Source organism: Apus apus, chromosome 1 (assembly GCF_020740795.1).
Source record: "Apus apus isolate bApuApu2 chromosome 1, bApuApu2.pri.cur, whole genome shotgun sequence".
In the NCBI taxonomy this organism is placed as follows: Eukaryota; Metazoa; Chordata; class Aves; order Apodiformes; family Apodidae; genus Apus; species Apus apus.
The window spans coordinates 76680976-76753064 of NC_067282.1; the positions used below are offsets into that span (position 1 = coordinate 76680976).

General features: G+C 38.5%; 1 protein-coding gene across 1 annotated transcript; it reads right to left on the minus strand.

Annotated features, from left to right (window-relative positions):
• Positions 1-8791: 8791 nt before the first annotated feature.
• On the minus strand, positions 8792-41339 carry GUCA1C (guanylate cyclase activator 1C). The gene is made up of 4 exons (XM_051628714.1): positions 41148-41339; positions 14850-14999; positions 12072-12159; positions 8792-9012 (listed from the first exon to the last, which is right to left on the minus strand). Exons 1-4 carry the CDS (start codon positions 41337-41339, stop codon positions 8882-8884), a joined length of 561 nt encoding a protein of 186 aa, XP_051484674.1. The 3' UTR covers positions 8792-8881.
• Positions 41340-72089: the final 30750 nt, after the last annotated feature.

The window sequence follows — 72089 nt, forward strand, 5'->3', positions numbered from 1 at the left end:
AAACAAGCTGATTTGGAATAATCTGTAATTATAAAGTAGGATTCTTTTGGAGTGGAAATTAGAGCTGGATTTATATAGCTCATTGTATCTGGTCACCATATTATTACAGAGGTTACAGAGAAATTGATTCTCAGCAAAACCTTATTTAAGAAAAAGCTGTCTTTAATCAGGCTTCTCTATCTCTACACTCTTTTTGATATAGCAGAAACACGTGGAGGTAGATCTCTAGCCAAATACTAATTCCATAAACTCCACAAACACTAACTAACACCATCTGTGGCAATTTTTACTGCAAATTACCACAACATGTGAAATGCTCCTGTCAGTCTGATAAGCAGAGCCTTGTCATGGGAATAGTGTCACAAAGCCTTCTTGCACCATGGCTCTCATTTACAGATGTCTGGTTTAGATATGTAGGAAAAAAATGCTTTACTGTATCTCTCCAGTAAACAGGAAGGTTCATCTTTTCAGTGCACCTTGAGTGTCAGTGCAAAGCCAAAATGAAAGAAATCAAAATAAGCAGCAGGAATAGCACATCTGTGAGTAAACAGTTTTCTCTAACACCAAGCTACTCCCCAGATGCTGGAAAGTCATTTTTATCTGTCCTCTCCTGCTTGTTCTCAGGGTTTGACTGCCTCTCTCTTGAGCTTCCAGTAGTATGTTGGACCAGTAGAAAAAAGCAGAAAGAATTTGGATGGGAAAAATCCTCCCAAAACCCAACAACTTCAGCCACAAGCAGACCAAAACAGGGACAAACAACTCATCATCCTCCATTCATATCTGATTTGCTTGCTCATCACATAAAATATTCATTCATGCCAGCAGCAGACTGTCTTGCCACAAGCATACTTTGCCATCACCATAGAATCATAGAATCATAGAACATGCTGAGTTGGAAGGGACCCATCAGGATCATCGAGTCCAACTCCTGTCCCTATGTAGGGCACCCCCGGTATCACACCATGTGCCTGAGCTGAAAGACATTTTCCTGAACCTCCCCTATTTCAGCTTCCTGCCATTTTCCTGTCATTGGTCACAGGAGTGAAGAGATCAGGAGATCTTTCAGGAGAATCTGCGGGTGGGAGGCAGAGAGTGGGAAGGAATTTTTTAGTTTGAGGATTTATCTTCAGTATGCAACAATTATACAATTTATTTGTTGAACTATTACCCCCTAGCTTTTTTACCTACAGAACAGTAGTTTCATACATGCCCACCCTTACTTTGGACTGTCTTACATCATTGGTCAGCACTTCCCTTTAGTCCTGGGAAATTCTTGCCTATTGTGACAAATGGCTTCTCTTCAGAGACGTGGTAGTATCTGACACTTTCTGGACAGGATGCGGAAAAGGTGAGAAGCAGACACATCCTGTAGCTGAGTGGGCACAAGTGTGCGTTCTGCAACAAAACCACCAGGAAGTACTAAGTTAAGATTTAGAATTGCGTTGTCCTAGGCATTACTAACCCAGGCAGGCAGAACACATCATTTTTGGAGCTTCCCTTTTTTAGGGAACAGCACTATGCTTTTATTTTGTCTGATTATTCGTATCAGCTTCTTCAGATGGTAGTTCTCATGTGCTGACCTACGACTACAAAGGCTTCCTCTTGCCACTGACTCTCTAAGGAAAGGCAGCCCCTGACAGGTGTTTGGGAGTCTCACCAACTTAGATACTTAGAAAAAAGTTGACTGGAAATGAAAAAGCTTGGATTTTTGTGTGTGTGGTGGTTTTGGTTTTGTTTGTTTGTTTGTTTGCTTTTTTTGTGTTTGTTTATTTGTTTGCTTTTGTTGTTTTACTTTTTTCCCCTATCACTTTGAAGTTTAAGGGAAGAGCCCAAACTTTCGTGGAAAACTGAAGAAGTATTCTGCTTGGAGGTAGATCTGGTCAAAAGTTGTAGTTTGTGTTTTGTTACCTGTTTGAGTTCACTGTTTATGGAATGTTACTGGAAGTCATTGCATTAGTTAGAAGATAACAATTATGATCTTCACAGAAAATGGATTGCTAGGTGACATTGCTATTAGAGGCTGAGATCACAGAATCAATTAGATTGGAAAACACCTTTAAGATCATTGAGTCCAGCCATTAACCCTACACTACCAAGTCCAGCACTAAGCCATATTCCCAAGCACAACATCTAGACTCAACCACCTCCCTGGGCAGCATGTTCCAATGTCTGACAACGCTGTCACTGAAAAAGTTTTTAGTGTCTAGTCTAAACCTCCCCTGGTGCAGCTTGAGGCCGTTTCCTCTTGTTCTGTCACCAGTTACTTGTGAGAAGAGACCAGCACCTACAATCGTAAATGGTATAATGAATATCAAAGAGAAGACGGACCTAATTTAAAAAAAAAAAAGTAAAAATGGCAAGGGAATAAAGATCCTCTTGATATAAACACCTTTAGTATAATAAAGGAACAATGAAAGAACAATTAAAAATGTTTAAGTGTAAATGTTAAACTTTTTCCTCTGTTAGCAGCTCTTTAAAAGTGAGTTGTGTTTTAAATCTGAGGGGATTTGAAATCCTCCAAGATAGAAGCAATTTCTTAAATATTTCCAATTTAAATAAAAATAGAAGGAAAAGCGCAAACGCTTCCCATATTGTCCAGAACCATTAAAGCTATGTGCCAGAGGTATGCTGTCAGTGTAAAAAAAAACATAATGTTTATTGCTTTGGGGACAGAGATGGAAGGAACATGTAAACAGAGCTTAAGAATGAAAAGCTGTGTCTGAAGCCTTATGGGAGTTTAGTTTCTTTTGATACACTCAAAATTGTGTCAGACCTTTCCATGAATATTTCATTTGTTTTCAAAAGGAAAATTATCATGGCACTAATATATTACCTTTTTTTAAAAAAAATAAATTCAAAATACTTATTTCATTCCTTCCTTACACTCTTCTGCAGTAGCTCACAGAAATACTGTGCTGCATAAAAGGTCATTAAAGTTCTTAATAAATCAATAATTTGATATATTATTTAGATGTTAGTGTGAAGAAATTCTGTTTTGGTTTGCAATCAGTGGGATCATTGACTTACATGGGCTCACAAACAGTCCATAAGACCATGTTGATTTGTCATTCTGTGTATACTTTGAATTTTCTAAAAAAGGTAGGAGTTTAAAAAAGTCTAAAATTCTGTGTGTGTTTGAAGAGCCAGAATACTAGATGGCTGATGGATAGGAGAATGGAATACTAATGATTTTCTCTTTAGATCAGTTGCTCAGACTCAGTTGTGAAGAAGAGCGCTTGAGTATTATTGTTATTCAGAAGGTGTTTAGTGGCCTGTGAGGGGAAAAAATTACTGTTTCCTACATAAACAGATTTCCACAGCATGCAAAATTCTGCATGCCAACAAACCTATTGGTACCTTACTAACCTGGACAGCTAATTAAAAACCAGAGAGATGAATGGCAAAAGGCACATTTGTTTTGCTGTTGAGCATTCTCTGGGAAGAAACAGAAGACATCCTGAGTGGTTCATTCCCTTGGTATTTGAGAACTAAACTGCAATTGTAGTAGTGTCCCAGGACTATCCTCAGGTAGAAAGAAACAGCAGGTGCAGAATATCAGTATTTCAAATTCCTTATTTGTAACATTACTAATCCAACTCTTTCTGAATGCTAGACAATGTCAGCAGACATTTTTGGTTTGCACCTATGTGCAAGAGATACACACATACAGGTAGTGTATATGACCTCTTTTGGGTTTTCATTCAACAGTAAATTGTTGGAAAAGTTTTCACATTACATAAGGGCAGCAAGAAAAGCCAAATCTCGGACAGAGTCTCACAGAATCACACAGAATCACAGAATCTTAGGGGTTGGAAGGGACCTCGAAAGATCATCTAGTCCAACCCCCCTGCCAGAGCAGGGTCACCTAGATCGCATCACACAGAAAAGTGTCCAGGTGGGTTTTGAATGTCTCCAGAGAAGGAGACTCCACAACCTCTCTGGGCAGCCTGTTCCAGTGTCTGTCTCAGATGAAATAATACTATAAACTTTCTGTTTAAAATTTTCTTGAGTACTTGTAGAAGCAATTGAGTTGTCAAGTATCATCTGAGGCACAGAACAATCACAACCTGAACATGCTTCTTTCATAGCCTTAGTCTTTTCTCCTTTTCCTCTTTATCAGAATTTGACATTTGGACTTTCCTCTAGAGCATGTTCCTTAGGACCATAGGTTGTTCCGCGATGATGTCTCTTTCATGGGGCCTGATCTGTCTCTCCTCTACTTCTTCAGGTTTGTTCCCCTGCTTTTTTCCCCCCATGGATTTTTTTGGGTGTTCTATGGCTCAGTCCTGTCCTCCCTCCCACTCTCTCTGGTTATCCTGCACAGGACATAAGGTTAGTCTGTGCTTTTTGTAAGCAGTGCAGCCTTAAACGAGATGAGAATTTCAGGCCTGACCAAAAGCAACTAGGTGTTGAAACTGAAGCCAGTAGTATTTGATGGTTTAGCAACTCAAATGCAAGTATTTCGGTACGGTGCTGTTTGTAAGCAGTAACAACTGCGTAGTGAGCTGCCTTAAGTTCTCTTACAGTTTTCCAGCAGTGGAGGTGGAAATTAAAATTAAGTATCGATACACAGAAATTTTCAGAATAACTTCCTTTAGCAGTTAAGTTACCTTTGATGCCTGAACATTCTTTTACATGACTGCTGTAAGGCAAAAATAAGTGCAGGCCTAAGCATAAGACATCACTTCAAGTTGATCCATATACCTTAATTCAAAGCTGAAGCTTTGTCTTCTGCTCTGTGTCCCAGTCAGGGTGTAGAAATGAAAAATTCCCTGCCTGCTACATGGGCCATCTGAACAGTGGCTCCTTTCCTAATCTTTACATCAAAAGATGTTAGGTTACTGGAAAATAAAGCAAGGGTTCACCAAAGCCTGGTGATCAATGTAGAAACACCGATGATGCAAACAGGTTGGGCAGGGACTGGAGAAAAGAGCTTGTTTTTTCAGACAGTTCTAAAAACCTGAAGTCAGTCAGATTTTGCAATGTTAAAGTCACATACTTAAGCTGTTTTCTCCACAGCTTTCTAATAAGGGCAGGTAAAAAAGTACTGTATAAAGCTACATGCATTTTCTATTTTCTTAATATTCTACTGTACTTTGCAGCAGTTTTTAAAATAGAGTTAAAAAAATCCCTCCCCGATTTCATCAGCCATTTCTATAATCCTGCAAGACTTCAAAAAAATATTTACACATGGAAAATCTTGAGCCAGTATCAAAGGAACCCAAACTTTGACTATTTAGTTGAATATTTAGCTATTATGGTAGCTAATCTTACACAAGGTAAAAAATTAAGTGTGGCTGTGAGATCTTTTCCACACCACAGCAAGCTATCCTCCCACTTTGCATATCTATGGCATAAGGTTTAAGCATGTCTGTAAATGCTTAATCAATTTCATATCTATAAGAAAAGGCAATTTGCCTGTGGCTTTCAATACCCAGATTCTGAGAAAAAAAAAAGGTATGTATTTATTTTCCTAGCATATTGAGCTACCAGAAAAGGAGACAACTCTAAGATGATAAAGAATTGTTTGAGAAAAGAAACTGTCACTCTAATTACCTCTAGCTGTTTGAATGCAATAAAAAGGACATAAAGTCATACGAATTTCTTAACAGCAAAAGAGCTTACATTACAAGAGAAACTACCAATTACCCCATTGATTCACAAAGCTCATACAGTTGCACAAAGTGAATTTGAAACCTGTGATTCTTTCCAGGGTGAGTACAGTGACAAAATCATTAGCCATTCTCAGTATATCTTAATTAAAACCTAACCCCATGTGATCATGGTGTAGGCAGCCCGGCTTCTCCAGGCACTCACAGGTGGCATCTGCATCAATCTGATTGACAAAGACATTTCTTGAGAGCATGTGCTGTAATGTTGTTGTTTTTTTCTCTCCCATGTGGGACTTTGAAGCCAAAGCATTCCCATGGGCTCTGCCAGCCCTCTAGATCAGTGGCTCAGCACTGCCCCGTAGCCACTCATGTATTTGCTAAGGTGTATAACATAACAAGCTTTCTTTTTCCTTCTCTGCTGTCTATTAAACTAACAATAAGCATTCTGATAGTCAGGTCAACTTACAATATACCTTCATGATTACAAAGCACCTCCACCACAAGTTGCAGCTTCACGTTGGTTTAGAGCAATGTTTTGGGGAGTCACACTTGAGTTTTTCCATGTGCCACCTGATTTCACTGATTCACTTGATGAGCAGCCAACAAATTTAGAATCATAGAATCATAGAATCCTAGGGGTTGGAAGGGACCTCGAAAGATCATCTAGTCCAACCCCCCTGCCAGAGCAGGGTCACCTAGAGTATATCACACAGGAACGCGTCCAGGCGGGTTTTGAATGTCTCCAGTGAAGAAGACTCCACAACCTCTCTGGGCAGCCTGTTCCAGTGCTCTGTCACTCTCACAGTAAAGAAGTTTTTTCTGATATTCACCTTAAACCTCCTATGCTCCAATTTGTATCCATTACTCCTTGTCCTGTCACTGGTCATCACTGAAAAAAGCTTAACTCCATCTTCTTGACACTCACCCTTTACGTATTTGTAAACATTGATGAGGTCATGAAGAATGGGACATATAGAAAATTTTGACCACATTTGCTTTTGTCTGAAGCAGCTATCAAATGGTGCTTAAGTAGTTAAAGGAAATTTATGTTAATCAATTTATAAACTAGCTTGAAGCTTATGACTAGTCTTAAACGTGTGGAGTTAGTGTAGATATTTTTAGAAAATATGTGCCAGAGTGTTTACATTAAAGAGCAAAGATACTTGCTTCTTAATTACACACAGGTTTCTGCTAAATTATTGTAGCATAAAGTGTGGAAAATTAGCATGTCAGCCACTCCCTGAAAATGTAGTTAAGCAAAAAATGGCTAAGAATCTACATTTACAGGCATAATTAGTTTAATGCAACACAACATTCCTCCTGAATTGGTAATTAATTTCATCTAATTACAGTTACACAGGAAAATTAGACAAGTTTAAACAGAAATACTCTCTATAAAATCCCTTTGTAAAAAAAGAGCCTAGGTACACAGGTGGTAGTCATTTTTCAAAGTCCTTAACTTCATTAGTTTAAAAGCAAAAAACCAAAACACAGTTGTTCCCATGCTTAGATTGGCCAACTTTTTAAAAAATATTTTACAGCCAATTCTGAAGGACACCACCCTCATAGCATCTAAACACAAAAGTGTTAGATTAAGAAAAGGGATTTTTTTGAGGTCTGGATGTGAGAAAATTGATACTGACAATGACATATTAATGTGTCAATGATGAGTAAATACAAGAACATAAAATTTTGAACCACCTTTTGGAAAGGATATAAAATATTCAAATGTCAGAACTATAATGTCAGAACTGTTTATAATGTCAAGCGATGCATGTTGCATACTCTTAGTGTATTCCATTGATCAAACCAAAACCTGGGATAATACTTGCAGATGATATAGCACATTTCTTGTGCAAATGGACATGGATTTGAAATGAATTTGGAACAAACATATTTTCATATTGAAGTCTTAAAAATTGTTGATGCTTCTAACAGTAACATATATTAGTGTGATGCCTGCAGGGCACTGTCAGCCAAGAACAATTTACAGTATAATGTAGTAATTTGCTACAACTTTTTGCAGACTTGAGAGAGAATCCATCCCAGAAGAACCAGAGAGAACTATAATTTTCCCTTTCCAGACAGTTCATGCAGTTCCATTTCAGCTCATAGAATTAATCTTGTTATTTATAAAGCAAGGTTGAGTTGTTCTTACCCTAGTTTCCTAAGAAAACGAGGCATATATGATCATGCCATCAGTGAATGCCTTCCCTGCACTCCTAACAGCTACAACATTCAGCAACAATTGGAATCCAGTTTGAAAGACAGTAGAATTCTCAAGGAGATTAAATTATTGAAATCTTTTGACCAGGTATCTGGGCAGGGCAAAGACACCTAAATTTGTACTCCCTATCAGGGAAAGACAAGAAGAATTCAGGTGTTAAAAGGTCTGTTTGGAAGAAGCCAGCAGTCCCATCAGCAGGGAGAACTCACAGTACCTCTTTCTCTCTCATGCAGCTGTGGCAAAAAGCCCAGTGAACAAGTTTTCTGGAGGACAAACAAGTCAGAGGACATTAATCTGAGAAAACAGCGTACTTATGAAATTATTTGGTTTTAGCTATTCTTTGAACTTCTAATTTTACTCCACAAAGATAACAAAATTTCAGTCCAGTGCTTCTATAAAAGGTGAATTTGAAAGAACAGTAGCTGAACCCTGCCAAAACCATCAAAACATCACATTATTTTGATTTACAGATCTAATAAAACCAAGAGTAGCCTGTTAAGGAGGATGCACATCTCAAGAATATTAAGTTGACTGAGGTCTTTCCCAGAGAACCCACTCCAATTTTGAGTAGTCATTAGAGGAAATGGCTAATGCAAGCCAGACTTCATTCTTAATTGATCCGGATGGAGTACTACATAGAAGTTTATGTCCACATGTAAGATAATAGGTTAAAAAGTCTGTACTTAAAAGAAGAAATGTATTAACTTTGTGTCTTCTAGAAAGGTTGTATTTTGCAATATTTTCATTGTTTCATTGATTTCTCTGAACAGTGTTCATAGAGACGAAATAAGTTATTTGTACTGCATCAAATAGCTTTTCTGTTATACGTGGACAAAGGTTTGTGTTCTGTGGCTGCCACAGTCATTAGCAAGGGAAAGAATACAGAAAAGGAGAAATACGGAGTCAAGAGATACAATTGGTACTCTTGAAGCAGGTTGCTCAGTATTGCCTGAGCAAGCGTTGATGACATCAAGCTCTCAATGTATTCAATATTATCTTCCTTGAAATGATGACACAGATGCCACATCCATCACTGTGTCTTTCAAACGCTGTGTCTCCTGCCATTCTGTATGACTTTGAGTACGTTGGAAAGGTCAAAACTTTTTGTAATCAAATCCATTAGGTAGTCATCACTTTCCACGCCATTCATAAATTCTTCTAAAGTCAGTTCCCCTGAAAAGAAAACAGACACTTCTTAGGAACTGAGGAACTCGGTAATCACCCTCAGCCCAACAAATGCCATTCATGCCAGATTGAATCCCTCAGGAAGGTTCCTCATGCTCTGCTGATGGGCAAATGTATGCAAAATATTTTCTAATGTTTTCCCTCTTTGCATCAGATCCTAGAACTCAGACTTGCTTATTTTTTTTTTTCTGTTAAAAGAGATGAGACACACCATTCACAGAACTCTAAGACAACTCTGAGTGCTCTATGGTGACAGAAATGTGTAAAAAAAGGGTGCTCGTGAAACATATATCACAGCTGAATTTAGATATAAGGACTAATTCCCACTGAGCTGAGTTGAATTTATTTTATAACTGATTTTAACAGAGATTTGGGTATGATTTGCCGAGGATTGCCAGGCATACTCCTTGTGTTGACAACTAGGATCTTTTATAGCCATGATAAGATGTAGTAAAAAAATAGTTTAAGTGGTTTGATTCTTCCATAAATTCTTTCATAAATTCTTCCAAGCAACTGAAATGGTAATCTAGAGAGTGATTTTTTTGGGCTTACATGAAAGTCAGGTAATACCTTGAAAGTTACGAGACAACTATAAAATCTCTTTATTGAGAAGCAAGAATATAATTTATCATTCTTCCTCTTTTCCTGCTCTCTTCCCTGTCAGCAAAGGCAAAGGCCAGTCCTAGGTGTGTGTCTGCTCATATGTTACACAGGACTGTATGCAATTGGTTGGAAGTTATTCCAGTTATACCATTTTTCTCTGAAAGGAAAAACAGAGCTTGGTTTAATAGGAAGAGCTTGATTCTTTCCTCTGAGCATGGTATAAAGTTTCTTGTTAAAATCAAAACAATGAATGATTTCTCACTGAAATAAGAAATGACAAGAGGCCAGGCAAAGAGGAAGGTAGGTAGATGACTTGGAGCCCGAGGGTACACGGGAACAGCACTTCAAGTTGTGTGCACTTTTGATGAATTCTTAGCTAAATTACTTTTGGCTGTTTTTGGATTCAGGTACTCCCTGGAGTCTTCTTTATGTTTTGTTTTTGTTCATGGCAACCTTAAAAACTTCATCTGGTATGAAAAAGGAAAATGATAAGCATTTGAAAAATGCAAAACCCACTTTGTACCCATGGGCAGTAAAGGCTGCTTCCTCTTTAGTCTTGTGGATTCTCACTGCACTGGTGAACAGGGTCATATAAACAGTATTATATTGGAAAGATGTCATTTGACAGAAGTCCTGTCTTTTAGGCTTCAGTGAGAGCATAAGACCCTCTCTAGGGGCTAGTGTGCAGTGCCCTGAGAATGTTTCTGCCTCCTCTTTCACCGCCTGTGCCTTTATAAAATCATCTATGGAGCAGAGATGGAACAATCTGACTGTACACTGGTCTATCTCCTCCTGCTTTGCCACTCATTCCCTCACTTCCTCCAATCTCTCCTCCTATCCCTGGCACTCCTCTTACTTCCCATCTCCTTCCTTCTTTATTGTCTTTGTCTGAAGTCTTTGATTGGATGGCATTCCCGGACATCAGATGGACATGTTGCATCATTCTCATGCTTATGCAGGTCAAATGGTTGTGAATTCCCTCCACTTGATCCAAGTCAGTGCTTTTCAAAGAACCAATACCAGAGTGCAAGCATACAAACCCCACCCCTGTTAGCAGTGAGATGTGGTTACACTGGCATGGCCAGACCCAGTTTGACTGTGACGAGTCTCAGACAAATTGCAAAGCCATCAGATTTGTTTTAAGAATTGCGCCTTACAACCATGGTATTATTTCTTGTATTTTAATGTGAAGAAGGACATTGCAACTTGTTGATTTGTCTAATTAGAAGCTACAAGGAAATAGGATACTTTAAGCTACACTTGGTAAAATTTGTCCCATTTCTCAGGTGGAGCTAGTCTTGCTGCTTTGAAGCTATTTTAAAAATAACTATGGAAAGCAGTTTGAAATGGGAGTTTTATGAAGATAATTCTGAATAATTGATGTTCTGGCATGTCATTGCTAAAGTATAAGAAACAAAAGCTTTTTTTTTCAGCTGATGGTCTAGCTGAGATACAATTATTACTTGCAGTAATATGGTTTATGGTCAATATGGTCAGATCAGGGGCCAAAGAACAAATAATAATAGAGTTTGGGTTAGATTCTAGAATATTACTATATGTTATTTGGAGTCCTTTGGTAATTTGCCTTCACCCAAAAGATGGGCCAAGCAGGCAGGGAAGCAATCCTCTATGAGTTATTCATATGTATGACAAGATTGTTGCTTATACTCTGATTACATATCACAAATAGCTTAAAAAAAAAATAAATTATACTTGATTGCACAAATAAGACCAGAAAAAGCAACAAAAAATGCTCAAGATTCCTGGCTGGTATGTGATTTTGCTCTGCAAATATTCCTAATTTGTCAGTGATTGCAGTAATTGATGTACAACGTAATTGCCAATAGAAGGAGGATCTTAATGATTAGAAGTATGAGAGAAAACATTCACATGTGACAAGTTCTCTGTTAGGAACAACTCTTAAGCAGTGAATTAAAGTTTTGTTTTCCAAATTCAAGTCCAATTGGCTTAATCTAGCTATCTGGAGAGAAAACAGTAGCAGGTTTCTTAGCATGTGTTAAATACCAGCCTTCAAGGGACACCCAATATGCTGTCCAATCTTTAGAATGTTCGATCGTTTGCAACCGTGCATCTTAATTGTTTTTCTTAAGCATTTTAGATAGACTAAGCCAACACAAATTTATTAACATCCCTCCATCAAGCTTTTATTTTGCGGTGCAACCAGAGCACTTGCATTTTGGATGAAAAGTGCCAGGCCTCCATGTTTTAGCCCCTACTGCATGTAATTCCTATGTCAGCTTAATAGAGTCAGTTGATTTACACTTCACTGTAAAGCTGAAGTAATGTGGGGAAAAGAGCAGATTCAGGCTTTTAATTAATCTAAAACACTCAGGTCTTCAGTGGCATGGTCAGCTCAAATCTTGATCCCACATTGTCTTATGGAGGAAAATCCTGGCCAATGCCAAGAAAACCTAGATTCTTACCGTCATTGTTCACATCTATCTTCTGAAATATGATGTTTGCAAACTCTTCAGCAGACATACTGGTGTAGCCATTTATAGCCTGGATAGCCTGAAGGCAGAAATGCAGAAAGTTCTTTCAGACTTTTTTTCCATTAAGTTGTGAAAACAATACACTGGCAACTGCAGCAGTTGCAGTGCAGCTCTTTAGTTCACAAGCCCTTTCAAAAATTGCTAAGTAAATAGCTACTTCAAGTAAGTCTTCAGTAATAGGGATCAGAAATTTAATTAACATAACACAGCCTGAAGTTCACAGACTAATTTACATATCTCAGAAGGTCTTCTGAAACCTTGTGGCATCTCTGCTCTGCAGTACACTTCAGATTCCACATCAGCATTTTTATATGGCCCTGGAGAGTTCTGTTCGCTTTTGAGAGTGCCCTATGGTCTATGTGATTTAAATTTAGTATTGTTTTTCACAGCTGAAAGCACATGAGGAGAAATCCTAAGTAATTTTCCTATTAAGACATATTTGACTTAGTAATCTCAAATAAAGTCAGACCAGCATTTGGCAGAATTTACATGTCCTCCAAAGAAATTAAGAAAACCAGAGATCTCTCTTCTACTTTTTCTGTGACAAAGGGAACCAAATATCTGGCATAAAGGTATAAATGAATATTTTTGCAAAATTTTATCCCATTCACTGAGACAGTAATTTTTGTGTTATGGTGATCATTCAGGTTAATAAAATAGGAGCCTATATATTAATAGCCAGTGTTCCAGAAGTAACAAACATATGTTTACAGAGTTGGATTCAAACTCAATCTCCCAATTAGTGACTAGGAAGATACTTGTATATATATTTGTAAATACATATTCTTTTATGTTCTATAATGGGCATAGTATAGGGTTTGTTTTTCTGCACCTGAATTATCTTGAGATGAACTGTGTTGTTTCTTAGAGAGTTTCTTAGAGTATTCCTGATATTGTCTTAGAACTCATCATATTTAAATAAAATGTAAGTTAAACCTATTCAGCACTGATGTGGAATTCTTGACCACTTTATTTTACTTTGTACAAATAAGTTCAAAAAGACAGCAAGAATTTTACAAAAGTAGGTGCATACACTTGTTTGTATTACAAATTCACACTTAGATACTTTTTGGTGTCTTATATGTCTGACCCTGACGCAGTCTTCAGAAGGTTGTACCACTGCCACAGTTAAATTTGTTGTAGTGCTAAGAGTAAAGCAGTGGTTCCTGAATTACTTAAATCACTGCCTACCAGAGAATCACCTTAAATAATAAAATGAAATATATGGAGTGTTAGGCATTGAGAGAAAACATGGTTGTCTGGAAGGAATTTTGATAGTTGATAATTGGTAGTTGATAGTTGATAATGGTGTGCCCTTCCAAAGTTTGTGTAGCTGTAGGGATAGATGAAGTTGTTTTTTTGTTTTTGTTTTGTTTTGTTTTGTTTTGGACAAGCCCTTGTGTACTGATGCTTAGTATAAGCAGGGTCCCTAATGGCAGTAAGCCTGTATTTTTATTTTTGTTTAGAGCCCACTGATTTTAATCTAGCCTAGGTCAAATGACTTAGGCAGGTTTAAGTTAAAATTATTATACTCTGAATAAGAAGAAAGCACACAGACGTTTAAACTGGGTTTAAAACCAGGTAAGTTGAAAAAGAAATCTTCACATTAAAAGGATTTTAGGTTGGTTGTTTTTTTTAAATAAAGTTCAAGTCAAAACACAGTCACCTCATTGCCTCTGAGTGAAAAATTATGGAGAATATCTGCAAAAGAAAGATGTCTTAAGTCTTAAACAAGGAGATATCTGTGGGATGCAGCCTCTCCCACCTTTAAAAGGTGAGGCATCAACTTCATTTGTCTGACCCTGTGGCTCCATCTGACTCCAGTTAGTTTTAATTTGGGCAGCAGCTCTTCAGAGTCTCTTAACAGTGACTAGCCAGGCACCAGCAGTAATACAAAATCAAGGGAAATATGTTTCTTGTTTATTATGACATTAGATCCCTATTTAGATTTTATGTTCCCTGCAGCAAAACCTTGATGTGTAACAAGTCCTGTACATTTAGGGAGCAGTATAAGTCATTCATTTTTGCAAGGAGCTCTATACTATAATACCTTTTGGATGAAAGCAGCTACTGAAGTGCAAAATATTATTTCACTAGAGCAAGATGAAAAATGCAGAAGTAATTTTAAAGGAAGAATTGCACTGCTTTGGTTTTATGGGTTTGAAATGGACCCATTTTCTGCAAAATTTTCTACAATATTTGTATCCAAATGTCACTGCATGATTTAATGGTAAAATTAAATTTCCTCTATTTAATTTTAAAATAGAGATGATGGCACTTGTATTAAACAAATGTAGATGCATTTAAAAAAATAAAAATATTGCAATATTTTGATGACATCTATATTGTTCAGTTTGAGAATCCAGTTTTCTGTAATAGACTGGCACAGACAGTTTTAGCCCAGCTGTTTTATTCATTATGCTCCTTCAGTTCTACCCTGTCTTATAGTATATTTTATCACAGTAATGTCTCTACTGTTTCTTCAGTTTTCATTATATTTGTAGAAAAATGATTTAAAGTAAAATACTACTTTACATCAACTATCAAGAAAATAATGGCAGGAGTGTCGCTAGCCAGAACAATTCTGGTTTTACAACTGTAAAACATTAGGTAAAGTACAGACAATCCATTTGCAACACATGATAAACCACTGTTTCAGGGGCAATGCACTATGTAAAATGCTATTTCTATTGGTCATAACTTGCTTACCGCAAATATGCTTAACAATTCTTGTTTGTCGATACATCCGTTTCCATCAGCATCGTAGAGCTTAAAATACCATTTCAATTTCTGGTCAATTTTCCCTCGTATAACCAGGTTTATTGCAGCTATGAACTCTAAGAAGTCTATAAATCCATCCTAAGAGAGAGAGAGAAAGAGAAAAAAAAACAACGACCTTTTTAACAACATTTGTTTTCTGTTTATTCTGGCAATTTCACAGAAATCGGTCATCAAATTCCCTATAATGCACACAGGTTTATAAAGCTCATTAAGACAGAAATCACCTGTCATTTTTAAAAAAGGATGCACTCAGCTGGAAGCACACTGTAGGAAGGGACGTTAGCACAGTCAGTTTTGTTCTCCCCTGAAAGCTGGGGGCACTAGGGATGGGGGGCAGATCTGTTCTGAGCAATTGTTACTGACATTTTTTGAGGAGATAAGAAGCAGTTTTATGGTAGACTTCCACATGTGAAAAAGGGAAGTCTGTGAGACCTGATTTGGTACTAATGAGATGTCTGCAGTGGTGTTGCTTATATGCTTATGGGTACTGCAGAACTATGGATGACTTCCAGTGCAGCAGTGCTGCTCCAGGTGTTATTCATCTGATAGAACATGTAGTAAGTGTTGTACATGGTAAGCAATAACCTGGGATGAACCCCAGGTACTGTGGTTTATCCATATAAACATCAGGTCTCTCTGACTAACACATTATAAAGTCTTCAAGTCATAAACTAGTTTCTAAATAGTGAGGATTGTGAGGATATGCATAGGGAAGGAGCATTTCAGATTGATTTAGTTCTGTATTTTCTGCTTCCTTCTCTGAAGCTGCTGATGGAAACCTGTCAAGGACAGGACCCCATAGTCAGGTGGTCTAACCCACTGTGACAGTTCCTCTTTCTGTAAAACTGGTGAGGTTGAAAGAAACAGTTGCTGAATTTAGAGTACTTGCTACAACTGTTTCTCATGTGCATATAAAAAGAATTAACAGCTGGTAAATTTAATCTTGTAATTTTTATGTTGGTCAGAATCCAATTACTTGGAAAACCTTGGAAAGACTGTCATCAATTTCAAATGGCTTGTGACTGAAAAGGCTGGATGAGTGTCTAGTAGGTTTAGCATGTTACTTGTTTTTATTGTCCTGTATCGAAACAAGTCTTGTCCATTGATGTTTTGCAATCAGCTGGCATTAATCTGTCCTTGAGAGTGTACTAGCCTAAAGGAAAAGAAGTCCTGTAAAGGTGCAGAGACTCACTGGTGTTCTGGTAGTGCTTGTTTTGATTTCTGGGGAAGGCAGTTTGGCAGAGTGGTACCTAAGAGGTAAAGCCAATGTTTCACACACACTAGATTAAATGTACATACAGAAATGGTGTGTACATAACTTTTGCAGACTGACCTGTGCTGCACAGCTGCTCTGTGCAGGTTCTGATGGGGTCGCTGGATTTACTGTAATTGCAATCACAGCAAACACAGAAATGGCAAAGAGACATTTAACCACTGTTTGAGATTAAATGAAATTTGGCAGTAACTGTATGTCATTTTCAAACAAGATTAGGCTCAGTATTAAAAGCAAATGCTATACCAAAGATGACACATAATATACCAGAAACTTTATGCTTCATTTTGGCACACCAGCTTGAATTTCAATTTTGCAACTCTTCTTTCCAGATGCATCTCATCAGTATTTTACTGGAGGGCAAGGTTTATTTTGCTGATTAGATTTCCATAATCTGATTTGATAGATCTATTAAGAATGTAGTTAGATGCACTTCGTATTGCATTTTTATTGCATTTCGTACTACTTATTGGAACTACAGATTAATTTTAGGCTTGCTGGATGTCCGTGATCAGAGTAACTTTCTTCCTTCTCCCTTACATTTCACTTTGGAATTTGGAAAATAGTATTTTGTTTACTTTCTGCCTACATCTTGGTGTTACTGTTGTTCTGACAAAATACTAGAAGTTTGGACAACATAATAATCAGCTTAATGTTTCTGGGTATGTAATTCTGATAATTTTGCCTGTTCCAAGCAGGAGGGGACTGAAGGCCAAAGTAAAACAACTCTCACCTCCGAAACGCACCTGAGAGAAACTGTAGTTGCCAGGAAAGCCCCAGCCACGTTCACAAGACAAGCAGAGACCATCACTGATGTACATTGAGGTGCTGGAGCATGTCCAAGGGAGAGCTACCAAGCTGGTGAAAGGTCTAGAGAGTAAGTCATATGAGGAGTGGCTGAGGGAACTGGGGTTGTTTAGTTTGGAGGAGACTGAGGGGAGACCTCATTGCTCTCTGCAACTACCTGAAAGGAGGTTGCAGGGAGGTGGGAGTTGGCTCCTTATCTCAGGTGAATAATGACAGGATGAGAGGAAATGGCCTGAAGCTGTGCCAGGGGAGGTTTAGACTGGATATTAGGAAGAATTTCAATGATGAAAGATTGGTCAGGCACTGGAACAGCCTGCCCAGAGAGGTGTTTGAGTCACCATCCTTGGATGTGTTGAAGCATGTAGATGTGGAACTTCAGGGCATGCTCTAGTGGCTGAAGTTGTAGAGGGGTTTTATGGGTGTTTTCTGGTGGGGTGTGTGTGTTTGTTTGTGTTTGTTTGGTTTTGGCTTTTTTTTGGTGTGTTGATGGTTGTACTCGGTGAACTCAGAGGTCCTTTCTAGCCACAATGATTCTGTGATTCTGTGATATTAACCTCAGTGCATCAGTAATAGAAATGCTGAGAAGGAAGACATGTTTATCTACATGATATGGAAGGAGAAGCACTGCACAAATCATTGATGAGAAATATACTGTTTTTCCTTTCTACACCAAAGAACATACATTCTAGGTAGAAAATAAAATATTTATGTGATTCTGTGGTAATCTTGTTACACATATATAGAGCTTTCTCAAATGAAGATAAATACTACACTTTTTACAGCAGCATCCAAGAGCCTCAGAATGGTACATTAAATAATAATAATAAAAAAGTAGCAGTAACCTATGGAGATCATCCAGTGGTCCTGTGCGCACAACAAATAATGTGTTATGATGTTATTAAAAGAATAACACTGTGCTGATTTACCCATCTACTGCTCTATAACCATTCATGACACAAGTATCTAGATAAGTTCCTTACATGTCTCTGGGTTCTGTAAAACTTCACTCTGTGCAGCACACCCAGTAAAGTATCTGTTGCTTGTTAGGAAGTCAGTAATTCACAAGCAAATGGCTGCCGTAAAAAAAAAAAAAAAAGAAAAAAACAAAATGAAAAGACACCAAACAACATATTAAGTAGAGCTGCCTTCCTCAGCTGCAGCTCTGGGATACCCTGGGCACCTGGAACGGGGGTGAAGTCCTGCTCTCTTTGTTGTCTGTACGTACAGAGCAAGCTGGGGTGAGCCCTGGGTGTGATGCAAGATGGGGGCAGGAAACTCCGGGGCCAGAGAGACACAAAAAAAACGGGTGCAAAACTTCTTTTACATGCCCCAAAGTCTTCTGGACTTTCTGCTTAGCGTAGTAGGCTTAATAAATATATATACTGTTTTGTTTTTTCTAGTCTCTTAACAGTTTGACCAGATTAACTAGAAGCTTAAGGATGCATTACAGTTGTGCATATATTTGTGCCCTTTGATGCTGTCTTTTGGTAACTTGCTTTGTTTTCACTGATGAATGATTTTTTAAGCTGTTTGGAACAGTTTGATTCATGAAAGACAAAAGGAGGCTCCAAAACTGGAAGAAGAATTTGCTGATGATATAAAACTGATCCGCAGGGCCCTGAGGGAACCACCAGCCCTGACTGCCTCTGCTGAAGCCCCATTTAGTTTCTTCATTAGTTACTGGATCTCCTGAGGAGAAAGCAATTTAATTTTATATTTTTGTGAGGGTTTTTTTTTTGTTTGTTTGTTTTGTGTGTGGTTTTTTTAATTATTATTTTTATTTATTTATTTATTTATTTAGAAAGTCAGCCTATGTGCAGTTGCTGGAGGCTGGTAACTTTTTGTTGAGGACAGGGATGTGTGGCCTGTGGGGGCAAAGCTGGGCAGTGAGGGACCCCAGCATTTCACAATAACAGTTAATACCCCAGACCTGGCACCATAGGAGGGCATTAACCTTTGGTTCCCAAAATAATACTAAGGTGTCTTCTAAGAGTCTATTCACAATGAGCAGTGTCTTGCTTTCAAATTTGCTTCTGAAAAATCTCTGAACTCAACCTTACACCAGAATAGCTCAACAGGCTTTACCAGGATTAACAAAAGTGCAAATATAGATGGTCTAGGTATTTCAAACCTAGTGTTTAGGACATTACAGCCACCTTCCCTCCCCACCCTTGTCTTTCAGAACACAAACCTCATAAGGCAGAGGGAGGAGGCAAAACTCAGAATAACTGTGGAATTTATAGCTAACCCCGTGTGCTTCTCTTTCTCTCTAGCCTCCATTTAAGTATAGCACTGCTTTCTCCACCCTCAGAAACCTAAAAGAGGATTCATTTAGCTCTCTTTGATCTTCCCTCATTTATTTCCCTGCTTTTTACTTCTGAAGACTTTGAGCTGTTCCTCAAAGGCTGCATACACATTATTGAAGAAATACAGAGCTACTTGTGGCTCTAGACCTTTGACATGTCCCAAAGGTCTGATACTGGAGTTTGAGACTTGGAGAGAGTTCTAGATCTCATATGGGCTGTGGCCAGAATCACCAGTTTCCTAAATAAAGTTGGCATTTGTCATGGGAAGGGAGAACTCTTGGCAAGCAAAAGCTATTAGATAAGTATGAAGAATGAAACAGGAGATTAGGAGCTGCAGATTGCTAAATGGTTTTGTTATAGTTGCATACCCACATGAAGAGATGAGGGTATATTGACCAGACTGTTACACAAGGTTCTGCTTTGACCAGACAAAGACAACCTGTGAGATCTGGGGACTTAGAAAATACCACGACCTTTGTGTTAGAGGAGTTGGAAATGCAGAGCCAGCTACATGTCCTGGCTCTCAGGGTTGTAGGGTATGCATGGTAAGACCTGGTGAAATCCAAAATGTTAAGGAGACAATTTTCATAGAATCACAGAATCATAGAACTATTCAGGTTGGAAAACCTTGGTGATCCCTTGGGATCACTGAGTCCAACCATCATCCCTACTCTACAAAGTTCTCCCCTAAACCATATTGACCAACACCACATCCAAGAATAACAACTACACCACCACCATCACCCTCTGCCCCAACTCCCTGCCATCACTCAGAATTTTCATTCATGATTACTGGAGGAGCAGGAAAACAGAGACCAGGGCATTGGGCAGATTCCTCTGCTGCTCAGGCTGTAGCACAGCAGTGCCCAGAAGGGCTGTACTGAAGAAAAGCATGTGCTCAATGACCTAGCCCTCTGCCATCATCTCCTCAAGAATTAGATTCAGTTTTCTGCACCCCTAGGTTTTGAACCTCTGACTGTGCTTTTAGGAGCATCTTTCCCAATTTACAGCAGTAGACTGTAGCAGTAAGAGAGAGAGAAAAAACAAAACAAACCCAACAAAAAACGCAGCCATGAGTGAATAATGCATTATTTTTTTTTTGGCAAATCTCTTGCTGACAAGTCAAGGAAATATTTCTTGATTGATAAATCCAAGAATGTAGCAGAACAAATCTCCAGGAAAAGCTCTTTGAAGATATAAATGTCTTATAGTGGCAAAGGTGCTCTATTTGGCAGATTATCTTGAGTGCTCTTAGATAGTGTTTTTAGGAATTGAAGTCTCAGGGGATGGTAGGCAAGAAAGCTCCCAAAAGTTAAACGCATATACTGTCATTCCCTAAACCACTCGGTATGATCAGATAAAGGACCCCAGGACTGTCTACCTTCTTCACCTAGTAAGCCTTTTTTATTTCTGTAAAAAATGGGAAATTATAGATTATACTGTTATGTTGTCATTACATGAGTTAGTGGCCAAGTTACTTAAAACAGATCATCCAATTTCTGCTGCGTTTTTTTCTGCAGTTATTATTTCCCAAGCGTTGTTCACCAACATCATTGTCACCAACACAATTCTCACAAAAAAACCCCATAAATATATGACTCATGATTGCATAGTTTCAGATGATTCAAAGCAACACTTAAATGTTAAAAGGGAAAAATAAGAAAATAGAGACCTGGAGTCACCTCTGACTGCTCTATGCATAATTAATAAGGAAATAAATAGAAAAAAAGACAGTTGCACTTAAAAAAACCACAACTTAAAATTTCTTTAAATAAAAGAAGCAGATTGCTGAACTGTTTCTCATGAAAATTGCTTTCCCATTTATCTACATCATAATTTAACAAGTAATATTTAAAAGTAATTATGATTAATTGTACAAAGTTAATCTTCATTGCCTATTCATGTAACATGACAAAATTACAGTGTTAGCTGGTAATGGCAGCAATATGTTCCAAGTGCTTTTTAAGCTCAGTGGAAGCTGCAGAGTACATGCTAATTTGTTTACCCTTAAATGAAATTTTCAAAGAAGCCCTACATATGTTGTTAGAAAAGTGAAATAAAAACCCCTACTGAATTCTTGCAATGTTGACACAGACCTCACTTTAATATCCCATCTGAAGAATTAGCCTTCTACACTTGATGGTGCTGTGCTATTACAGGGGAGCTACCTTTTTTAGATAATAACATTTACCATCGAATCTTACAGTCAGGAATTCAACTGTACTGACATTAAGCAAATTATTTTAGTGATAATGTTAACCTAGGCTTTTAGCTGGTAATGACACATTATTATAGCATAAGTTAGTACTGTCACAGTAGTAAGTCCTGTGCCAAACCACTAGAAAACAAAATTAAGATTGTGAAATTGCAGTAATAATTGTGGGAAGTGCTTATGAAGTAATAGAGATTCCTTTTTGGAAATCAATATATAAATTTGGATGTAAAAAAATTCTGGAGATAGTTAAAAAGTAGAACAAAAAATATTGAAGACAGTCTATAAATAGTGTTTCATGGAACCAGGTGAAATATTCATTGAACATGGTTTCTATTCCATGGGTACAGTACCTTTCAAAGGCACTTAAGTATGTTGACAAGAATGATATAACTACACTGCCTTGAACACAGCAAAGTATAATTTAACCTCCTCCTTTACAGTAATTGGGCTGGTTGTTGGATTGTGTCTGAAACAAATAGGAAAAGGATTTGTACATGTACACATCAACTCCAAAAAAGCCAGAGTATTTTAGGAAGAAAGAGCTGTAGATTTTAGTTACTTCCAACAGAAGAATTCTATCTGGCTGAGAGTTATCTGGATTCTTATTTTCTTCTAGCCCTTAGTTTAGAAGTTTATTCATTTTTTTTGACACACAGGCTTTTATTGCTGGCTCTAGAATGTGATAGGTATGACTGTCATGAAAAGAAAGTAAGTTTTCTGAATTTATCTTCTTGTGGAGGCAGATTAGAGGCATTTGTGAGAGTGAAAAACAGGAAAAGCAAAAGTTAGACTTCTCTGGGCATAGTGGTAGTGCTATCCACATGTGTGGGGCCAACACAAGAGCCACAGAAAAGGAATAATATAAGATGTAACATGCCTTGCAAACCACAATGGCTCTTTGCCTCACACTGTAGTGTGTAAGGCAAATGATGCCTATGCAGCTTTACTGCCTTGGTTAAGATGGCTGGTTAGAGTCAACTAAAACTACTTGTTCAGAGAACCATTTCAGCCAGAGACATCCCTAAAATGGTATGTGTAGCTGGACTTATGTTTGCACAACTATGTGAAGACTTAGGATACAGAAGAGGAAAGTTCAGGAAAGTTAGGGAAAATGTTTCTATAATTCTAATCCTCTCTCATGCTGCTCTGAATAACTATTAACTTTGACTTAGTTATCTTGTGTTAAGTTTGGTAAAAGATGCAACAGTCTAGGCAGTTCCTTAGGCATCTCGATCATTCACATCACTGCAGCTATTCCTGGTCTTGAGAACACACCAGAGCAAGGAAATCTCAGAAAGGAAGCCCAAATGAACATCAAATTTTCCGGCAAAGGACAGTTAGCAAAGATGTCCTGAGCCTAATTGTCCAACAAGAGGTGGAGACACTTAATATTTAGGTTCCAGGTAGTGTTTGAAGTATTTCTCACTACCAGTAATTTTATTTTGTCTTTTAAGAGCTCTTCATGCCTTCAATAAGAACATGGAAGGCAGCTATCACATAGTGCTAGGTAACTGTTGCATAGCTGGGATGTGTCAATCCTTAACAAAATGATTCTTCAGTAGAATCTCTAGCAACTGGTTGCCTCATATCAATGAAAATAATATTCCTCTGTCTTTCACAATTCTTAAGAAAGGAAAAAAAGTGGAGGAAGAAAACAACCGAGGGTCAAAAGATGAATGAGTTACATTAATCATCAAAACATGTAAAAAATATTACATCTTTCTGTGAACATTTGTATACTTTTCTTGGCATGTTAGGTGCAATCACTGCTTTCATAGAGAACTTAATGGGCAAATGATATGCATTTCCTTCTACTACAATACCTGAGAAGACATGCTCCTATTCATGTCCCTAAAACCAGAGAGGACAACATTTATTTATAGCCAGAGCACAGGATGAGATGGTGAAAAGTCTACCTGAAAATCGAAACTATAAAGACACAGCAGGACAGTGGGAAAGGAGCTGGGGTGAGGAAAAAAAGAAGTGTTGGTCTGCCTCCCAACATTTGTCAGCCTGGTGCAAAGTAGGAGTGAGGGAAAACTCATTCTTCAGGGGAAAAAAAAAAGAGAGAAAAAGAAATTTAGTCTACATTGCTATGCTGTAATTTTGACAATTAACAAAGTTTTATTGAAGTAACACATTTTTACATTTCTTATTATCTATTCTACATCAAACAGTCTGTTTTAAGATTCTTCTTTAGATTTTAAAATTGATTCCTTTAAAAAATCTTTTTTATAGTTCTAATATCCATAATGATGCCAGATGAACTCTAGTTTATCACAGAACTGCTTTAAATTTTAAATGCAAAAGTACAGACTGGAAAGATGATTAAAGATTGACATCAATTACTGGTTCCTTATCTAAAGATTTCTTGACCTCTTGGATGCGGAGTGTCCATTTTTCTGCATCTACCAACTTTATCTCTGCATAAGATACGTAGCAGAAAATACTGTTGAGGACTATCCAATGCTTTATAAATGTTAGCAGAAAATTCTCAAACTTGCATAATTTTCCTCCTGTGCCAGATACCTATTAATCTTCTTTTCTCTTCACAGGATATCCTACTTTTCAAAATCCAGTTTCCTTACAAAGCAACAGATGCTTATTCCTGTAGCTAATTTCAATTAATGCCAAATTAAGCAGTTAGAGAACTACAATAGCAGGATCCCATTTTCAGTACATTGCTTCACAAGTTGAATGGCTACGCAAATATTTTCCTTTGCAGGTCATAACAACCCAATCAATCAGTTCTTACAGTGTTCAGTTTTTACATTTAGTGGTGGCAAAATCTATCTGCAAGCCAGTCAAAGTGGATGAAAATGATCTGGTTTTCTGATTTAAAGAAAGAAGATATTTTAGAATAAGTGTTAAATAGTAGCAGTGCTGACTATAGAATGTTTCCTTCATTCTATTTAAGAACAACTAACACTTTCAATATATTATGGATACATCAGACATTATTTTCTTTCATATGTTCTCTCATTTAACATTGGTATAACCTCATTTTGAAGGATATAATCTCTCTGAGTTATGCTACATGTTCTCACAAATATACATCAGTATACTTGGCAACTACTGAAGTATTTTAACAAACGTAACTGTTTCCTCTCTAAAAATCATCACTAGGCTGCATGAACTAGGGCTGCATGACAGTTATGCATGGACTGAGATGCAGAGAGAATAAAATAAAGCAGGAGGAAAACAGCTTACTTGTATGTGGTTGCAGCTTTTTCATTTTTGTATTACAAGCAGCTTAAGGGTGGAGAACACTGAGCTATTTTTTTCCTAAAATGACCTAATAAGGAAAATATTTCAAAAAAGTGAACTCTGTTGCACCTGTATTTTAATAAAAATATTATTTTTGAAAGTTTTCATTGGAAAGCTGTTGCAAAAAATAAACCCACCATTTATTATACTGCCAATGCCATTGTATAAATAATGCTTAGAGGTATTAATATATGAGTCATGAATAAAATGTTTGCTTAAATGCTACCTCCTGCACTCCTTGTGATAACTTCTAGGAAAGTTAACTTTGCAATTACAGTTCTGAACATTCAGCATCTTTATTTTTCAGTGGAGCTAAGAATAATAAAAAGCAACTTTCAAACTCCACTAGTTTAATTAATTAATTAATTAATTGGGTATTTTTATTTAATTATTAGCAAAGCATCCCACAGAGGTCAAGGAAGGGATGAAAAGTCTTGACACAGAGCCCTTGTTTTTTAAGAAACATGGACAAATTAAAGACATCTGCATGCTCGGTGTATAAGGTCATTTAATTATGAAACAGCTGGTGGTCTGCACAAGAGGCACACAAGAAATGGTTAGCATTTATTGAATACACTCCTGAGAAGACGGCTTCTAAGATGTAACCTGTGTCACTAGTTTCCAACAGAAGCAGACTCTGACTGGAAATGGCTTGTATATGTAAAACGGTTGTAGTCTATTGATGCAGAGGCATGAGAACCTGTGGAGATCTATGCTCTGCCATGTATAAACATGTGAAATAACTGAGTCCCAGGAGCCACACAGCCACAGAGCTATTGCCTCTTTGACACGGTATGTTAGTGCAATGCTCTAACACGGTCTGACTGCTGCCAAGACCAGAGTTAACTTCATTCTCTACATAACATTAACTTGTGCTGTGAAGATGGACCCCAACCAGTTGTACCTCCACTGACCATAGTGATTTCCATGAGTGGAGAGCTGAGTTACTCTGTTTATCTCCAACCTAAAGAAACCCAGGGAATGATAAGGATTAACTTGCAATTGAATTCCTGTTGGTATTCATATGGATGACTTGAGTGAAGCAAGCTTTGAGGAGGCTTTCAATCTATTACAAATTGTCAGAAACACCTACCAAACTGCTGTAATTCCTTTTTAACTGTTTCTGGTCTACTGACAAGTCATTTAAAATGGAAATCCTAAGTATGAGAAGAATATCTATAACAGACTTAACCTGGAAACAGCAAGGCTAACGAGATTAGATGCAATTCACAACTGTAATCACTGTTCCCCACCCCCAAGTGCCATTGGCATCTTATGAGGTTAGTAAGCCACATCCTACAAGCTGGAGGTTACAAACTGGGCATACTTGAAACACAGAGGAGAAAGTCTATGTACCTTTTAAGAGTGTCTTATCATCTTACTCTATGATAGAATACCTTCAAGCACGGAAGATACCAACTTAACTCAAGGAGCATTAGGCTGCTGTAACTGGAACTTTAGAATAATCTCAGGCCTAACATTTTAGCACAGATAAATCTGAGCAGATTCCTATTTTTGAGAAAACAGAAGCCTATATGAGAAAAATATTTAATGCTGAGAACAGAAGACTTTATTAAATTACTCAAGTTTTCCAGAAGGAGTTTCTTTAGATTTAGATCAACTGGAAACTAGTCCCCAGATTATGTGCTTTTTGTATGTGTACGCTTCAGCAACAGAAGCAATAGCAATTGTAAACCATAAAACTCCACTATTAAACAGTGGTATTTTCCAGCCACAAGAAGTTAGATGAGGAAAAAAATCAGGTCATATATCTCTAAAAGTCAGCTAGGGGGAGTATGTCTAGCACTGTCTAGCTAAACAGCACTTCTATAGAAGTGTATTATTAAGGAAATAATTTCTATCGAGAAGTTTTGTATAATTCACCTCTCACTGGGTAATGGCCCTTTTATTAGAAGCAACAATCAGACAAAAATACAGTAGCAAAGCAGAAGAAATTTTGATATACAAATCTGACAAGCTGCTAAAGTACTGAAGGAAACCAAATGTAAGCAAAAACTCAGATGACCGATTTTTTTTTTCTGAATTTGTGCATTATTCATGCAACTACTTGCATCCATTAACTTCTGTAGGTTGGAGCTGAAAGATTATCATATGTTTAATATTGTGCAGTGCCCAAATTTTCTATAATGTCATGGAAGGATAATGGCCCCTTATTTATACAATCATAACTGCCATTTGTGAGCCCACAGTGTGATATTCCCAGTCAACCATCCATTGATTGCTTCACACATCTATACTTAATTAAAAAGCACTTTTCAGGATCAAAGCTTATATTTCTAGTAAAAACCCTGGGGAGGAGAAAAAGCTGTAGAAAGGGTATAGGACAAAAAGAGAGTGTATGAAATGAGGAGATCCACTTATTTTACTTCATCAATAACAATGTTCCTTTCTCCTGCCCTAAGAGGCTGTTGTGACTTTATTGACAGTTTAACCACAGAAAAAGCATTATAGCCATGTACTTGAAAACTATTTGATTGATGCTTGTGATTTCTAAAAGTATACCTTAAAAATAGTGGTCATTGTTCTTGGTAATAAAGAAAAAAAATGTCATTGAACTTATGAAAACACAGTACTATTAACAATGCTAGAAAAAGAAACAAAGGCTGTGTGGTAACAGAAATGCAATCATTATACTGAATAGATTACAATTAATCAAATCTGTCATGCTCTGTAAAAAGTTGTCATAGGCTCAGAATATAAATCTTACATCTTAAATTGTTCCTTTCCATATTTATTCTGAATAAAAATCTCTGCTGGTCTCAAATATGCCAGATTTAGTTTTGCTTAGCTGACATCCTTCTCTAGCAAGGTCGATCCTCTTGATTCCTAACATACCTTTACAGTTGCTTACAGGCTAGTGATCAGCATAGGTTTCTGAGCTTTGCTGCACTCTTAACTTGACTCCCAGGTACTGTATTGCTTTAATACCCATTTCTCTACTTCATTTTTCTGGGCTTTTCCCCCTCCCATTTTTCTTTCCACTTGGAAGCTAATCTACAGGTTGGGATCTCCTTGCATAACCACACCTCAGCTCCACATAAAACAGCTGAATTTTTCAACAAACCTAGCATGAAACACCTGGTATGTTTGTAGGGGCTGGAAGAACTGTTTGTGCCTCCAACAGGTATCCAAAGATCACAATCTCTCCATGGCCATGTGTGTGATAGTTTGGAAAAGTCCTTAGCTGTGAAGGCTAGCAAATGCATAGATTTGCTGTACTTGAGTGGCCTAGTCCTTGTTTGGCAGATGATGATGTGCTGGTGCTGGACTCACATGGTCTTCTCTGGTGGAGGGACTGCTGTTCCAACCCACGCAGTTTGCTGTAATCAAGTAGGCCACCCCTCTTTGGTCTGGTATCTGTGACCCCAAGCATTATAAAATATAGACATGGAAGAAGACAGTAGAGGGAAATGCTTTGCCTTGCATTGACTATACAGCCATACCCTGCTGTCCCCCAAGGATATGTTCCTGGAAGGTGTGATACTTAGCAATATGATGGATGATGAAACAATTTTACCTGAGACTGAATTCCTGATAATTACCCTGGTTTTCCATCCTTTAGCTTTGACTGATTTTGGTTCATCTGAAGAAAGTGAGGATGAAGACAATGATAAGGTAAAGTTCAGAAAGATGCAGCAAGAAAGTTCCTGGTAAAAGAGGGAGTACAATCACACAGGTGAAGCAGTTGAGATCTTTCAGGATGGTGAACCTGAAAGTCATAGAGAAATGACAGCACGTTTTCCGGCTGACACTCCTGGCCTTCTGTCAGGTTCCTCCTGCTACTTGCTCCTCCACAAAATGCATACTGTCGCTCTAAATTTAAAACACATATATATAAAGTTCCCCCAAGAACCTGTCCTCTACTTCTTATGGTAAAAGTTGCTTTGCTATCTGACAACTTGACTGCTTCCTATGAGATTGATGACAGCCTGCAGAGCAGGGTGCCACAACTCTGAAGCACCAGATAGAGAAGCAATAATTAGCAAAGGGTTCTCGTTTTAAGTCTGTTTGGCCACTGCTACAGCAACTAAAGGCAAGCAGATACTTTTTTTTCTGAAACCTGCTTTTATTCTACTCTCTTCACTTTTACATTAATTCAGAATTTGTAGGTCTAACAAGTCTGAAGGTTTCACAATTTCACAGTTCTGCAGAGCTTGTACTGACAGGTAGCACCCTGGAATGCTCCAGCATTGCAATGCATGCAGGGCTCAAGGTGGCCAGCTTCAGGAACTTACGAGCATAAGACAGCACTCAAGACAGGCCTGGAAAATAGCCCATACTTGTCTGCCAGTCTGCATAGACAGATTTTGAGCAATAAAAGCCAATCTAAAACTAGGATGCTAGAGATGCAGGAACAAGACACTCCTACTCACTTAACCTTTTCATTCATAATCACATGGTGGAGTTAAAAACATCAGTCCTGTAAGAAGTGCTAAGTGCCTTATGAAAAACAGCACCCTCCCTCCAGCCTGACCTAAGCCAGAGAGTAATCAGTATCTTATAGGATCAGGTCAAGTTTTTGAGAAGGACCATAATCTCAACAGGCTATGCTACAGCTCTCTCCACAAGGACACTGTTAAGTTTAGTATCAGTTTAATATCAAATGCAGCATATGAGTAAGAAAAGCTTGAATGCTCTGCAAGTGCCCATGAACTTTTGAAAGTTAAACAGAAAGATACAGATATTGCCATCTGTTTAGCCAAAGCTGGTTCAGTAGGCAAAAAATATAGAGCAAACTGTGCACTTGGTGTGTTGTCTTTCCCCCAGAGACCACATCTGAGCCCTAGAACTGCTGTGTGATTACAGTGACTGAGGGAGAGCAGGGACACATCTCTTGTGGCCATTTAATCTGCAGGTGAGTGCCAGCTGGGACAGTGGGGTTGAGGAAAAAGGGAGTGAGAACTAGGGAGGTGAAAGGAAATAAGCTGATAAATAGGTATGCACAGTCTGATAAAAATCCTGTATTTTCTTCTTCAGCCATCATACCTTCCTGTTAAAGCAATGATTGGTCATTGTGTCAAACACCAGAGAAAGTGCACCAGGCACCAGACTTAGGTGGACTGCAACCTTTACAGTGTATGATCAGGTAAGAACTGTCCATCAGTAATTTAACCAGTGCTAGTCATCCTTCCACTTGCATCTCTTCCACTTGGACAATAACAGCTCTCTTGGATCTCTTCACATGACCTTATATAAGCCCTGCTCACAGGATCCACTTACGCACAGGGAAATGGGGAGTTGCACACATACACTGACCCTCTCCTTCCTATTTTCTCCTCAAAAACACACTACTGCTACTTGCTTCCAAAGAGCAAGTCTTGTGGAAGTGTACCCATGGTGACTGAGGTGAATTAGAGACACTGATGGACAGACTTATAGATGGGGCCTTAGAAAACAGAATTTTGTCAGAGTCTGGAAAAAAATCCCCAAAACTTACAAGAGACTGTGTCCTGGTTTGAGCCATGATGAAGCCAATTTTCCTTTTACAGATTTTTTTTTCCTTCAGTAAGCTTTCTTTTAGCTAGTAGCAGAGTGTTCCAGCTAGGAATGATAAAAATTGAATGTTTTACTAACTGCTGGGTCTTTAAGGTCGCACCTTTACTCTGCCGGCTCAGACACTACGGGGAGATCGATGGCTCCCCTGTAGGAGGCTGAGTTAGAAAGACAGCAAAATTGGCCAGAGATATTCCATTCCATATATCTATGTAAGCTCAGAGGAAGGTCAGAGATCACAGAAGACAACTTCCTTCCTTCTTTCTTCTTCCCTTCTCTTCCATCCATGGCTGGCGTCCGGGGAGGGCGCCGTCCATCCATCACCGCCGACCCCCAGGCTCGAGCTCTCCTGACCCTCATTACTCTGTGCTTTCTCCAGCAGCTCTGGGATTTTTTGGGACTGTTCTAGCTCAGGGGAGTGTGGTGGGAGTTGCTGGGGGTGGGGGGAGGTGAGAGGCTTTTGCACATATCTGAACATATTTGTATATAATTGTATATATTTTTATTTATCATTGGTGTTTAATTAAAGCTGTGTAGTTTAGTTTTCAATCCAGCCAAGTCTCCTAATTCTCTCTCTCCTTCCCTACCTGGGTGGGAAGGGGAGGGGATCGAGAGCGTTGTTGTCGATCCTGAGTCAAATGGTGACAGACTTACTCTAAAAACCTTCCAACATTTCTCAGCTTGACGAGGTGCTGGGCCATCAAATCGAAACCTTGTTCCTACCTAGAAAGGTTGGACAAGATGATCCTTGGGGTCTCTTCCAACCTGGAATTCTACAATTCTATGATTTAATTGAATACCTGTTTTCAGTGTCTCTTTAGTTTAACCAACAATAACTAAAAAAACCTGTAAAAGACAGCAAAAATGGGTGGGGTAAAAGTGCTCTGATTTAAACCTCAGTCTCACAGCATTCCTCACTCATAGTGGGAACTGGAATAGTATATAATAGTTGATGTTACACATGACAAAAAAATGAGGGTGAGTTTATGGAGCACAAAAAGGCTAAAATTTACAACCTGCTGCATAGTTTGACAGCACTTAAACTCACAGACAAAACGTGTTGAGATAGTAGAAATTCTACAGAAATCACCTGTTCCTGAAGACAACAGTAATGGAACATTTCTACTTTTTAAAACAAAAATAGAAAAAGTCATAACAATCTGGAGCTGAGCTGATGGAACTAATATAGCAAAGTTATTTCAAAGAATGCTGAAACAATGAGCACAGAGACTAGTTTGTATATGGGAAGCCCAGCGAAGCAATTCCAAATGAGTAACCTGTAGCAAACTGAGTTGATGCTAAAAGATGAAGATAAAATTAACAGTATCTATTGAGATCTACAATAGAGATATCAAAAATCTGTCTGGTGTCTGTACAATATTCTGGGAATTCAGAAAAAGATGCAAACAGGAAACAGTGGGACTATGAGCTTGCACTGAAAATGACAGTCCTGTAATAAAAGAAGATGCTGGTTCAAGGTCCGACTGTTGCTAAACTACAAGAGCATGAGCACACAGAAAATGCACTCTGTAGTTAAATCAGAACTGTCTCTGTAGGTAAACATGAAGATAAATTCAGATTAATTAATCCTGCATTGAAAATCATATAAAATCTCATCAGTTTTGGAAGGGATGATATAATCTAGATTTCTTTACAAGTGAAGAAGTAGTCTTTTGAAAGAGTTTGAAAATAGCAGTTGCTTTTTTTTTTAATAATAATAAAAAATATTTACAGCACAGTGATCAGGAGCTACTTTGATATTAAAAATAGCAGCAAACTAAGATAATGAAGATGACATTCTCTCTCTCAAGTATTATGAAAGCAGTGGTAACTTTGCTGTAGGGAACTTTAACTAAAATCTCCATGTTGTGAAACAAGGAGGTCACACATCTTTCCACTCTGATAGATACAACTGAATGTTACCTGTTTGAAATGGAAGATAAATAAAGACAACTGCTAGTGCATGAAGCGGCAAATGCCAAATTTCAAATGCATTCAAATAAAGAAAAACAACTTATCTACCTCTTTTTTTTTTTTTTTTTTTTTTTTTTTAATCTTAAAGTTGTGTCATTTTTGCCAATTAAGTGTTTGTCTTCTCCTCTTGATTTTTTTTTTTTAACCCACCCTGGCTCACTCCAGCCCTGCCCCCTTTCTCTTTCCTCAGCAATTTCTACTTGCCTGTTGCACTGAAAAATGCTGTTTCTCTCTCCTGCATGACTCAGCTTGTCTTTCCGGACTTTGCCCTGTCTTGCTCCCATCCTCTTTCTTCCCTGCACCCTGCTGCTACCAGGTGCTGGGTCCTTCCGATGCTGAATGCATACAGAGATCTGCTGCTGCTCATTTCAGTTTCAAAGGAGAGGTACCTGGACAGGACCACAGAAAGCATCATTGCAGGCATTCCCATGTTCTAGCCTAGCCAGCCAACCTAAAAGCAGAGTTTCCTTCCCCCTGTCCTGTCATCTCTCTCTATTAACTTCATTGCCAGTTCCCCACATGCACATACAGCCTCAGAGTCCATTTATGTGTCATAAGTTAGATGCAACCTTCCTCCCAGCTCAAGCAGACCTGGGTGAAGTGTTTTCAGAGGGACTACCTAGGCTGCCCAAATGAGAGAGAGTCATCTGGACAAGATACAAAATCATAGAAAGGTGAGGTTATCTTCTTAAAAGAGAATAAACTGCCTATCTTGGTCAGAAAAATTATCCCATGAAGGCTTTAAATTTTTTAATTAAGTCCCAAAGTGTGAGGTCCCAAGCATCACCATCTTCTCCCTATGGCACACTCTACACTTTTTTAACTATACAAATGAGTGTTTAGCTTCTAAATTCTGCTTTTCTTCTCCTATGCATGTTAAAAGGAGGAGGACCAAGCTAGCCTTTCCTCCTCCTGTATCTTCATCAGAATAGTAGCTTGCTTTTAAGGATTGTTTTCCTCACCTTCATAAACCAGAAAGCTTTTGTCCTGATGGGGAAAGTTTCTAGTAGGACACAACCTCTAATCTTCCTGGCAGAAGGGAGAGGACTCATCAAATTCTTGCTAACTCAAGAATGGGGATGAGGAAAAGAGATCTTATTGCTACTTTCTATGGCATTTTAACCATGGCATACACAAAGTGTGTGGGAATATACATACAATCACTTTGTTATTCTCTCATTGAAAACACTGATCAAGCACTGGCACAACTTTGTTAATTCATAATCTCATTTCTCGTGTGCCTGCTACTGTATTTCTCCTTGGCTTTGTGTATGGATTTAAAACCAAAACAGAAGGCAGTGACCATTGAAAAATACATCTATAGAAGCCCATTATGTCCAATTCCTTTTTGTACAACTGCTTCATTATTCCTGACATGGATATGATGAGTGTAGCACAATGATACATATTCCAGTGATGATCATCCTTACTCTACAAAGTTCTCCCCTAAACCATCTCCACCAACACCACAGCCAAACGACCCTTAAATACATCCAGGGATGGTGACTCAACCACCTCCCTGGGCAGCCTATTCCAGTGTCTAAGCACTCTTTCTGTGAAAAAAAATTCCTAACGTCTAGTTTAAACCTCCCCTGTTGCAGTTTGAAGACATTCCCTCTTGTTCTCATTGCAGTTGCTTAAGAGTGTGGCAATATTTTTGTCTAGCAATCCTTGTCCAAGTGTTTTGCTGGGCCTATGGGAGAGGCAATCTCTGCTGAGAGACACCTCAAGGGGCTGGAGCTCGTGGCTGCCACTATGAGCTTCTTCTTCATCCTCTTATTGCAGCTGAGCAAAAGACCACATTTATTCCCTTATGTTGTTTTTTTTTTTTCTGAGCTCTCTTTCTGTTGGAAAATTAATCTCTTGCTAAGATTTTAGCTACTTTTCAACATTTTTCCTCCAGACCTTGCATTTCAGTTTCACAAGGGTTTCAACTGATGCTCAAAGAAGGGATGAAACACTGTGTCCTCCTGCTTTTTGAACATTTATTTCCATCCCTTTGTACTTGTGCATCAAGTTTGTTAATTTGATTTTCTGTTTGGTTTACATTTTGCTTATTTCTTCCCCTTAGTGGAAAGATGGTATCTACTTATTTTATTCCTGCCAATTCCTGATTATTTACCATACTTTTTCTATTGCATTTCTCGCTTATTTCCATTTATCTTTTAGAAGATGGTCTTCTGATTTCTTATCTATGCAATAATTCAAGTCTACCTTCCTTCCACATCTCAGCTTTAAGACTTGCCTTTTTTAAGGGGTAGGTAGGAAAGTAAAACAGCTGTACGACTCTTTTACAAACTTTCAAAAAAATAATAAAAATGGTGATAATAAAATAAAATAAAAAATAAAGAAGATTCATTTTAACTGTCAAAAAATGCAGCTCAATGGCTCTTTAAGAGATTTTGCATTTAAATGGTGGAGAAGATAATTTTTGAAAATGAGAGTGAAGACAGAACTACCCACACAACCTTCCAGCCATGAAAGCAGGGAACAGGAGGGTTTTAAGACTCTCGTCCAGTCCCAACTACATGGAATCAAACTTGTTTAGTAGGTTTTTTAAGAGCTCTTCTCTTACACAAGCTAAATTACATCGAAAAGAGTCAAACAAATTCAGTTTTCTCAGGTTAAGTAATGCTGCACAGCTGCTGGAAATTAATGAGAAAAACACCGAAACAATTTCTTGTTACCTACTGCTTCTAATTTGATATCACTAGGCCAAAGTCCTGTACTGTTCATTGCTAACTCATGCATTTCATGGCAGAATGGTCCAATAAAATTTCTTAGCCGATTCTTAGCAAAGATGTGAAATAATCTGCTCAATGTTCTTGTTTGCCTATACTCATTTACTTACTTTGTAGCACGTAAACCCTGGATTTTCTTAAACTCATGGAGAGTAATTTGCCCAGAATGGGCATTGATTAAGAAATTTCCAGTGCCACTGACTCTTTTCTACTGCAGGAAAATCATCAGCTGGTTTCCCAGCACCTACAGCACCATCCACCCTTTCTCTCCATCGACACCACAATGTTTGCTCCTATGTTTTCTGGCTCATCTCCATCTAGAATTCTACCACAAGCCAGAAGCTGTAAAACTACCATAAACCTCTTAAAGATCCCAGCAGATCTGGATTAGGTAAAAATAGAAACTCCACAGGATATTCCTGAGGTCCTGAGGACCTGTCTGAATGCAAACAGGCTTGCACAGGTGGGTCCTTCTCTCCGGCTGGAGCTTTCTTGACAACTCAATGTGTTCCCAGGGCTCAACCTGCTTCTGCAGGGGCTCTCTTGAAGATGGCACATGAATTTTGTGCTCACTTTGTGTAATATCCTGTGTCAGATTTGCAGTCTTGGTACTCTTGCTAAGCTTAACAATGCTTTGCACTAAACATGTGCTGGCTAAGAGGATGTTTAATGCTTCGCAAACTGTGAAATACTGTAGCAATGCTTTGTTTGGAGGACTTTGCATTCAGCCCTTTGGAAAACAGGTAGAATCATAAATCCTGCAAAATACTAATGATCAAATAATATGCTGAGTCGGAGGGACCCATCAGGATCATCAAATCCAATTCCTATCCCTGTGTAGTGCACCCCAGGAATCACACCATGTGCCTGACAGCATCATCCAAACACTTCCTGAACTCAGACAGACTTGGTGCTATTTATGGTGACTTGGGTGTGTGCCAGGTGAAGGAAGATAATATGTAAACAGACCACACAGCATCCAACATTAGCATTGAAAACAAATGTACTGATAACCTCTCACAGGAAACATCAGGTGATTTAAATACAAAAACTGGTAAAATTCACACACCGGAACCTGAGGAGAGGATATAGTGAGCTACTGAAATTCAGGAAAGGGGCTTTTTAACTGCAGGCAGACTCTTCATGACTCTCAAATATAAAGTACATACTTTGAATCTGACTCTCATCTAAAGCAAGCATGTAATAGGTGTTTTTCATATAATCTTAAGGTAAAAAGAGCTAGGAATGTGTCCATATTTATACAATTCTGAAACAGGAAGAGTGTGGGGAGGCACTAAAAAGTAATCATATGGCTTCATTTGCATAATCCACTTAACACACGTTCTGTTCACACAGTCTCAGTGATGGATTTTCAGATAATACAGTGACAGAAATCTGAATATTTAAGGAATGACACTTTCAGTATCATAGAAACTGGAAGCTGATAGAGGCACCTTCAGCAAATTCACATTCAGGGAGAAACTTGCAGCATACTGAAGTCTGTTGTTTGCATGGAATCTCAATTCCTAAATGCCAAATATATCCTGCAGGATGTTAGATGCCAAAGTCTTTCCTCATCTAGTGATGTCAAAGATCTGACAATAATTTTTACCATTGCAGCAGCAGACAAAATCTGATCCTCTAATGGAAGAAAAGTAATGCAGAGACTTCAAGGGAAAAAAAAAAAGGAAAACAAAAGAAAAAAAAACCCTACAATTTTTGACTTGGAGATATAATTGCACTGTAGTGGCAAGAAAATCTGAAAAATAATTACTTTTTGCATATCTAAATGTTATGTTACTTCAGAACCTTGACTTACATGTAGTTTCTTTCACAAACCAATTAAAAAAGAGCCTGTGTGTTCTGTTAAAAAAGAGTTAAATAGATTCAGCTGACCAAATCAGGTAGGTTGTTATTCCAGTGAAGTGTAATGGAGAGGAAAGAGACTTGGTTAATCTAACTTGCAAAGAGCTGAGTCATCTTGAAATTAAATCGTTTGGCTCTGCTCTTCATGCAAAGCAGTCTTGAGCTGGATTTCTGTATTAAGACCAGAATCCAGAAGACAAATGTATTTGAATTGTACTACACATAAGTAATGCTCTTGTTAGAGAAGTGTCGATATAGTCAGAATGATCAAGAACAGTATGAGGGTACAATTACTGAGAAAGCTTGTGCCAAGCCATAAAAATCCCATATGCATTACTCTTGGCAAGCTGTACACCAACAACTCATTCTTCTCACGAAAATTCATTTGCTAAGCCAGCCTGGAGCCCCATAGAATGACTTCACAGGAAACATACATTGCAACAGATAAATATATACATCATATCAAACTAAACAGATGTGGTGTGAATCCCAAAGGGGAAGCTTACAAAATCCTGGCATATGGCTTAAGAGGTCCTGGTCCTCATTTGCCACAGTTTTTTTAAGTAAGGCTCTCACAAGGCTTTATTCAGGGCAAAAGAAAAATAAAACTGAGCTACAACTTATCTAGATAGTATGTCTTGTATTTGAATCTTGTATCCATACAGTTGCTGTTTCATGAAAAATTATACTGTTGTTATTATTTCATCAAAAAGAGAGGGTTTTTTTCTTGTGTTTAAAAGGAAAAAGTAAAACCTTCAGGCAAAACAATCTGGTTCATTTGATTCATTCTTCTAAGCATTTAAGCATTTCCAGCCACTATGTTAAAACAAATAGATTGGACAAGGAGAAAAACTTGCCAGCCTTTTATCTGGGAGTAGATTCCACATTCTTCATATCATTTCCAGCTGCAAAAGGATAGAGACTATACAATCCCAGGTATGTGACTATTCTCAATGTGCCAACCTAGTCCTGCCTTCTAAATGAATAAATTTTCCTGGGCCTGTTGCTACAACAGCTCAGCTAAGAAAATCTACAATAAAATCTGTGCCTCAGATTACAGTAACTAATGCAGAATTGCTACAGAACTGTTACAGATTGTTAGAGTTCTTACAGAACTAGAAATGAATATCAGATCTTTAGTGGGAGCTCATTATTAAATAATGAAGTTATAAGCCTAGCATAAGCAAGTTTATAATGGATTTTATGAAGCCCTAAAAGCCAAGTCATTGTTTAATTTCATTAAAATGGGGGGAAGACTTCTAAATGGATAAAACATTGAAACATCTTTTTCTGTTTAACATGGAACATTAATTTAACGTGCTCTTCTGGGAACAGCAAAACAATAGTGTAGATTTATACAGACTCTATCTTTTGCTGCATCCTGGTACCCCAGCTCCACTCTCTACCCTCTCTGGGCAAAAGGAAACAAGTGCCTAATTGTAATGCCAGACAGCTGTTACCCTAAAAACGAATAAAAGCTGAATTCTGCAGGAGTGGGGCATTCATGCCGGTGTGTCCCCACAACCCAGCTGCCAAATTTTATGAAAACTTTAGGAGCTAATTAGCTGAAATGCCTGCTCTTTGCCATTTCATTGAAATAAGCCTGTTGATTAAAAAGTAATGGGGAAACAGGAGAAAGGTATCAGAGATGGATGGATAGGACTATGTAAAAGTTTAACTCTGATCTGTGTATAACCTGGCAAGTTTAATGCATATGTCTTAATATCCATCAGATGATAACTTGAACAAGCTACTTTCCATGTGCCAAGCTATTTGTATGGGGAGAGAGACCCTGCAATTAGTAATTTGTAAAAACCCAACCAACCAATGAAAAGACAACACCCACTGTGCCTACACAAAAACACAAAAAGCTCCTCACCTTTTTGAGCTGGAGATCTTTGCTTGTTTAGACAGGTTCTGGGTTCACCTAAGGCTTTTCTTCATACAGAATGACTAGCTACATTTCCTTAGAGAAAGGTACTCTGAGTAACCTAGATACAGAAAAGTATTCTTCAGAACCATAACAAGTTCCCAGCTTCCCTGAGCAACCCATTCTAGTGTTTTCCCACCATCATAGTGAAGAATTTATTCCAAAAACCTAATTTGAATCTTTCCTCTTTCAGTTCGAAACCATTACCCCTTGTCCTATCACTACAAGCCCTTGTAAAAAGTCCCTCCCCAGCTTTTCTCTATACCCCCTTCAGGTACTGGAAGGCTGCTGTAGGTCTCCCTCAAGCCTTCTCTTCTCTAGGATCACAAAGGCAGTGTAGAGGCAAAGAATCACCCCCCTCAACCCATTACTCATATTTGTTAGATATTGTAAAATATATAAAACAGTATCAGCAGTTCTGGCAACTTCTCCTAGGCATTTCTGTTGGCAAAAAACTGTTTGAAGGGTACTTTCTTCTCCCCTTTCCATACCCTCAGTTGTCTCATGGCAAACACTTCTGTTTCGCTCTGCCTGTGGTTGGTCCTGCACTGGTATGCTATCACCTTGACCGAAGCTTGATTTTCAGAAAGTGTTTATTTCATGTGTGTTCCAGTTTTCTTAAAAGTAACTAAAACCAGCTGCAGACTTGATTTTCTGAAACATCCTCAACTCACTAGTTGCTTTGAAAATATTTGTCTAAAGCAAATTTTGGAAATATTTCCAAGTATTTTTCAACAGTAATGAATTCTCAAGTGCTTTTTGCAGTATACATTAAAGCTCAAATGAAGAGCTCTTAGATGAGCTCAGACACTGTCCATGTATGTTACCCAATAAAGTTAGCATTGGTAAAGCTTTACTGGGGAATTTAATGCATTAATTTGTGAATTGAGAAGAACATAGTAAGTTGACAATTTCTGCCAGTCAGATTCCATGTTTATGGACTAGAATTTTGCTCATCACCTATAATTAGCACATTGATTGAGTTAGGTAATGCTACTTAATAAAATCCCAGTATATTCACCCATCTGGTAATTGGCAGGGAGAAGAAAAGCGATAAGCCTGATTTGTCAGGAATAGTACTTGAAGATTATGTAGCAAAGAACTACATAATCCCAAAAAAGCAAGCTGAATTGGAGATGGAAATATGTGTAACAAGAAAAAGGTGAACAAAAGCACCGAAACCAGGAATTCTTATTCTACTGGCCACCATGTAAGAAATTAAAGGCTGAATGTAAAACCACACACAAGGTACCTTATACTCTCATCATTTTCAGAAACAGATATAATTAACTTCATAATAAAGAACAGAAAGGCCCTTTCTGGAAATTGAAATTGTCTGGATTAGTTCTGGCTACAATTTGGACCAGTTTTGACCTGCCACTAAAGTAATTCATGTAATGTAATGACGTTTTTCATTACATCTCCAAATTCATTGAGATAAATGATATGGGCAGAGAACACTAATTATTATTATTATTTTATATATTTTTTTAAAATAAGTTTTTATACCATGGTGAGCCCATCTGTTCTCTTATCTGGAAGCAGACTTTCAGTAGTATTGACAACTCAGCCTAAATCTTACTTCAGTCTAGGACAGACACTTGTGTATGAATTATATATGACTCTCCACTTCTTCCATAGCATTTCATATCAAGAATTATTTTCACTTAAGGGGAAAATAAAGCACAGTCTTCTGGATGGGTTTCATGGCTAGAAGGAACCTGCATTAACACAGAGTCGGAAGAACAGCAATGCAACCCAACAGCCGCTGAATGCCTTTGGGATGACCTAGGATGTTAACCAGAAAAATTTGGATGATAGATGAAAACCAGACAGATGAGACTTTGAAAAGGGGGGATTGACTGATACACAAATAAGCCACAGCAGGTGCTCGGAATGAATCCAGTGACAGATTGAATCATATTGTGTCTATGTTGCATATTCTTAAAGCGTTAATACCTATGGATCCAGCCAAACACCAACTGCTTTAAAAAAAAGATTCTTCAAGCAGAGTCGTACAAATAAAATTTCCAAATACTAATAAACACTGAAAATAATAATAAAAATCCAGATTTCATAGATGAGAAACTATTCAACATGTACTAGAATGACCGTATATGATTTTCAAAATGGCAAAATGTACTTGGAACAGAGCATTCAAAATTTTTTGCCTGCAACTCATGTTTATTTGCAGGTAGTTTTCTACTGAATCATCTCTCAATTGCTTCTGTTATCTCTAAATAGTGAGCATTGCCAGCCCAATGAAATGTGTTGCTGGATGCATCAAATGATACAGCTGTAAGAAAGCCAGGAAGTTAAGAATGAATTCTTACCTTATTCATGTCGAATGTGTGGAATACTTGTTCAACATAACTGTTAGCTTCTGGAGTAAGTCCGTTTAGATCCAGGACATGTTTAAACTCATGCAGACAAAGTTGTCCAGATGGGCACTCCCTCATAAATTTTGTGTACCAATGGTGAATTTCCATAGCATTAATGTCATCCGCTGATCCAGCAGCACCCATAGTGTCAAACATAACAGGTAACCTGTCTCAGTGTTTGTTCATCCAAATGTTCACTCTTGCTTCCCAAGAACGATTGTTCAAATAACAACTCTCTCTTTGAGAGCTACTTTAAACCTCTTACAGATCTCTGCCAATATAGTCTAAGTAAATATAGTAGCCTAGCAAGATTACTGGTGCCCAATTTTAGTGCACCATGGTTTTACCAGCTGATTATGGTCTTTGTGCACAGTCAGGTTGCAGAGCCTCAGCAGGTCATCAGGACCAATTATACTGATTCTCATCTTGTGTTGGCAACTGTGGTGCTAAAGCTATGTAACCTGTATGAATGTTGAATAAGCAACACACAGGGACTTTGAGAGTAGTTTCTAAACCTTTGTTTTTATAATTCACAAGTTTTTAACTAAGCATTCAGCCCCATTTTTATACTTGGATACCTTTTGTGTAACTGCCTTGCAGCAACTGACTTTTCATTTTTATTACTTTTGTTAGGTACCATGGTCTAAATCCTACCTTATAGGCCAAAACTGCAACATGATCTGACTTGGATAACCTGAAAAAAAAATGAGAGCAGCTATACAGTAAGCACAAAATCTTGCTATTTTAATGAGACAGCACTTCTACAAGCATCTGAGTCTTATGTAAGCGAATGGTGTCCTAAAAACTGCTTCCCCACTGCCACTGCTCATTCAGTCCCATGCTTCCCCTTCCCTTAGGCCATCATGAATGCTTGTGGTTGCACTTGGAACCAACTGTAAGAACAGACCCAGCCAAAAGCTTGTAATAAAATTGAATAGTAATAAATATAGTTAGCTTTAGACAACATAATTTAAATTTTGCCTTGCATGGTCTCACAAAACATTGTGTTGTACTAGAAAACAGATTAAGAGGAGATAGAAAAGGGTGGCCAGCAGCAGAGGGTGTGCAGGACTACTTCTTTTATTGATTTAAATTGTTTGTGGAAACTTGTAGTGTAATATCAGATTGTCTGTGCTGTAGAGCAATACACAGCAGTTCATGTTTTACAGTATTTAAGCCATACAGCATTTGCTATGGCACGCAGCAGTTAAAGACTAAACTGGTAGACTGTAAAAATACAAATGTTATACTTGAGCATACCCGAAGGATATTGTCTCACTAATCATACTCTGGTGGGTCTTACAAGAAGAGAGCACTACCTGAGCAGTATTTCCACTCCATTCTACAGAACAGAATGCAGTCCAGCTGCCCTTGGACAGCTGCATGAGCTGAATTTTCCTCTGGGCCAAGCTTCAGGCTGCTTCAGTTGCAAAAGTGGTATCAACAGCCACAAGAGACAAATTTGATCTCAAAACTGCAAAGAAAATGAATGCTACTGTTGGACATGTCACAAAACTTGGTTTTCAGGTGGCCGAAGGAATGAGCAATGAGTGCATCCATTGGGTGATGTAACCAAACCTGGGCACGCTGCCCATGTCAGAAAGCTTAGGGCAGGCTCTATGTCACAGCATGCATGTTCATGTAATTAGGCATTATTCTGAACTCTGTTTAATACTTTAGGGAAATAAAGACCTGGGATGCACTAATCACGTAGGATTAGAATTGCAAAATATTTCTCAGAAGTACAAGTTTTCACTGAAAAAGTGATGGGGCTGGTGCAAGCTGGGCTGTGTCTGGGACAGGCTTTCAGCTTGTCTTCCTAACTACATTGCATAACCCAGTGTCTGACCTGCCTGTCAGGACAATGCTGCTAAGGAGGGAGAGACAGGGATAAAAAGTGCACCTGGATACCTGGAGGACTTAAATGGCAACATATATTGTAGCTATAATTAAAATGTGATTTTTCTAATCTCTAGTGTTGTCTTGAACCACTTTCAACAGTCTCCCCAGCACAAAAATAGCTGTCTGCTAACATGCCCTCAGTTATAGGATCAAGGCCTTCAATACTGAGAAGCAGCAGGGATTACCTGTGTAAAATACTGAACAAAACCAGAATAAATCTGAAACATGTGAAGTGGTATGTAGAGACACTCCAAGGTATCACTAGCAGATGAAGAATGCTGTATTTTTCATAACCAAGAACAGCAAGCAAAAGAAAGGTGGCTTGAAGTAGCAATCTTCAGTCTTTTATCTTTGGTCATCAAATGTGAATTTTCAATAGCTAATAACTGGAAATGCTGACACAGAGTTTGGCAAGTGTATACAGACCAAACTTCTTGTTCAGCCAAAGAGGAACTGTTGTAAACATCAGATGGTTCTCAGATGTCCATTTTTATTTTTTCCAGAAATAGCAGCAGTATTCAAAGAAAAAAAAAATTAATCAAAGGTTTCAATCATAGGTTTCAGAAGCCATAGATAATTAGATTTCTGTAGATGCAGAAGCCTACAATCATTTCTCGTGCATTTTCATTTTTAAATGTGCTTCTGAAAAAAGTGACAGCCTAAATGCAGGTATTGACAACTAAGCCATCTCAGTTCTTGAAAGCATGCATATTTCTTTTATATGGCATGGAAGAGTCTCCTAACTTTTGTTGTTGTCCTTGCAGAAAACAAGTTTACAATGCCAGAGCAATTCACATGTTATTTAGATAATTTATTTAGTTACCTAAATTTTAGTCTACTTAAGATAATCACCAAGCTGTTCTATATTACCTGTTTGAGGAACCTGAAAAAACCTTAATTTTTACACTGCAGCATTTGAAAAATAAGCAATTAAACGAGCATGAAATGCTTATCAGCAAAGGTCATAATTAAAAAAAGAACACCCAGAAGACTCAAAGAAGCAGTGCAATAGGATAGAATAAAATGGAAACATGGAAGCTAGAATTAAGTGCAAATAGGAGAAGAAACTGCTTTTAAAGGAGTTTGTAGGCCATGTTCCTTTTAGGATAGTTTAACTGGGGGATTAATGCTTGCAGATTGGAAGGGCTCTGTGGACAACACGGTTCCTTTTAGCAATTTAATGCTACCCTTGCTTTCACTCTGAGGAAAAGATACTTCTCAAGTTAAAGGACAGTTTTCTCAGACTTACCGTGTATGCGTATCCAGGGTAGTTGGGGAGTATATTTCTTCATGTGTATGACCCTACAAGCAAAATCCAGAGTAGAATAAGGGAGAACACAGAAGTAGTGAAGAACTTGCATTGTAGACATTGGAGAAAATGTATCCCATAAAGGGGATGGAAAGCAGCTTGAGTGGAAAAGAAACACCTAGTAGAGAGGCTCACAGGACTGAGAATGCAAGGCACTTCAAGAAAGGATGAAAAAAAAAAAGTTCAGGCATAAAAGAAGTGTGAAGCCTGAAAAGAAGAAGCAGAACTTATTAATCAGAGTGAAAACCAGAATTTAATTCTTAAGACTTAAATCCCTCTATTATGGTTTGGGAGTCCCTGATGCAGTGTTGGACACCCTATAGAGAAAGAGAGGGTCCTTAGGACCCTGACAGACTGGAAGGGTCAGTATTCCCTCCCACTTCTTGTCACAATCTATAAAAACCAGGAGAGCTGGAAGCCTTACCCTTCTGCCTTCATGCTCTCTTCTCCCTGGCGGGGCTGCTGGTTCCTGTGGTTTCCCACGTGCTCGCTCCAGAATCCAACTGCATCGGGTCCTGTGAGGAGCCATGGACCTCTCTCCCTGCCATAGATCGGTTTTGTAGGTAAATACCTCTTCTTCCCCCACGTTTTACCCCTTGTGGTAAGGGTACTGACACAGGTTCTAAATAAAGGCCTTCGAGGCTCTGAAAAAAATTATCTAGGAAATTTTTAAGTTTTCTGTGCATGATACTATAAAATATAGGGTAAAATGTAACATTTGAAACACAAAAATCACAGGCAATGAAGATGATATCAAGACACGGAAATCAATAGCTATTTTATGCAGAAGCTTTAAGGGACTAAACTCTGGCCAAGCTTTTTCCCCATAGCAAAATTCTCATTAAGTCTCTTTCAGTGTTATATATTAGCACCACCAGTCTGCAATCCACAGCAGTAAGATGCTTGCACTTCAAGGATATAGGAAGACACTGCCATTTAGAATTTTTAACTGATGCCTTTGCTGTGGTGAAAGGCACCAAGCTTAACTATGGCCTGAAAAATCACAGGTCACTGAAGTGAAAAGCCTTATTTGGTTTAAACTTAAGATAGCCTTTCTGGAGAATTTTGAAATATTCCTGCAAAATAATCTGAGACAGAGATGACTCAGTTTTCTTTCAAAAAGAAAAAAGTGTTCGTGTATTTATCCTGTTGAACTGGTCACCACAAGGTCGTATGGAGAGTAAAAGTAAACATGAATTCAAAAAGCAATTAGACAATTTCATGGAGGAAAAGTCCATTAAAACCCATTTAACGAGCATGTTATTTGATTGAGCCACAGCCACAGGCTGCTGGAAAGAGAGAGGGTACCTGTTCCCTCGGCACATGCTCCTGGCTATTGCCAGAGACAGGAGAGTGGATCAAAAATACTTTTGACCTGACTAGTGAAGTATGGCTATTTTCATATTCCAGACATGATCCAAAGAGTGTTGAATTAGCTTATCTTTCTCCAGCTGGTGGTCAGATGGAATGACTGAAGAGCAACAATTTTGGAAAAGATTACGCTATTTCTACGGTCCTGTCTGAAATGGATGTCTGGGTACAATGCAGGCAAACCCAGTTTATTTGTAATTTGCACATTTATTATGAAACCATTCATGTAAATCACTTTTTCCATCCAGTTTCTATTTGCATCTTCCCATCATTTTTTCACACAGGCTTCGTGCTTCCTTATTAGAACCCTTTCTGTTTTAATTTACCTTCAAGATTTTCAGCCTGCTTGTATGTGAAAATATGCAAATCTGAAGACAGAGCAATAAACCTGTAAATTAATGTCTTGCTCTGTATCTGTTTTCTTAAGTGACAATATATATGCAGAAATCTGTCTACTATCAAAGCCATGATGCATACAGGGACAAAAGAGGGTTTTACTGATAGCAGCTAATAAGAGAACAGAAGTCAGAAAGAGTTGTGACAGTCTACACTGAGGAGATTAGTAGATGGCAATTAACCTGTAATTTTCCCTCTTCTATTGTTTTTATTATTACTATTAATTTGCAGTGGTTCTTACAGACTTTTTTAGATGCCTCAAAATTAGTTTTGTACATTGTTTCTAACTTATTGGTAAAGTTACTAAATACAACTAAAGTCCTTTATAACACCCAGTATGGAAAAAAGAGAGAGACAAAACTTATTTCTCCTTCGAAAGTATACTAAATATCATGAAATTCACCAAATGGTATAACAATATAACAATTACTATTTGTAAAGTGATTATACGAACTTAAATTGAAGAACCTACATAACATGTTTATCACTTGCTAGCCTTGAAAAGAAATCTTACATTTAATAAGTCATAATTTGATTTGACAGCAGTAATCACATCTAATCCATCAGTCCTTGCTTGGGTAGAATCTGGGATTATCATGTCTGTTCATGGACTCAGCTGATCGCCGTAACTTATTTATAGCATATCCAAAAGGTTTTATCTGAACTTTTGCCAGCTGGTTGACAGGCACGATGCCAGTTTTTTACATTCTTGAGGTTAGACTGAAAAGCTTGGAAGTTTTGTTTTCTTCCTCCTGTTTTTTTCTGTCAGAAGAACCCCAAAGAGCTGAGAGCAAGATCTGTTAATACACAGAACAAAGAAAACAAAACGGCAACTGGTAGCTTTTTATCTTACTATCAACCTTTATTATTACATTCTGAGAGGCAACACAGAAAAATAAAACCAGCATGAAATTTAATTTACAAGAAAGTCACAGGAAAATATTTCAGCCTTTTATGCTTTATATTCCTCAAAAGGAATTTCATCACCACTGTGCTATGCACCACTGTCTGCCCTGCAAAGTTCTCACACCGCCACAGCAATCTTTAAGATAGTGCCTGAGTACTGTAATTCTTCACAAATTTTAAGACATGAAAAAATATCAGTAGGCACAAAATTTATTCAAGTGTTTCTTCACCAAATATTGACAAAAGGTATTCTTCTGTGTTTCAGTCTGAAAAGCTGACGAAAGTATGCTAGAGAATTTACTTTTCACAAAGAAGTTGCACTCTATGAAATGAAAAGGACAGCTTTAATGCTTTTAGAAGCAGAATGTTTGTTCTTAATCAATGCATACAATTAAAAGAAAGGCACAGAAAATCTGATAGTCTTTAGGAAGTAAAGATCACTGTTTCCAGGAATTTTTGCTGATGTATTACAGATTACTTTTTGCATTAACATTTTTTTATTATGTCACCATTAAGAGTAAACTACTTGAACTCTTAAACCTTGAAAAACTGGATTCAGCCTTGCAATCAAAATTTAAAAAGACATAAAGGGGGAAAAGTGATTTGGGTTCCAGAGCTGTTTGAAGATTTGATTTAATAAAAAGTGCTCTCTAGTTTAAGAAGTGGGGGTTGCATATTCCTTTTGAAGACTCATATTTCTTCTCTCACATTTCTTAAAATTCATCACATTGATGTGGTTTGAGTCACAGGGTTCACCTCCTAGAGCAATTTCTACAAATTTGACAATTTACTCAAAGATAACCATCCTAGTTGTGCACTAACAAGTTAGAGAACAAATTTTCCAGCCTGTTATCAGAGAAATTAATGTATTCACCCTCTTCCCCCCCTCAAATTTCACAAAACCATTTAAGTGAACTAAGTTTTTCTGTATTAATCTTTTATAGTCTTGGCTGACACAATATTTTATGATGATAACTGAAAGCTAAAGCTGAGCTCTTTACCATCAGCTGGTGAATAGCGACATAGTCCCACCTGAGTTATCCTCCTATGCATTAAAGCTGACATTAGTGTATTTAAAAATAGTATGTCTGAAGCACTAGAGATAAAGAAGACCAGAATGGCTAAACCTGCCTTCTGATACTATTATGCTTTTCAAATCCCTTGATATAAAATGAAGCTCACTAGAAGAACCATAGCAGGCTGTTTAATTCTGCAGATCAGTTCCTGGAAAAGTTTGAAAAACTGAAGTCTATTGCTGTGAAAAACCTCAGAGAATGTGAAAATGCACTTTGGACATCTTCCAGTAACACAAGCCCCCAGTAAACATGCATAGGTAGTGAAGTTTCCTGATGCTGTGAGACAACATAAGACAAAATAGGAAAAAAGATCCCTGAAAACAAATCTGTATGTTTCTTGGGTCCCTGATGGGGAAGCTGGTCAAACTTTGCATGAAAATATCTGATCTCAACTTCCACCTTAAAGGTGTCTGGAAGGTGTTTCCTTTTTAAATTGGATCAGCAATATGAAGAAGCCAGAGGAAAGCAGTTTATTAACAAGAGTAGAGTGAACTTCAGCTTCTCTGAATGATGCTGTAGTCCTGCCTTCCGAGTTAACTGTACATCTGCAAAGTTTTAGAAACAAGTGGGTAACAGTTGTCCAGATAGAAACTAAGCACATGTAATGTAGACTGGTAAAAATAATCAAGATGAGTAGCTGTACTTACCAAGAGTGGCTCCTAAAATGTACCAGTTTCTGTTGTAAATTATTGAGGTGGGCTGACTGTGGCTGGCTGCCAGATGCCCACCCATTCTGCCTCCTCATCAAGATGGAGGAGACAATAAAATTAAAAAGCTCACAGGTCAAGATAAAGACACAGAGATCTGTTTGCTCTGCATGAGCAGAACAGAGTTGACTTGGAGAAAATTAATTTAATTTAATCCCAATTAAAATAGAACACCATGCTGAAAAGACAAACAAATAAAAACAACACTTTCCTCAGAGCCCTCCTTTTTTTCCACACTCAACTTCACCCTCTCAATACTGACTCCCTCTCAATACCCTCCACCCTCAAACCATGCAGGGGATGGGGACTGGGGATGTGGTCAGTCCATAACAGCTCCTCTCTGCCTCCATCCTTCTCACTCTTTTCCCCTTCTCCAGGGTGGCTCCTTCCCATGGGCTGCAGTCCTTCAGGCTCTCCATGGGCAACAGTTCCTTCCGGGCATATCCCCCTTTTTCAGCATGGCCCTCCTCACGGGCTGCAGTGTGGATACCTGCTCCAGCATGGTCTCTTCCAGGAGCTGCAGAGGAATCTCTTCTCAGTTCCTGGAGAACCTCCTCCTCTCCTCCTCTGACTTTCGTATCTGCAGGGCTGTTTCTCACGCTCATCCCCTCACCCCTCAATGACTCTGCAGCCGCTTCTCTTTCAGACACAGGCTTTCCCCGAGGTGCCACCATCATGGCTCAGCCGTGCTCCGTGGGGGGTCAGTCCGAGCTCGCTGGAACTGGCTGTGCCAGGCACAGGGCAGACCTGGCCACCCCTCAGAGAGGCCCCTTCAGCCCCGGGGAGCCAGCCCCTGGGCACCAGCACCCCGTACATTACTTCAAACAAAATTTCAGTGCAGCTAAGGACGGGGACAATGCAGACGTGGCCTCCACTGAAAAACAGGAGAAGCCAATTACTTCCCTTACAAAACTCACTGGAAAAATTGTGTCACTGCACTCCTTGAGATCAATTCTGTAACATCATCACGTGGCTATGTGTCAGGCGGCGTCACTGGGTTTTCCACTGAAACGGGAACTGTGTCTGTATCACAACGTCAGAAGGTCTTAAGAGAGCAGGATATCAGAATAAAGAAACATCAGGAAAATGGCTCATGGATAAAGGTTAAAATCATAGAGGCAAAGTGAGCTTTACACAACTTCAATGTGCACCATCCCATTTGGAAAGATTGAAGAAGATTTACTTGGTGGGCAGTTTCCAATTTAGTAGACTTTTAAGCAACAGAAAGCATTTCCATTTTATGAATATTAATTATGTTTTTTCAACCAGCTGTATAAGATGATTCTAAACCATCTGGCAGCTATTGTGTGTAATTTACTGTGATTGAAATTAAAGAATTGCACTGTAGACCAACTTTTTGTGCTATCCAGTGTGTCTTCACTATGTGTCTGTGCTATCCAATGCTATTAGTGTGTTTTCCACACAGTGCCAGCAGAAGAACAGGAAGCTATTTTAATTTTACACTGATGATGGAGAAGTCCATGATGTTTTATAAAATCCTTTTACAAGTATTTTACTTGTACATTTTGATTTACAAAATCAAAATAATGCACAAGTACATTGTAAGTAATTTCATGTACAAAATGTATTATACTTACTTTTATTTCAGATAAGAAGCTGCAGCACAGAAAGAGATTTGTCTCAGAAAGAAATTTGCAGTGAAACCCTGCTGGGTTCAGAAATAGCGCATGCAGATCTGATACCTGACTTAGTGTCTTGGCATCTCAGCAATGAGGTTCCCTCCCATGCCACTCCCCTCTGTTCTTGGAGAGGTGCAGAAAAGCTGCCTTCTGCTGCAGGGATGTGGCAGCTTCGACTCAACTTCATGTCTCTAGCTGTGTGTGCAGTGGTTGTGAGTTCAGTAAGGAGGTTAAGAGTACCAACAGAGGAAGGGGATGAAGGAGGATCTTTTTTTCAGGTAGAATATTCATGTTGCCAAGGCTGCATTGCCTAAAAACCCTGCCTGAATTACTGTATGCCATAAGATGGATGCAAATCAGTAATGGATGCTATTTCAATAAATGAAGTGCAGCCTAAAATCACAGACAGAGGCTCAACTCACTTAGAAACCATACTGCAAGCTTTTTGAACATGCTGCCTTGCACGTTCAATTTTTGTGCCACTGTGCTGAGAATAAGGGAAGCTGTCTTCTTACTGGCTTACTTTTCCCTGCAAAAAGTCTGACTGCAAAGTCTGACACCTCTGGCTTTTCAGATACCTGTTCTTCTAGTATTAAGGCAGCTGTGCTTTCCCACGTAACAGCATTGAGAGGCTGGGTTTAATGTATTTCTCCCTATTGGCAGAAAAGTCACCTTAGGGAACCACTGATACTTCTGGCAATTTTATTGGACATCTTCTCAGTTTCAGGCACATAATAATAATTAGGCTGCTATATCAAGCTTATAACACACATTTGAAGATACTGTTTAATGCATCATCTAAAATCTGATAGTTGAACTGCAGCATGCTCATGCTGTTTTACAAACTGCATTTACTGAATCAAAGAATAAGAAAACAGAACACAGCAGGTTTTCCTCTGTCAAAGTTGTTAACTTTTTTGAGGCATTTCAACATATATTCTAATTTAGAAATTAGTTTTCTCCTCTCAGAAAATGATTTAGAGCAATTATATTAACAGTCTTAGTGACGTAGCTGGCCATGGCAACTATATTCACTCAAAGAGAAATGCTATAATTTTGCTAACAAATATTTTAAAAACTTCTTTACAACTTTACTTTTTCACTTCACAAGTTGGTAATCCTTAAATAAGAAATCTGGTTTTGTCTATTTAATCTTAGTTCCCGCCTACATAATTTTCTTTAATTTAAGAAGAATCTACTAAGCTATGCTTTATCTGATGGTTGTTCAATGAAAAAGACTCCTGTAGAGCAGAAGCCTTCTATGGGACCAGGTATTCTTTATACCTGACCTAGAGGTTCTTGGTTATAATGATCAATGTATCAGGAGTACAGAATATGTTCCTAATTCTGTCATTTGCTTGGTATGTCACTCCTTCCTGTTTCAGGAGATAAATGCTCTAAAAATATCTTAAACTCTCTTTAATTCTGTCTTCAGAATCTGACATAACACCTTATTTTTTACTACAGAGCTGGCAGTCTCAGAAGCCAAATCTAAAAGTGAATTGGTTTCGTATTTTACTCCCTATGTGAAACACATAATGCATGATGAGCCAGATCAAAAATGCAGTAAAAAATGGAAAAGACTCGCAAAAAGGGTTTGGATAGCACTGCTGCCACAATGCATCTAGTTTGAATTCTAAGCGTGATGTTTCAAAGTTATACTCTCACCCCCCTCAGTCTTCATCCAAACCTGGTAGAAACAAGTATCTGCCAATAAGTTATGTATTCAGTTTATGCAATTTCCTGACCACGAATTTCAACACTAAACCAAAGTTTTCCTCCTTCATCCAAGGACAAACTATTTTCAGCTTCACTCTTAATTCCATTCACTGTCCAGAAGAAGAAACAGTCTTTCAATCCCTGAAAAATAGTCCTGAACACCCACAGGGAGCATGGCTATTACTGGCTTCAGAGACAGACATAAGAGGTAGTAAGAGATGAAAATCCTCGTTTCACCCTGCTAAATCCACCATTGCACTATGGTGATGTGACAGGAAAAGAGTCAAATACCTGCCACTTTTATCCTCCTGAAGTGCTGAAACCAAGATTAGAGTTACATAATGTTATAAAATGGGAATTCAACTTGTAAAGGGAAAAAAAACCCTCTAATTTCCCTACCTTATTAAAAACCACTGTTCAAGCAGCTGAATTGCATTGCTACAGCATGAACAAACAACACAGAGAAGCCAAATCCTCAAAACTAACTTTCACCCACACATAGTCTTATTAAAAGAACACACTTCAAATGTGATCTTTGTGCACCTCCAGATGATCTATGTGCACCTGAGAATTTCTGCTTGCTGTAAAACTGCAAGGCACATGTCTTAGGTTGGTTAAAACTTGATCAGACCTATATTATGTTCTGGGTATATTTATGCAGTGCTAAAACTTTCTTTCTATTTCTACACAAGGCTCTGAAGCACAGACTGAAGTTGTATGTAAACCTGCCTGTGTGCAAGATGAGTACTGCAGGATTGCTCAGGTATTCACTGTAGAAAAGAGAGTAAATGAGAGGTTGGCATTTCAAATGCCCTTCTCCACACACAGGGAAGATGCCACAAAAGCATCAGCATTCTGTCTAATTCTGCAGACTTCTGCAGACTTCTTCAGTACATGAAATAAGCAGAGAACAGAATGTTCCATTTTGCACCCAATTCCCCTTGTCCCCTTGTCCTGTCACTAGACATCACTGAAAAAAGCCTGGCTCCATGTTCCACACACTCGCCCTAACGTATTTCTAAACATTGATGAAGTCACCCCTCAGTCTCCTCTTTTCCAAGCTAAAGAGACCCAGCTCCCTCAGCCTTTCCTCATCAGGGAGGCGTTCCACTCCCTTCACAGCAGTAATTCCCAGTTTTGGTACATATTGTAAAGTGCAGAAATTGATACTGCACACAGCAGGAGTGCAAGAAATCACATAACAATAAATGATTGAGGTACTGCAGAAAAAATATTTGTTCAGATGCTACCTGAGTCTGATACAGCATTATTTTAATACCTGCATTAGTGTTACCAAAATGCTTTTTCCATTTATTTTACCTCTGTGTGGCAAAATTCTACATCTTTAAACTCATTCAACCAACAAAGCCAAGACAGTTGGCTGAATGCTACATGGCATTTAACCCTCCTGACAGGACTAGGGAGCCCAGCCTAGGGAGCCTTATTATAGCAAATTTAGAGAGCAGATGTTGCTCGAAGCCTTGCAAGACTACGTGTTGAGTTTGGCACACTGTAGCTAAGCAGCTACAGTGGTACACATATTTTCTCACAGCTGCCTAAAGTAGTAATTATATTGGTCTAACTATATGCTAAAAATGAACAACTGAAGCTAAGCTATGGTGATTAAGCGATCTCAAAACTTGGACAAGTCCTTGACTTTAATATACTGGGTGAACAGCAGGGGCTTAGAGTAACTCCTGTTTTTTTGGCAGTTTAGGGAATAAGTGTTTAATCATTTATTTTAAAGCCTTCTTTCTGAAAAGAACAAAGGTGGTGTTTTCACCAAGACAATCAGGTTTATGGTATTAACCCTATATTTATCAAATAAAATACCAGGAAATGAAGAAGAACAAGAATAAGTAAGAATTGTATAGATATAATTGACATCAAGAGGCATTTCTTTACAGGAAAATGTTACATGTAAAATTATTATTCATTTCTTAAAAATTACTGTAATTATTATTTAAATATTTTAAAAGGGTAAAATAATCATTTCAATGGGTATGGAAGAAAAAATTCCATACATGACTAAATTAAGATCATACTCAAGTCTAGAAAAAGGTTGCTAGCAAGGAGAACAGTTTCTGTTACTTTTGATAAAAGGAGAGGCTGCTGATTATCTGCTGCACTAAAAGGTGGATCTTAATTGGTTTGTGCTCAGTTATATGACATGATTGACTCTGGGATGAAGAAGTAGGTAACTATCTCAGGAAGATCCTCCTCATCATGCAATCCTCAAATAATACTAATCCTCTAATATTTATATTTTGTAAATGAAATATCATATTGAAGGTGATCCCAATTAACCAGTGTACCTGTTGAATGAACAAAGATTCCAGTCTGAAATGGTTTTGGAAATCACAGAATCATAGAACCATTTAGGCTGGAAGGGACCTTAAAGACCATTTAGTTCTAATCCCTCCTGCATAGTAGTTCCTCACCTCCCACTACACCAGGTTGCTCAAAGCCCCATCCAACCTGGCCTTGAACACTTCCAGGGATGGGGCTTCCACAACTTCCCTGGGCAATCTGCTACATCGTTATTAGTGTAAGCTGTTAAATTCCATTAAGTTATAGAATCACAGACATGTTCAAATGGACTTTTAGTCTTAATTCCTTTTCCACTGCAGAAGACCCAGTTGTCTCTAAAGCTAATATTAGTGACAAATGTGTTTCCTAATTCAGTGATCAGCTTCTGTGCTTCCTCATTAAGCTTTTTTACATAATCACCACCAGGACATTTTTACCTGTTGGTTTGCTATATAAGACCAATGAAATAGATTTAATGGTTGTACTGTCACCAAAAAAACAGAAGTGTAAATACAAGGCAACAGACATAATTCTTCTGGGAAAATCTCATCCCTGAAACCTGAGGGGATCATTAGCCCCAGTTTCTAACTCACTCTTTTGTACAGAACAGACTGTGTTATGCATTGCATTTTGTTTTCTATCACTAGCTGTGGCTTTCTAAAAGGCAAGCTTTCTTCTCATCCATCTGGTTTAGAAGAAGTAAGCTGCTTCTCTTTTCTTCCCATCAAATAAATACATTTGTATGTCATTACTTTTTTGCTGCTCTCAAATAAGTCTACAGACCTAGCCAGCTGAAGTATTTGACAACAGTATCTTTAAAGAGCTCTTAAACATGTCTGCCCTTAGTAAAGATGTGCATGTTTATTAGTTAAAAAAATACTAACAATCATTTCTTTAAAAAAGCTTACATAGAAGACTCAAATTGCTATGTATTGAATGCAAGCAGAACAAAAAGCTCTTCAGGATGACTTTTCTGTCAAGTAAATAATCTGTAACAGGCAGATGGCATTCAGATTGGTTAGTTGCTGTTCCATATGAGATAAAAGCAAAATAAGGTTTTAGTCCTGTTATATAAACAGTTTTGTTAAAACCCACTAAAATTCAATAAAATCACATTGATTCAAATTAAAGCTCAAAGTAGAAATTTCCCCCTGTCATCAGTAAAGTCTATTCTTAACTTTCCTCATGCTGAAGCCTTTAGTCTCATATTGAAACAAAGTTTATAAAATATCACAATAAAGTCAAGTTTTCTATGTGTTAATCTACCAAACTTTTGATAAAAACATGGATAGAGCTAACAGGAATCAGATGCTATTGGTTCATCAGGTGCAATTGCATCCTACTTTACCTCAGTTTCTGTTTTCATCAGAAATGAGCCTGCTGATGTTAATGGGTTTCAAATGGCAGAGCTGAGTTATAAATACTTCCTTGCTAGTTTTTTCCCCTTTCAATCCAATACATTTTCAGACACAAGCTCATTATTATGAAACAGATTATCAAACTGTCTTTATCTTGAACCACAATTTTTTCTCACTTTTGCTCTTCCCATTCTCTCCCCCATTTCTTGGGGAGTGAGGGTGGGTGGAGATGTGAGCAAGTGGCTGGTGGGCACTCAGTTGCTGGCTACAATATAGAACAAAAAAGTACGCGTGTGCACACAAAGCATTTTTACTAGAGCTAGACAAAGATTAAGCTTTTTGTAACTCTTTGACTGAATTATCTTAAATGTGTCTGTATCCTGACATCATAACACAATAAGCAGATATGCAAACCTTGAAGAGAAGTGGTTGAGCTGATGCTAGTGGAAGAACCCCATTAACAGCTGCTATGAAAAGCTAGATGAAAGATCCCAAACCTCCCATCCATCAGTCCAAGGCAATGGCAGGTCAGCGTCTTCACTCACTCTGCCTTTCTACATGCAAAGTCCAAAAGGAAGAAGCAGAAGCAAGACTGACTTTGAAGGGAAAGTACTCAGCTGGAGGCAGACTTTCTATCAGAGGCAGAAACTGAATCTTGCGTTTGACCAGACTTCCAGATTTGTACCAGCCTACAATTTCCCATCACTGATATATAGCATGTAATCACTTCAACTGCCCTGTTTTATTGCCTACTGAAATGTGAATGTGTAATTTCACATGTGCTGTCGGATGTTAGGTTTTTTATACAAGCTTTGTCTGGGAGTATACTTTGAGAGCTGTTACAAGTTTTGGAAGAATGGGGATTTGTAACAGCTAATAGCAAGCCTTTTTTATAAAGGTAATAGGAGAGAGCATCTGAGAACAGTAGAGGCTTTTTTACAGAGTCATTGACATTGATTATCTTCCATCTATGTGTACTGTCACTTGTCACTACAGATGCCCTGGAAAGATGGTTTCATAAAGTGTCTGTGTACGGTACGGTAACTTTCTTTGTGGAAAAAGCAAGTTGATTATTGCCTATGATCAAATCAGACTAGCCACAAAAGATAATCACAGGCCTAGATGTCAGGTATAGAAGTCACAGAAAGTTGAGAATTATTAGTTCAAAAAAGGAGACTGGCAACCTCCTAGTTTATAGGAAAAAAAAAACAAAACCAATACCAGTACCCCAAAACCCCCAGAATTAAGAAAGATGTAAGAAATGAGAACAAAGACCTTGTGAAGTTCAGAGTGCTGTTATGTGGACCAGAAGGGGACAGCAGGAGAAACAGTCTTGTTCATCTCTGTGATGTGGACACAGTGAGTTCTCAGGTTAGTTTAGAAAAGCCTCAGGTATGCCATTTCCCTGAAATGAGTTGACACAGCTAATGACAAGGCAGATTATTAGAGATGAGGAAAGGAAGTGATGTCACGCTTTCTAAGGAAAGAAGAGATCAAGACATGTAATTTACTCCAGTGATAAGCATCACATTCCTACAAATAGAAAGCAATACTGAAGCTTTATTGTCACATATGTCATATTCAAGCATGATGAAAAGTGTTAAAAATAACAAACTACCTATCCGAACACATTAAAATGGGGAAAACCATGGTATAATGTATGATTATCAGACATTTCAGCTAGTCCTGAAACAGGGATAATAAATGTTCTGCAAACTATCCATCATCCTATTCTACATTATTCCATCTGACAGATTAAATGGCTGATCTTCAGTGCATGTAAAATTGCCAGATATCCAGCACCTTAAGAAGACCCAGGCCAGTTTTTACAAACAAAGATTTTGAGCCTAGTAGTAATGAAAATGACTGCCTGCCTTTAATCTGGGAAAATGTCAGAGTTTTCATGGCTTGAAATATAAAAATGAAAGATTGTGCAGATAGCTAAGCAAAGAAAGTTGGGTTAAGAGGACCAAAAAGCAGGCTGAAAACTGCCAGCTTTAGGGTAACAGAAGCTGCTAAGGGAACACAGTTATATCTTATGTTAATTTTCTATCACAGAACAGCATAGTGAAAAAGCAACCACAGGCATATAAAATAGTGATCAGCTGACCTGGTTGTTCACCAGAAATCTGAATCTAGATTGTCAGCTGTGATCATGTAGTTGTGGCTTAGGCAAGTCAAAGTATAAACCATATATATATTGTTTTAAACAAGATGAGACAGTGGCATATGAGCTAAAAGAAACTCACAAAGAATCAGAAAAGATAAGGATCATAGTGGGTGGCATACTTGAAGAGAATTATGCAGTAATTTTGAAAAGTTAATGTTTCAAACAGAAGTATTTGTAGGGAGATAATAGCTATTCATCTTTTATAGGACAACGAGAATAGTATCTAAGCAGTAAAGACAGATTAGGATCAAATGATACAAAGTGGGTAGTACTTGTATCTTGGTGAATTTTGGTCAATAAAATACACATTTTGGTGTAACATAAAAAAGTGTCCTCACAAGATGTAAGTGGCTTAGCAGCATGAAGTACTGTGATGGACTCAACTTCTGTTTGCCCATCAGCAGCACAGACCTTCTATTACAGAGAAGAAAGAGCTTGCAGGTAATAATCATTTGTAACATGACTTGGTAAGACCTGTGAACTCAGGCCAGATGATACTAACTTATATTTCAGTTCTACCACACATTCTCCCTCTTAAAATTGACATTCTTTGCATATAGGCAGGTATTTATTTGCAAGAAAAAGGTGGAACACAATGAAAGTTAAAGCAGCACAACCGTGTTTCATCTTGTAACCAAAAGGACTGCAACCTAAACAGCTTATTGTGATATCACTCCAAAATGGATGAATTCCAAGGTCGGACTGATTAATAAATGACACACACCTTTGTACTCTAAAAGGCCTGTTGTGTGCTGCAGTGAAGTGCTACAACAAATTCATTAAAATAACTTGCTAATACCTTCTAAGTTTTGCCTGATTTTTCTTCTGCGTATACTTCTTGATTCTGGGGCATTCAATTCACACTGTTTTCAGGAAATTACTTTTCCTGTAATTCTTCATAATTTTTCAAATTAGCCTATGGCTATCAAATTTCCATTTCTGAAAGTTAATGCACAGTAAATGTCTTCTCCTATGTATGGTATTAGTGGGTTTTCTGTGTTTTCTTTTTTTTCTTTTTTTTCTTTCAGAGTGGGAGAGGGAGAGATTGAAAGACAAACCTACTACTTAAAGGGTTTGCTATTATTTTAGGTTGATTATATTTATGTAACTAATTATAAGGCAATATTAATTGAAATTACCTAGCAGGTTTGTAGGTTGACTTTCACTGCATCAGCAACATTATATTGTCAAGAACAAACCAGCACTCTAAGACAAGTGATCCACAACTAATTAAGGCAAGTGATATCACAAGCCAGAGATTTGGAGGGCTCAGTCACTGTGTTAAGAGTATTACTGGCTTTAAGACATTGAAAGCACATCCATGCTAGAGTCTGACCATGCCACTTCTCCTGCCACAGCATGGTCGTTTACCAGGGTTTACAAGAAATGTGTTAAATTTGTATTTATACAGAACTACTTTAAATCCTTAATTATAGTACAGGTTTTTAAGACACCAGTTTTTTTTAAGCAGCAGGAGGTTTACAATCACCTGTTTTCAATTTTGATATGATCTCTTCTCATACGACAGCTTTGGTTTAAAGAAATTCCTCACACATATAATTTCTGGCTCACTGTATTTCAGACACCAATTGCAACAACATCCATGGTTCACCAAACAGATGCTTTCCTTTAGATTGGGAAGGGGTACCTGAAAAATGATGAAGGCAACAGCTAGGCTGGAGGTACTTTTAGCTCAACAGCATGTATGCTGAATGCCTTCACAGTCTGAAATCATTCCCTGGGATGTCTCCTGTGTCATGCTGCAGAACATGTTTCTTTTTTAAAAGGTCTTGAGTTGGTTGTGGTTTGCTCCAAATGTGACTTACACACCTGCGCATGGGGTGCACGGAAGAGATGTTGCACAGGCCTTTCTGGACTATGTCCTGCACCACTGTAGCTGAGCAGGACCACAGAGACAAAGACCTGCCTCATACCTGTTTAGCAGCACAAAGATTCACCTGTCTAGAAAAAATATCATTAAATTGGCTCATAAACTACTGCTATCATAGAGTAAGTTATGAGGACCTAAGACACATGATTTATTTGCATTTCTGGGGAACGTACCTTCATGTTAAAGCAGCCCAGTTCACTGTTCAGATTTTTCAGCCAATTTTTCAAGAAAGTGGCCTTTAAAGTACCATTTTCTTGAGCAACATCCTGCTTGTGGTTTTTGTAGAAAAATGTGGGTGAACTTGGGTGCTTTTACCTTTCTCTGATTGACTGTCATAGAAATAATCAAGTTTTCAATTAATAGCCTATTGACTGACAAACGCTTAAACATTAATCTTCTGAAGACTGAGATCTGACACACGTCGTAGAGTCCCAGAATGAATAATTGTCTCAAAACAACCACCCTGACAAACTGGCCATTGTGCTCAGATGGGGGCATCATTCGATAAACACCTGGACTTTGTTCTTGCAAGGAGAGCCCTTCGTTTGGTAACCACCCTGATAAACTGGACACTGTCCTTGAAAGGGGAACCCTCCTTTGGCAGCCACCCTGATAAACTGGACACTGTCCTTGAAAGGGGAACCCTCCTTTGGCAGCCACCCTGATAAACTGGACACTGTCCTTACTTGATAAAGAACAGTGGCTGGCAAGAGGAGCCCTGTGGAGGCACAGTGCCATTCTGCAAAACACCGTTTTCCTGTTTAAGGACAGAGCACATACAGAATCACAGAGTCACAGAATTACCAAGGCTGGAGAAGACCTTTAAGATCATCAAATCTAGCCTACGACCCGACACCACCACATCAGCTGGATCATGGCACTAAGTGCCACATCCAGCCTTTCCTTGAACACCTCCAGGGACGGTGCCTCCACTACTTCCCTGGGAAGTCCATCCCAATGTCTAATCACCCTCTCCATGAGGAAGTACTTCCTAATATTCAACCTGAACCTCCCCTGGAGCAGCTTGAGGCCCTTCCCTCTGGTCTTGTTGTTAGTTGCCTGGAAAAAGAGCCCAGCCCCCACCTGACTCCAACCTCCCTTCAGGTAGTTGAAGAGAGTGATAAGGTCCCCCCTGAGTCTCGTCCAGGCTAAACAGCCCCAGCTCCCTCAGCCTATTCCTATAATAATAATAAACACTATTAATATAAAGGTCATTGCTTGGTCAACCTGGATGGAGAGGGTGCAAGTGATCACCTCGATTCCCGTGCCCCACCGACTCATTGGCAGAACATTCCCGAGTCCAGCACTGAGTCCATGGAATGCAGGCTGACCCTCACCAGGAGAGGCGGGGCCAGGTGCCACAAAAGAGGCAGACTCAAAATGCTCTGTATACTCACCTGCCATCCAAGGACCACAGTGTCATACCAAGACTGTCGCTGGATCCAAGGGTGTTCATATCTTTCCTATCCTCCCTCTCTCTCTGTCTTCATCTCTCTATTTCTAACTTTATTCCTGGCACATAAGGGTAACATAATTTCTAATTTTGCTAAGTTTTTCCAGTTGTAAACTCGTGTTTTTAAGTGCTGCTAGTTGTAATCTCTTTCTTTGAGAGTGATACTATAGTGTGTTTTTTGACAAACTTTATAATCTTACTAAATTTTAAGTAGTGTTTTCTATAAGCCTCCTGGGTAATGGTCTTACTCTTAGAATACTGCACAGAGAATTCCAGAGATTAAACTTGCTGAATGGGTTGTTAAAAGTGATTAATTAAGAGGGGAGGAGCTGCACCTAGCCTCCTCTCTGAGAAGGAGTTTAGAAAGCAAAGGGGTCCAGTCCAAATCTCCCTGGGTCAACCCTCACATCTGGGGAACTTTACCAGTGCGTAACTTGTGGGACATGCCGTACCCACCTGGTAGGACGTGATATTTAATTGGTGTCCCCACCTCTGGGGAGCCGTGCCAATCTAGTGGGATGTGACACTCATGTAGTCTTCAGCAGAAGTCAACAATAGGGACAAGAAAATAAATCAGGATGCAAACAATACACACTCATACTCAAAACCTTTGCAGTGAAAGAAGGAAGAATGGGCTGTGAGGGGATGGATTTTTTCCCTACCTTTTTGTGAGATTGATGCACATCCTGGAGCAGGAAGACTGACAGCACCGATAAGTTTTTATCTCAGCCAGTTTACCTGCAAGCATTATTCATGTCTTGCCTTGCAGTTTAGACTTGTATTAACATACAGCTTTATTTACTGCTCTCTGACATTCGATTTCTTCTAGCACAGCACAGAAATCTTGAATGAATTGAATTATGGGAACCATAACACCACAATGTTATTTTCCCAATTGTATATACATTAACATTCTGATCCCTTTCTTTTGCGAATTAAATCTGTAGTGCTAGAGGCCTGTTCTCCATCCAAGGCAATGCCATTTATTTAGTTGGCTTTTTCCCCCTCCCCTTTAATCTTTGAAGATGTATGTGGGGGTGGAATTTTCAGCCATCTGAAATAAAACTGGTTCTGTCTTTTTGATGCTTGAGGAAATGTAAGAACAATCTAATTCAAGAAAAGTCACTTTTTTTTTGTTCTGAATAAAAAAAAGTGTAATGAAGTACTGGGTGCTAACTGTCTGAAAAATGGCTTGGGAGCTATTCTAATGAAAAAAACATAAACAAACCTTCACAGAAGCAATGTAATTAGTCCTCTTGTCAAAGGCGTGACCTGCAGTATCACAGTGTAAGAGGCTATTGCCGAACCAAGAGACATTAATTCTGAGTTGATCCAATCACTGTAATAAAATTACCAGCACAGAAGATGAGCTTCATCCTCATTCATGAGCAAAAAATGAGTGGAAATATTTGTGGTTCAGCATGTGAATGTTCTTTTTCAAAGAGCTTGCTAACTATACTGTATATACCAAACACGTGCTCCTGAACCTGGGTTTTCACACAGACAATGTCAAGGTCAGTAAAAAAATTCATCATCTTGCTCTGAACTGCTACTCTGATTTCAAAATGAAGATGTTAAAACCTGTAGTCAGTATCTATAATTACCAGGAAACCCTTCACTGAAAAATGAGATACAGTAAAATTTAATCAGCATATTTACAATTCTAAAAAAACCCAAAGGATAAAGATCTTAGCAAAATAACTTTTGAATAAACACAGCAACTTCTGTATGCTTGAGGGAAAAATATTACAGGTTCCTTGAATCATAACCATGATAAAATCACCAACAAGAACAAACCATACATTTGTGTTTTGGTGTGCAGTAAATGTGAGTCAAAAAAATGGAGAATTACATGAAAAAGTTATGTAACAACAGCGGGACTACACACTTACTGCTGACAGACGTGGACATTGTTCTGAGGAAGCTAATACCATTGTAATGCTAAGCAATACTATCATGTATGCATTAAAACCTATCCAAAGCAGCTTAACATCAAATGTGTTAATTCTTTCTGTACAACCAAGTGCCACTTAGGTTGTGCACAAGTTTCTGTAACTGGCTTGCACCTTAGGCTCCTTTTTGTTTAATCTCATGTTTTGAGTCTTCCCAGTGTGGTGTTTTAATGGAATAGACTTTTCTTATCATGTCCCCTCTTCTTTGTGCCTCCGGCTGTCAAATGACAAAGGGAAAACTTGTGTTTCAGTGGCACTGTGGCCTCTGCACACAAAGGCAGATCCCCTGGGGAAAATCTTTGATTCTTGACTTATTTAAAAACTGCTTTAGAAGCTGAAATAAGGTTTCTCATGTTGTCAGAAAGGAAAATGTAAGTTCATTTACTATACACACTCCAACAACATTCATTTTAAAGGCAGGTTTTTTTGGGGCAAGTACTCATTTAAGCTTGGGGGCTGAGAACAATCCTTCCCTCAAGAAACTTAATCTATAATGTATCTAAAGCAAGCAAGATTCTGTACTTGGTGTCCCCTCACATCAGCCTCTGCTATGCCTCTGCTATATAACAAGCCTCTTTTTGACAATTTTCTTGCCTTAATCTCTTGTTATTTAGACCTCAGAGCTTTAGTGAAGAAACTGGTTGCTACCAGTCAGTGGAGAGCTCACAGGCAGCTGTGTTAAAACACAACTCGGGTGGCAGCACAGCAGACAGCCAAAGCTGCTGTGTGGGCACTTGTGTGATTCTTCTCTACACACACACACTCCCACTAGGTGTATGTGTTAGCCATGATGCAGAGGTAACAGGGCTTGGGGAGAAAGGATAAATACTTTACTTCAAATTAGGTCTGGTGAATCTGATAGTATTTGCACAATCTTCAGTGTTTCTGAAAGCACATTTGAAATAGCTTGTTATAGAATAAGCACTCTGCAAACACAGAGCTGATGTAAGGGGGGAAATGAAAGATGGCAATACTGTATCTCAGGAGCATGGGGATGCTCCTCATGGTTCAAAAAGGAAAGCGAGTGTGTTTGTCACCTAGGTCCTCTAGTTTACTTTGGGGATGCAAGTCTCTGTTGTGAAGTACACAACCTTTTAGAGCCTGCTTTTTTGCATGTTGCCTTTTTTTTCTCCTACAGTTGTCTAGGCATAGAAATGACAGATCTGATTCCACTAAGAAAATTAGTTTTGGTGCACACTTTTGTGACCAGTCTCTTGTTCCTTAGAGAAAGGAAGAGGCCAGCTAAGCTGAAACCTGTACTTATCCTGCTTTGGTTAATCCATTTAAGAATTGTCTGTGTTTGATTTTACAGTGTAAATCATGAATAAGTGTAAAGTTTGACCTTTTCTGGTGCCCCACTAGTTCTAAATGAGTTTCCAAGCAGGTAGACTGTTTCCATAAGACAAATCATGCCTTTTTCTGGGGGCAAGCTTTGCTTTTGCATGATGTAAAGCCAAAAGTTGACTGTGTGCATGGAGTATTTTCATTCCTATTCTAGAGCTGTTCCATAGGTGTTTGTTAGAAAGCATGAAACCAAACAATGAAATACCTTTGTTGCTGGGGCTCTGCTGTCTCCATAATGAAGAGCTGTTTGTGGTCCTAATGAAAATGCCCTCTAGGAGAAAGGTGCATGAAATTTAGGCACTTAATTATACATGCCTGCCATTGAATGGTAAAGGCTTGCTGAATGACTGTTCAAAAGGTTAGCAACTGGCATTTTCAGTTAATGCTCAGATTCAACTTGCCCCCTGATGTAGCTGCACAAAGAAACAGCTACAAAAATAAGCTGCAAACCCCATTTCAAAATTGCTTCTAACTGCCATTACAAGCCTGTGGAGATAAAAGGTCACTTCAACTATGGACACCTGCTCTTTCGGAGATGATGCATTCTAGGCATGCTCAGGTGACATTATATCAGCTCCTGCCATCCCCTTGCAGAGCAACCATACAGGGTGAGTGCATATAATTTCTACCATTTGCTGACAATTCACGGTAGCATTAATGAGCATCACCGAACACCTGAAATCTATTTTCTGGTTTTAGGAAACTCAAGATATGAGAATATTAAATGACTATTCATTTCTTTGCTTCTCAAATGTCTTGACTTTGGGTGCTATCTAGACTCTCCAAAAGATTGCAAGATAAGGAAAAGGCAATTTATTAAAAAATAAAATAAAATAAAATAAAATAAAAAAAATATAAAGTAGGAATAGTAATATGCTTTAATAGGAGCAGTTTGCATAAAATTATCTTAGACAACACCAGTTCAACCCCTAATTGTAGCTCACCTTGTAATACTTTAAGAGCTATTCTGTATACATTTTTGACATATAAAATGTGTTACATGCAGGAATTATTGACAGAATATTCTTTGCACAAGGAATGAGGGCTTTGTAAGAGTGGTGACTCAGGATCAAATTATATTTGGACCTTCTTGATGGAATAAATTGATGTAGCAATTTCATTAGTGTGAGGTTGAAATATGACAGATAAATATCTACCCAGTTCAGCCCAAGGGCCCATCTCACCACTTACTCTGTTCCCAGAAGTGCTGTAAGAAAATACTGAGGGAGAGCAGCAACAGGATAAGCCATATGTAATATTTCTGCAACAGCTTTCAGGTACTTTCAGCTGAATTTTTTACATGAAATTTTTGTACGTTTTCTACAAATAGCGAAGTATGTTTATGCAGAAAACAAATACAGGTTTTCAAAAATACGAAAGCATTTATACTTCCTTCCTGGAAAATGTATTAGTATCACTTAAACTGTGTAACAATGACCATTCTTTCTTTTTATTTTTATTTTTCTTTTCATTTTCCTTTCCTTTCCTTTCCTTTCCTTTCCTTTCCTTTCCTTTCCTTTCCTTTCCTTTCCTTTCCTTTCCTTTCCTTTCCTTTCCTTTCCTTTCCTTTCCTTTCCTTTCCTTTCCTTTTCTTTTCTGAATATTTTGAAAGGTATATATTATGCATCCCATTTCTGCATCATGCTATCTCTACGTTTTAGGAATTCTTCTGTTATTCTTTGGAAGGTGAGTTAAGTTCAAGAAGCAGCCAAAAGAGCTGATCCCCTCTTCACCTGCAAATCCTCAAAGGATTTTGTAGTTTGAGTGAAAATTTTGGAAAAATGGACTGTATTGTTAGCAATGATGCTTTACTTGAAAAGACTGCAGTATAAAGAAGTAATGTAAAGCTGCCACAATAAGATGTGTACATTTTTCAAAATTCTGTAGGATCCATGCATAACTGAAGTGTTATTCCATATTCATTTGTACCCTGGAAAGAACATTTATATTACCTGCAAGAGCCCTTTCGAGGTGGTACCACCAAGATAAAGGCAAATTCAGGGATGTAGTTATATTTAGATTTTTCAAAAGCACGTGGCGAGGTTTTTCAATCAAAGAAGCAGTAGGTACAATAGAATATGGGGTAAAAAAGCTGTCTGAAGAACAAAAAGAAAAGCTGCATAATTGGAAGCTATTCAATTTGGCAGAGATGACTCCATTGCTTGTTACCTTTCTGCCTTCTGGAGGGGCAGTTCTAGGAGCTGGTTAGAGATTGCCACAGAGGAAAAGTCAATAGTTCAGATAAATGAGAGACATTATAAGAAACAATTATCCAGTAAGGTAGTAACTCAAGTTTATAAAATTATATTTCAAAGTAAAATTCATGGTGACTCATTAAATCTTTATTTCTTCCATTTACAAACCATAGGTGAGTTCATATGTTCAATATGTTCTAAATTCTCAAGTTTACTAAATCCTTGTCTCATATTCCTTTCAGAAGAAATTAGAACTTAACATAAATGAAGCAGAGTCAAGTAAGAACCACAAGCATTGGGCTAAATAGAACACAGATTATACTTTCAGGCATTTAAATACCAAAACAAGAAGATATACAGAAGATAAAAAAACATAACCAATGGTGGAAGAGACAAACTCCAGAAAACAAAGAGAACTAGTTGAAGACAAAAGTAATCCAATTGGTTAGCTTGCTGAGAAACGAAATTCATAGAAGAAATTTTAGAAAATAATAGTAAGAACAGGAGAAGTGTGTATTGGGAATTCTGAAGTAGAAAGGCAGAATCACAAAAACCTTAACTTGTAACTTAATTTAGTTCTAATTTCTGATTAATTTATCAACTAGGTAGGGAGATGTAGTTTGTTCTAGAAAAGAAAGAAATAATGTTTGGTATCAAGGAACTTGATTGCAAATCTCTAGAGAAGAAAGGGAAACATCAAAAATACTAGCTGAAGGGAAAAAGAGAGAAGAGTATTACCAACCTTGCAAAGAAAATCACAAGAGGTTGGAGTGATGTGCTTTCCTGAAGTTTAAGGGATTTCAGTTTTATTATTAAAAACTATTTTGAAAACTCCACACAACTACTTACCATCCATGTGTTACCATACTTCTGGCTTGTAGCTTTTGCAAAACTTGAGATGTGTCCAAGCATCTGATTCTTAGACAAACTGTGGTCAGAAATCTTTAATGAACCAAACAGATGGTGCCCAGAGCGCGGAGGTGAAACCCCAAACAAACCTCGCTTCCCTAAAAGTAGTTATTTGAATGGAAAATACAATGAAGCAATGAATAAACAGATGTCACTACAGAGATACAAAGCACATTGGCTGTGAAACTGGGGACAGGCAAAAAGGGAGAATTTGAATCATAGAATCATAGAATCCTAGGGGTTGGAAGGGACCTCGAAAGATCATCTAGTCCAACCCCCCTGCCAGAGCAGGGTCACCTAGAGCACATCACACAGGAAGGCGTCCAAGCGGGTTTTGAATGTCTCCAGTGAAGAAGACTCCACAACCTCTCTGGGCAGCCTGTTCCAGTGCTCTGTCACTCTCACAGTAAAAATTTTTTTTCTGATATTCACCTTAATCCTCCTATGCTCCAATTTGTATCCATTACTCCTTGTCCTATCACTGGTCATCACTGAAAAAAAGCTTAACTCCATCTTCTTGACACTCACCCTTTACGTATTTGTAAACATTGATGAGGTCACCCCTCAGTCTCCTTTCCAGGGATGGAGGTGAGGCTGACTGGTCTATAGTTACCCGGGTCCTCCTTCTTGCCCTTCTTGTAGACTGGAGTGACATTTGCTATCCTCCAGTCCTCAGGCACCTCTCCTGTTACCCATGACTTACTGAAGATGATGGAGAGTGGACTAGCAATGACCTCTGCCAGCTCCCTCAGCACCCTTGGATGCATTTCATCCGGACCCATTGATTTATGGATGTCCAGATTACTCAACTGATCCCTAACCCAATCCTCAACTACCTGGGCAAACTCCTCCTTTATCTTGACTTCTTTTGGGGCTATATGAAACTGGGGCTCATGGGGAAAGCCTGCAGGAGTAAAGACAGAGGCAAAGAAGGCATTCAGCACCTCTGCCTTCTTTATATCCTCTGTCACCAGGGCACCCGCCTCATTCAACAGTGGGCCTATATTGCCTCTGGTATTAGTTTTGTCAGCTATGAAAAAGCCCTTTCTATTGTCCTTAACCCGACTTGCAAGGTTAAGTTCCGAGGAGGCCTTAGCTTTCCTAGTTGCCTCCCTACATTCTCTGACAACAGTCCTATATTCCTCCCAAGTAACCAGCCCCTCCTTCCATGATCTATAGATTTTCCTTTTCCACTTGAGTTTGCCCAGCAGTTCCTTTTTTAACCACGCTGGTCTCCTAGCTCCCTTACTAGATTGGGACACAAGGATCCTGTGCTTGCAAGAAGTGGTCCTTGAATGTTGACCAGCTATCTTGAGCCCCTTTACCTTCTAGCACTCTGTCCCATGGGACTTCCCTTAACAATTGATTGAGGAGGCCGAAGTTTGCTCTGTGGAAGCCCAGGGTTCTGGTCCTGCTGGGTATTCTGTTCCTCCCACACAGGATCCTGAACTCCACCATCTCGTGGTCACTGCAGCCAAGGCTGCCATTGACCACCACTGCTTCAACAAGGCCCTCCTTGTTGGTGAGCACAAGATCCAGCAGCACTCCTCTTCTAGTTGGCTTGTCCACCATTTGCATTAAGAAGTTGTCATCAATGCACTGAAAACTCAGAGTCAGCCGAAGATGCAGGTAACAGTGAGACAGAGAGGAAGTCTGGTGATGTAGAAAAAAGCCTGATCTTCTGAAGAGATACATAGTGGAGTGAATTGAGTTAGGAAAGAAAATGAGTGTGAGAAGACATCAAACTATATCCTGGCAGAACAACTGTAAGTGGTGAGGGAGCCATGGCAGGAAGGTGCACTGTTTAATTCTCACTTCGTCAATGAGCTGGAAGGAAAACAAACATTTTAGAAATTTTATGCAAAAGCTGTCATCTCAACTATCATGTGCCCAAGGAGATAAAGCACAAAGGAGCCTCAGCCATGGAACAGGGTTCCTGAAAACAGAGTGCTTACCACTCGGGAAACACTAGGGTGGAAGAGGTCACACTTTAGTAGAAAACTCCAATAGATGGCCTTGTGTTTCAGAGCAGGCCAAGACATGAGACCCACACTCATGGAGGCAGAGCCCTGTATGGCTGAGAAGCAGGCTGTCCCATGGCATGACGGGGCACTGAGCAATCTGTTCTAGTGTGAGATGTCCCTGTTTATTGTAAGGGGGTTGGACTTGGTGACCTTTGTAGGCCTCTTCCAACCCAAGATGTTCTATGATTCTATGAACCCAAACATCGCGGCATGCTCTAGCTGCTGGGGATGGGGCAGAAGGGTACATGGGCTGTGATGCTGCACAACCTGTGAACAAACTCCACAATGGGCATATAAGAAATGATTTAATTGGAATTACAAAAATCAGCTTAATATGCACCAAATAAAGCAAAATAAAACATGGAACATTCTCCTGTCCTTTTATCACTACACAGCAAAGGGTAGAAATTACATGTGAGGCACTATGTCTTCATCTCTGATTATTAGTAATAACTCTACCAAGCCCATTCTTGCAAAATAGTAGAATAATTTGATAAAGAGCATGATACGACAGAAAGATGGAATGAGGTAGTCTGAAAATGAAAATGCTAAGTAATTTTTAGAACAATGCTACTACTGCAAATGTAGTTGATAAGGAAAATTTCAATTGTTAAGACAGGGATTAGATATATTTAGGGAAAGTCTTACAATTTCTTTTTTCCATCAAGACAAGACAGAATTGGAAATCAGGATGAAAAGAGTGATATTATGTATCACGAAGTGATAACTTGACCAAACAGTAATTTTCTGTTCCTGAAACATGGCAATAACAAGCAGATGTCCTTGTTCACACTATGAGAAGGTTGTTTCTGAGAACAAGCACTCTGTCATCTGAAGAAGCGCTATACCATGGTTTTGTGATGCAAATTCTTGTGAACAGCAGATGTTTATTTACTCTCTGCCCCTTGACCTAATGCAACAATTCTTGATGCAGGAATTTTCCTCGGAAACCAAATGCTGGGTTTAGGCTCAACACCCTAAAATATTTACTTGCATTTGCACTCCTGCTGACCATTGTTCCATGGACTAAGTAAGGTAAATCCTTAAGAGCATTTAGCAAACAAATTGCCTGTAAACTACTGATATATCCTACTCCTTACAACCTACAATTCCTAAACGTACTACTACTTCAAAGCAAAACATTGATTTCTGTATTCCAGGTATTTGAGGAAGAAGGTCTAAATCTTTCAAACACCACCACTCTGTTCAGTTCCCAGCAAGCTTGGTGTTCAGCAAAAATGTATAATTATTTCAGGTGTTACTAGCTTGTACATCACCCATCAAGTTTGAGTAAGAGGTTACAGCAGCAGATTCCAGAATCCTAATACTTATCTGACAAATTCTGAGTCAAGACAAACTTGAAAAAACACTCAAATGTAGCATGATTGTTTCAATGCTTTTACAGTGAGAATGTTTTATTTCAAAAATAGACTGATTTTGAGATTTTTTTTGGGGGGGGAGGGGGTGTTAAAATTATTTTTATAAAAAGGGTTCAAAGTATAAACCAATATTTAACCAGGCAATAGTAACCCCATAGCTGTCATAGGAAAAGTACCATGTGGCCCACAATCCCTTTAACCGTGCTGCTTTTTAATATATTTTCCACAGGAGATAGGGAGGGAAGGCAGCCCAGAAAACCAAACAAAAACCCCAGTGTTTAGTTCTCAAATCTAGACTGAGTTAATCAGAACTTTTCAAAGACAAACCACAGATGACTTGAAATGTGTATAATCTTCAAGTAACAGTCCATCTGGGACTGCAGATTTCCCAGTTGCTTTTGATGTCTCTCAATTTACTCTCCAAGGTGATTCTTTTCATCATTTGACAAATGTAGTAGTAGCTTCAGAGCGTTCAGAGGAATAGAGGGTAAGCACCTTGGTCTATTACACCTGTAGTATCAGACCAATCAATAAATGAGAAAAAAAGCATCAAGAGAGGAATACTGTGTGCTATGATTATCTTGCATTCCCTGGCAAGAAGTTTTCTTTAATGATACAAAGTACAGCACTGTTTTCATATGGGATTGTTCTCCAGAGTGACTATAAGAAAGGCTTTGTTTTATACAGTAGATCCTTCTCTGAATGCATTCTGTATCATTCCTATTAACATCAAATGGCATAATAAGCATTTTTAGCTTTAGCTATTACCTCTAGGAAGCATGCACTACTCACACAAAGGCAGTGGCATTGCTTACTAGATCTGCAAAAAAAGCTAGTTGCTAATTGCACTGAAGGCAGGTAAATGCCACTTTCTTGTAAAGAC

Bases quoted from the DNA above. Each gene is read 5' to 3' on its own strand.
- GUCA1C (XM_051628714.1), bottom strand. From the start codon at position 41,339: ATGGGTGCTGCTGGATCAGCGGATGACATTAATGCTATGGAAATTCAC. The intron at 12,160-14,849 runs GTAAGCAAGTTA...TTCTGCCTTCAG, and splicing joins AATTGTTAAGCATATTTGCG to GCTATCCAGGCTATAAATGG. The intron at 9,013-12,071 runs GTAAGAATCTAG...TTTTCTTTTCAG, and splicing joins GATAGATGTGAACAATGACG to GGGAACTGACTTTAGAAGAA.